Source organism: Gossypium hirsutum, chromosome D09, assembly GCF_007990345.1.
Source record: "Gossypium hirsutum isolate 1008001.06 chromosome D09, Gossypium_hirsutum_v2.1, whole genome shotgun sequence".
Classification (NCBI taxonomy): Eukaryota; Viridiplantae; Streptophyta; class Magnoliopsida; order Malvales; family Malvaceae; genus Gossypium; species Gossypium hirsutum.
Window position 1 is genome coordinate 36298484 of NC_053445.1, and position 60948 is coordinate 36359431.

The following is a 60948-nucleotide window of genomic DNA, read 5'->3' on the forward strand; positions in this document are numbered from 1 at the left end:
ACCAATTTATACAAAATATATTTTAGCAATTAATTATTGTTTAATCGATTTTGACTATATTTCATGATTATATATATTAAAGATTTAGGGAATTTTTTTTATGGACGGTATTTTAAGGAGTACGGGGTATAGATTTAAGGTTTGGGATTTACGGTTTCAACGGTCATGTTAGCTAGGGTTTAATTTAGATTAATATTAGTTTTTGATTAATTTTTATGGTTAATATATATGTTCTTATATATTTGTAAAATAGATCCAGAATAAATTTAATATATAGAATATTATAATAGGTAGATCATGATCACTTTATGCATGTCGATTGATTGGTTAATTTATAATTTGAGACTTGTTAAATGATACAATTAATTATCTTGTATATTTAAAAACATTTAACCTTATCGTCGGTGATTTTTTTTATATATATGGCTATAGCAATACCAGATGCAAAAATATCGATACTTAAGTTCAAAAATGATAAAAACTTATATTTAGATCCATACAAAATTTTTTGTCATAAAGATAATATTGCTAGCATATTTCAACTTTGTACAACATTTTTAACTATATATAACTTGTTGTTTAATAGATTTTCACTATATTTTGTGATTATTAAAGAATATTAATTTAGGGAATTTTTTGGGTTTGGTCGAGGGGTTTAGACGGTCATGATAGGGTTTCTTAAGAGGTTAATATTAGATTGATTAATTTTTACGGTAAATATATATATGTTCTTATATATTTGTAAAATAAATCCAGATCAATAAATTTAATATATTGAAGTTTAGTATAGTTTATATTATAATTAATAGATATATATATATAATAGGTGTGTGGTACTTAGATGATCATTTTATGGATGCATGTTAATTTATAATTTGAAGATTGTTAAATGATACAATTAACTAATAATAGTTGTATATTTAAAAATATTTAACCCAAATTAACGACCATTTGATATTTTTGATATATATGGATATATATATTGTTATTAATTATTTAATTTGTATATATAGGACCAAAATAATCTTGGTATAAATAAATAAACAAATAAATAAGTAGGTAATTATGTATTTGTTAAATAAATAGGTAATTAATTAATTATTTAAATGTAAGACACAAAAAAAAAAGAGAAATTTAGCGGCGTTTCTATATAAAAACGCCGCAAAAGGTAGCCTTTACTGGCGTTTTAGTAAAAAACGCCACAAATATTGCAATATATGACGTCGTTACGTGTTAGGGAATCAGTTTCTATTGTGGCGTTTTATAGGGAAGCGCCGCTAATATTCTTGAAACTCTGTCAGAACGGCGTCGTTTCAGTTGAATGGTGTACTCTATTAGGGTTTGGGATATAAGGTTTAGGGGTTAGGGATTAGAGATTTAGGGGTTAGGGGTTAAGTGTTAGGGATTTAAGGGTTAGAGGTTAGAAATTTAGGGGCTAGGAGATTTAAGGTTAGGGGTTAGGGATTTAGGGTTTAGGGTGTCAAGGGTACTCAAGTTAGGGATCATGGTTGCTTAGATTAATTAGTTTTATTAATTTATATATTAAATATGTTCTTATATGTTTGTAAAATATATAATAATAAATTTAATATTAAGTAGTGACCGTCCGGTTTTGTTTCTCCAAATTTTTGTCACTACTCTACAAAATCTGGTTCAGCCTTCTAATTTATAGTAGAAAGGATCGTTCTAAAAATATTTATTGATGAACGACGGGATTTCGAGGGTTGGAAGCTAGCAGATGCCCCCTTTCGGTATTTTGGCAATGTTCCTAGGGCACCGATAGCACATGTCAAGAATCCTACAATTGGTGGAGGTTCAGTGATCATTTATGATATATTTCAAAGATGTATATATAGTTTATATATTATTAAATTAATTAGAGAGAGAGATATATATAGAGAGAGAGAGAGATCACTTTACATATGCATGTATACGGCCGAATGGTTAAATTAGGGTTTTGGTTTATTTTAGACTTGTTAAATGATACATTTAATTACTAAAATTTATATTTAAAATATTTAACATTAACAATTCGATATTTTTTATATGGATATATATATAAGTAATTACTTATTTAATTTGGATAGGATCAAAATATATGAAAAAATAAAAAAATATAAAAATGAAATAAATAAAAAAACTAAAATTTATAATTTTATGAAATACCTTTAAACATTACATAAAATTTTAATAATTAATTAATTAAAATTCTAATGAAACATAGAAGAAAGAAAGAAAAAAATAAAAAGATGTGAGATTTAGCGGCGTTTTGAGCAAAAACGCCGCAAAAAGTTATTAATAATTTGGTAAAAACGATGTAGTTTTTGGTTGGGAATTTAACGGTGTTCACGGCGCAAGGGCAAAAACGCCACTAAAGTTGGGAATTAGCGGCGCTAGGAAGAAAACGCTGCAAAGTTGCTCTGTAGTTTAATCAAAACGTTGTCATTTTCTATGGCATATTAACGGCATTAGCGGCGTTTTATTCGTAAACGCCGCAATTTGTAATTATATATTGTGTTTTTTAAATATGAATTAAAAAAAACAATGTTTAAAAATTTCTAAAAAACGGTGCCGTTTCAGTAGAAGAATTTATTTTTTTAGTGGCGTTTTTGTAAAAAACGCCAGAAAAATGAGCATTAGCGGCGTTTTATTCATAAACGCCGTAAAAAATTATGAATAGTTTGGGCAAAACGATGTAGTTTTTGTTCGGGAATTTACTGGCTTTTGCGGCGCAATTGTAAAAGCGCCAGTAAAGGTATGTTTTAGCGGCGCTATGCGGAAACGCCGCAAATTTGCTTTCCAGTTTTAAAAAAATGCTGTCGTTTATCTACCACATTAACAGCATTAGTGGTGCTATATTACAAACGCCGCAATTGTTCATTCTGTATTTCATCCCAACACTTAGCCGAAAAACGTATTTTCTCCCCAAAAAAGGCCCCCCAACTTTTCCCCAAAAATCATGAAAAAATACAAAGAAAAAAAAAGGGAGAGGAGAACTCAGAAATCATCACAAACGAAGCAAAGGTTTAGTCAATCTTTACAGGATACTATCAAAGCTGCGGAATTTGTTGTTAAAAGGTAAGCGTTTTTTTCTTTCGAAACACTGTATCTTGATTTAGGATTTTGGTTCAGTGTAATTTTGGAATTTGGGGTTTAGATACCAAGTACAATCACCAAGCTTGAACCAGTTTGTTTGGGAATTTGGGGAATTTGGGGATTTCTGCATGTCTAGGGTTTGGGAAGAAGTATCGATCTTCTGTGTTTGTTTTCTACTTATTAGAGAAGTCCAACGAGTCTTAGCTTCTTTCTTCATCGTATTTTCTCTCATCGTCGCTACCTCTTCCGTTATTAGATCTTCGAAGCGTGTTTCTCCCTTCATTTTGTTTATTCGCTTTTCTTTTTCTTTAAATTTTTAGTTATGTTCTTATGAGCAAATGATTGATGGGCTTTATGTTTTATTGGTATTTTATTTATTTTATGATTTATTAAGCCCAGCTTTTTTAGGGTTTGATTATAAATGTGAGTTATTTGGTTAGAATTTTGTTAGAAAGGAAAAAATAAACACCGGTTTTAATCTATGCTTCTTGGATTCCAGTGTAAGGATCGAATGCTTAAGTATTTTTATATTTTTAAAGTTTTATGTATTTGAAAAATGTTTAAAAATTCATATTTTCATACTCATACTCCCTTATTGATCAGCTCGTATTTAGGTAAGTTTGGTTCCTCCAAGAGTTCAAAGTGTATAACTTGATGAATTGTAGTACATTTGTTAAAGCCTTTTAATATTTATTTTACTTGGATTTTGGGTGATCCACGATTGTGGAGATAATGGAATGTGTATGCCTTTTTTTAAAAAATCATATATTTGAAGAATATTATCTTGTATTAATTCTTGGGATTTGTTTTCTAGTCTGTTTTGCGAGATTTTCTAAATGAATATGCAAATAGCTGTTCTGTTTTCTACCTTGTTTTGCGATAGCAACATATATTATTTAATAATAGATTTTTTTCATATTTAGTTAAATGTGACTAATTATATCTTGTTGGTTATGAGACTCAATGCTGCAATTTGCCGAAATTCTGACTGGAGATAGGCTGTAGACAGCAGCTTAGCTCCTGTCAACTGTTCATAATTTGTAAAAGAATGGTTGGTTAGATCCTAAATTGAGGCTACTGTCAAATGTTCTTTGATGTGAATTTGATATTAGATATTTCATCTGAATCAAAGTTGTTAAATATTTGATATTGCAGTATGGTATTAATAATGAAGTGAATTTGATATGGAAATATTTCATATGGTAATTCTGAAGAAATATTGAGCCCTGTTCTGCATTGGTCTTTATGTATTGTTCTGATTGTTGTGATAATTAAAATTCAAATTTAGATTTGAATCTTAATTTAGTTAAATATTCTTTTGTTTCCTTCTGTTATTTTTTTCTGTTTTGTTGGTACTAATTTACTTGTTGTGTGTGTGTGTGTTTTTTTTTGCAGAAGTTTGCTTCGAAGTTGAGGAAATTTGAGGTATTTATTTCTATGTTTCCCTAGATAGTTTTCTTAAAAAAACCACCTCCAAATGTTTAAATTTCGGATTTGGTTATATTTTAGCTTTATCGTTTAATTATTTTTTTTAGTTTTAAAACGGAGTTTTAATTAAGATTTTTGGTTTTAAAGCTGTGGGTATCGGTTTTAATTATCATCTTTGCTTTATATGTTGCTAGCTCAATTTGCGTGTAACTTTGCAGCTTATTACATAATTGCGAGGTTTAAATTATGCTTGTTATTTTTGTACGTATCATTTACCCAAGAAAAAAAATTTACGCAAATTATTAAAATTCAGATTATGATTCTTAAATCACTTTTTATATTTGAGTAATTGAATAAATTATGGGCGATTTGTTTATTCAGTTTAATGTGAATAAATTATCGATTTTCGATTTTATGTCAATGAATAAATTATCGACGTTAGATGTGATTAATTGATTGAATGTTAATATTTAATAATCTATGATTATTTGGCAATTTGATCGATTAATTGATTGACTGTCAGTGAATTGTCAATGAATGTCAATGAATTATTAATATATATATTTTTAAAATTTATAACTTACATTACTTAAATATATTAATTACTAAAATTTACTTAATTATATTAATTACTAAAATTTACTTAATTATATTACTTAAATACATTACTTACTATAATTTACTTAAATATATTACTTAAATACATGACTTACTAAAATTAAAGTATATATTACATTACTTACATTACTTACTAAAATATATTACATTACTTAAATATATTACTTACAAAAATTTATAACTTACATTACTTAAATATATTACATTACTTAAAATTTATATATATATATTTAAAATTTATATATATGGTATGGATATATAACCTATATTTCAATTTTATTGTCAATAAATTTTATAATTTTAAAAATAATTGTAAATGTTATTTTTAAATATTAAAACCTATATTTTTAATATATCACCCCATATATGGTATGGATATATAACCTATATTTCAATTTTATTGTCAATAAATTTTATAATTTTAAAAATAATTCTAAATGTTATTTTTAAATATTAAAACCTATATTTTTAATATATCACCCCATATATGGTATGGATATATATCCTACATTTCAATTTTATTAGTAATGAATTTTATAATTTTAAAAATAATTATAAATAAGATACATAAAAGTGAAATACTTACATAATATAAACTTATATATAAACTTGCATAACTTACATAATAACATAATAACTTACATAATACATAGCCTACATAACTTACATAATACACAACTTACATAACTTAAATAACTTACATAATACATAACTTTGATAACTAACATTATACACAACTTACATAATACGTTACTTACTTAACATACATAGCCTACATAACTTACATAATACACAACTTACATAACTTAAATAACTTACATAATACATAACTTTGATGAAGCTGATTATACACAACTTACATAATACATTACTTACATAACTTACATAATAATAACTTACATAATACATAACTTTGATAACTAACATTATACACAACTTACATAATACATTACTTACTTAACATACATAGCCTACATAACTTACATAATACACAACTTACATAGCTTACATAATACATAACTTACCCGTGCAATTTATTGTCCACGTCAGACTTCAAGAATTAAGATATGGACCGATCTTGGATGAATTTGTCAAGGGTAAGCAACGGTTATCGAAACGGAGTTGAGACTTTTCTAAATTTTGCATTTCAATATGCAAGCCAAGAGAACATGATTCTTTGCCCGTGTAAGAAGTGTGTCAACATAAACTGGCATTATCGTGAGGTTGTATACGAGCATCTAATTGTTGATGGGTTTGTTCGGGGTTATAAGCAATGGTTTTTTCATGGAGAATGCCTGCCTAGTACTTCCTCTTCAAGGATGGATGTATCTTATCCTAGTACTGCTAATTACCATCAGTTTGAAAGAGGGGATGACATGGAAGGTATGTTGCGGGATTCATTTAATATGCACAATTATGGTGTGCAGTCGTTCCCAGCAGATTTTGTGGCATCTGATAATTGTAATATTGGTGGAACTTCATTTACCGAACTGGGCAGTAGTGTACCTCATGAAGAGCCGAATGGAGAAGCGGCGAAGTTCTACGCGCTACTTGATGACATGAACGAAGAACTGCATGAGGGATCAAAATTTTCAAAAATGCCATTCTATGTTCGTCTTTTTTAGTTAAAATGTTTGGGAGGGTGGACTGGAAACTCGTTGACAATGCTGTTCGAGTTTTTGAGAGAAATGTTTCCGTTTGCAAAAATCCCTCAGTCATGCAAAGATATGAAGAAAATGATAAAATATTTAGGTCTTGGGTACAACAAAATCCATAGTTGCCCAAATGACTGCATGTTGTATTGGGGCGACCGAAAAAACCAACAGTGCTGTCATGTATGCGGCCAATCCCGTTGGATTAGTAGAAACACAGAAGATGGGAATGACGATGAAAATGATGCACAGTGGAGAAAGAAGCCAGTCAAGATTTTACTGTATTTTCCCCTGATACTAAGGCTTCAAAGGCTTTTCATATCGTCGAAGACAGCGGAGTCAATGACGTGGCACCATGATGGATGAACCGATGATGGCTTACTAAGGCATCCGGTAGATTCTTTAGCTTGGAAATCATTTGACAATAAATTTCCAGGCTTTGCAAGCGATCCTAGAAATGTGAGGCTTGGGCTAGCATCTGATGGATTTAATCCTTTCAAGATCATGAGCACTGCGTACAGTACTTGGCCAGTAGTGCTTGTTCCTTACAATCTGCCTCCGTGGATTTGCATAAAGCAGTCTTCCCTTATCTTATCTATAATTATCCCTGGAGAGAAAGGGCACGGGATGATATCGACATTTATTTACAGCCACTTATTGAAGAGTTAAAATAATTATGGGCTGGTGTCGAGACATACGATGTGCTGAGAAAGGAGAACTTTAATTTACGTGCAGCTTTGATGTGGACCATTAATGACATTCCCGCTTATGCCAATTTATCCGGTTGGAGTACCAAGGGTCGTTATGCGTGTCCTTGTTGTGCTGCACAAACATGTTCGCAATGGTTGTACAATGGGAAGAAGTTCTCTTACATGGGGCATCGTCGATGGTTACCGAAAAATCATAGATTTAGATTTCAGAGTTCTGTATTTGACGGTACTGAAGAGTTCAGAGAAGCTCCTTCGCTGACCAGTGGCTCTGAAATCTTGTTCATGTTGGAAGATATGAATTTCATTTATGGGAAGATGAACCAACCGCCAAGCACGCAAAGAAATAGAAGATCAAATGATGAAGCTGATGATGACTCTGATGAAGAGGATGATCCTAATGAGGCAGACTTGTGGAAAAAAAGAAGTATTTTTTTTGAGTTGCCTTATTGGGAGCATCACCTTTTACGACACAATCTTGATGTTATGCACATTGAGAAAAATGTCTGCGGGAACATTGTGGGTACAATTTTGAATGTCGACGGAAAATCAAAAGACAATCTTCAGAGTCGACTTGATTTAGTCCAAATGGGAATTCAGCCTGATCTTCATCCCAATCCACTTTCGAATGGGAAATATTGGTTGCCGCCTTCTATTTTCTCAATGTCCAAGACGGAGAAAGAACTGTTTTGCATGGTGTTGAAGGATATAAAGGTTCCAAATGCATATGCATCAAATATATCTCGATGTGTTAGTGTTAAAGATCGAAGATTATATTCACTAAAATCACATGACTATCACATCTTGATGCAAGATTTACTGCCAGTTGCTCTACGATCTTGTATGTCCAAGAAGGTGACGTCTTGTATAATTGAACTATCCAATATAATGAAAGTCATTTGTGGTAAAGTTTTGGATGTTCAAGAACTTCAGAAGGTACAGGATCGAGCCGCTTTGACTTTATGCAACATAGAGAAAATCTTCCCACCTTCCTTCTTCACCATTATGGTTCACTTGATAATCCATCTCCCGCACGAAGCAATTCTTGGCGGACCCGTTTTCTATCGATGGATGTATCCCATAGAAAGGTGTTAATTAAAATTTTTAAAATTTTCCTTCATTCACTTCTATGCCTTTAGTTACATCTTTTGATAATGTTGTATATTGTGTTTAGGTTCATATCCAAATTAAAGTCTTACTGTCGCAACAAGCGATATCCAGAAGGATCGATTGCTGAAGGCTACTTGGCAGAGGAATGTATGACCTTCTGCTCAAGATATTTGGAAGATGTTGAAACAAGGTTGAACAGACCAAATAGGAATGCTGGACTCGCGGACCATAACTTAGCCGATACTTATTTGTTCCAAAGTTTTGGAGAACCAATCGGCAAAGTTGAAATTGCAGAATTAGATCATTTATCGTGGGTACAAGCACATCGATATGTTCTGTTTCACCACGAATCATTGGAACCTTTACGGAAGTAAATTCTACAAATTTCATAAATATTTATCAAACTAATAATTGTTTATCTTCTAACAAAGTGAACATTTTTTAACACAGTGAGTACAAACAAATATTGAGATCTCGTTCGCGCTCCCGAAGAACACAACATCGAGATATCAATAAGTTGTTTACAGAATCTTTTTATGAATGGTTAAGCCAAACGGTATGCAATTGGAGCTTCTGCTTACAAATAATAATGTTTTCGCATAACATTTTTAATTACTCAGTTTACTTTCCATTCAATAGGTTTGGAGTGGGAAGAACGTAGACGACGAAGTTAAATGGCTCTCCCAAGGTCCAAATCGAGTGGTTAAAAGATATAGTGTGTTCCTCATCAACAGATTCAGATTTCATACAAAATATCGCGAGAGGTTGAGAAGAACGCAAAATTGTGGAATAGTTGTTAATCCTGCAGTTACAAGTTATGTTAGTGCTAGGGACAATAATCCTGTCGAGGGAAATGTGGAATATTTTGGACATCTTACTGACATAATTGAGTTGGATTACTACGGCAAATGGAAAGTTGTCTTATTTCGAGGTGATTGGGCCGATGTTAATACAGCTCGTGGAATCAAGCAAGATCAATTTGGTTTTACAATGGTGAACTTTGACCGATTGATTCACACAGGACAACAACTGATAGATGAGCCGTATGTATTCTCATCTCAAGTCAAACAAGTTTTTTACTCAAAAGATCCAACTGATGAGGGTTGGTACGTTGTACTCCGTAACATCCCTAGAGACTTGTTTGACATGGGCAGTGGAAGTAGAGATAACATCGACGACAGATCAGAAACTTTGCCATTTCCAAGACAAAACTTAAACGATAATATCCCTAGTACTAGTGCACAATTTCAATTGGTTCGTCAGGATACGGATGAAGATATTTACGAATAATGATGTAGTAAGATTTTACGATTGTTTAATTATATGTAACTTACATTAGTATTAAATCTTGGTCTTATTATATATTTCAACTATTTTATATGTGTTGTTATTGTTGTAATTAGTTATTAAGTTTAATTACATTTTATGTGTATTGTAGATAAAATGCCTAGAAGAAAAATTATAAGGGAAATCATTGTTCAAAATGATCTAAACTCGACAGAAACAAATAGTACTGAACAACGGACAGCAATTGGATCTTCGAATATTCCGATTACACCTGAGGATCCTACGAAAGTTCAACGTAATTTTAAATTTAATTTACATGCGTGTTGACTTATAATTGATTTATTTTTCAAATTTTTATATTATAATATACCATTTGTAGCTGAAAATGGTGGGACGCGCAGAGGTCGATGACGTACGCTACTTAGAGAGTTATACGAGTTAGATCCAGTCGAGCGTGTCAAGGTATGCAGAAACAATTTTGGTCAGCCTGTTGGATCAGAAGCTCGACTGTTAGCAGGATACATGGGCATTTTAGCACGAAATGCGAATATGTTGCCTATCAACTACGAGTCATGGCGTCAAATGCCCGATAGCAACAAAAACCAAGCCCTCGATAATATTAAGGTAACAGATTTTATTAATGTCATCTGTAATGCTTGGGAAATAGTTTCATTTATATTTACTTTATTAACTTGTGTTTTTTGTAGGCGAGGTTTGCTTTAGAGGTCTCGGATGCTTATGTAAAGAAGGCATTGAGAAAAAGATGGAGAGACAATAAAAGTACTTTGAAGAAAAATTATTATAAGACAAAAACAACCCTCGATGAGAAATTACAAAATGTCCCGCCGGGTATGTTGAGGTACCAATGGGAAGATGCGGTTAGATTTTGGCATTCTCAGAAAGGCGAGGTACGACATACTTTGAAACTATTGTAATTATTTTGGTTTATAGTATTTACTATTTACGTACTAAAAATTTTATAACGTAGGATCGTGAACGAGTTGGAAAAAGCAGCCGGCAGCAACAAAAATTCACTCACACAGCTGGGTCGAGAAGTTTTGCATGTGTAGCTGAGGCGGAGGTATTTTTAATTTTTTAATATTCTCAAATATGTATAACTTTCTATTAAATAATATTTTTACTACTATATTGTAGGAACGGTCGTCCAGTCAAAAAGTTGGACGCCTTCAACTTTTTGAAATTACACATAAGAAGAAAGATGTATCTGCTATGACTCCTGAAGCTGGTGAAATTATGGTACATTTACTTAATACGATTTAACTTGTTTTAGTTATTTATAGTGCTTATTTTTTAATGGTTTAATTCATTGCTTGTAATGCGAATATTGTTATATTGCATTTGTTTTTTTTAATATATATTGCGTTCCTAACTATGTGATTTATTTATTAGGAAAAACTAAAGGAAAAAAAGACGGAGTACGAAGCGATTGCTTCTAGTGATAGTTCTGTTCATCTTGAAGACATTGATAACCAGATTATTACTGAAGTTTTGGGTCCTGAAAAGTATGGTCGGGTTCGATTTCAAGGATCTTTTATCAACCCAACCCAATATTTTGGATCCAGCTCGCACCAATACATGGCTTCGGGGAGTCAATCTCAAGCTGAAGTTCAGAGGTTAAAAGACCAGATGGTTCAGATGCAAGCGACCACATTTGAGGTTCAAAGGAAATATGAAGAACTTCAGCAACAACTTAAAGCAGATGCGGCAGCGAGGGAAGCAAATGCTACAGCGAGAGAAGCAGAGGCCGCAGCGAGAGAAGCAGCGATAGAAACAGAGGTTCAAAAGAAATATGAAGAACTACAGCTACGACTTTAAAAAGATGCGGCATCGAGAGAAGCAGAGTAGAGCAAAAAGTACGACGAACTTCAACAGCAGCTTCAGATTATGATGAAGATGTTTCAGTAGTCGCAACTTCCGCCGTCATAGTGTATATTGCATAAATATTTTTATCATTTTAACTTTTAACGTTTTTGAAAAGAAAAGTATGAATTCACTTTTATTTATATCAATTAATATTATTTTAGTCATTTAATTTGAAATATTATATAAATTTATTGTTTTTGGTTAGTTTAGATCTGGTTGCTTTTGATTTGTTGTTGCAGGAGGGCTGAAAAAAACAGAAAATTTTATTTTTTAAAAATCCCAAAATTAGTGGCGTTTTTTAAAAAAGCGCCGCTAAAAGTCATATCAAATAGTGGCGTTTGTGAAATAAGCGCTGCTAAAGAACACTACTGTTAGCGGCGTTTTTGACAAAGCGCCGCTATAGAACATTACTTTTAGCGGCGTTTTCTTCCAAGCGCCGCTAAAGAACATGATCTTTAGCGGCGTTTTTTCCTAAGCGCCACTAAAGAACATGATCTTTAGCGGCGTTTATTTCCTTAACGCCGCTAAAGAACATGATCTTTAGCGGCATTTTTTTCTGTAAACGCCGCAAAAGTTAGCGATGTTGTCGTTAGCGGCATTTTTTGTGGCGCTTCTTCAAGCGCCGCAAATGCCTTTAGTGGCGTTAAAAAACGCCGCTAAAGGCCTAAAAAAGCCACTAAAAACCTGTTCTGGTGTAGTGTTAACAAGTTTAACAATTATTCTTTGGGCCAATATTGAAAATTCAAAATTCAAAAAAATACATGAGCTAAAAATAATCAAATTAGAGTACCTAAGCTAAATTTGCAGCTTACACATAATACAATGACTAATAGCATAATTTATTTTTTACATTAAAAGATAGCGTAAATTACATCATTCATCATCTCTCTTTTATTGTGTTTCTATTTTGGTTACCCTAATTAAAAAATTCTATTTTAATCACTAACGTTATCAAAATTTAATATTTTGATCATTGTATTGTTAAAAGTTGGACCCAAAAGTGACATGGAAAAATTTTTCCAAATTGATTTCCCACTTAAGACTACTAATATTAATTAAAATCCACCTCATTTCTTAATTAGATGTTCTTTTGATCACTTGTTTGCCATTTTGGGTGTCCTCGATTTACTAAACTTTTTAAAGGTTTTCAAAAAAAAAATTTTGATGATTTTTATATGATGCATTTTTTTATTCATACTCTTTAAACCCTTAAATCGAAAAAAACATTTAAATACATTTAAAATGACGTTTTTATTATTATTGTAATAGTAACTATGTCAATCAAATTAATACCTAATTCGCTAATGTTTGACGCCAATCAAGTTAATTTAACTTGTTAATTTTTCATTAAAAAATTATTATTGGTCTGTAAAATATTAAAAATGTTGATATGATAATCTGATGTGAAAACGTTTTAAATGATGTGTGATATGAGAATAAAATAAAAATAAAAAACATTTAGGATATGTTTGGTAAGTTTTTTTTTATAATTAGATCATAATTCTTTATGTTATCTTAATAGTATAAATTGTAATTATACAGTTACATAATTTATATTTAATATAAATATAAATTTAGCTCTTAATGTTTACTCATTTTTGTCATTTTGGCTCTTATTCTTTTTTTTAGATCATTTTAGCCCTCAACCTTTAAATTTTAGTTAAATTACTTATTTTTTATTGGAAAAATTGACTGAACTGTTTAAATTTTAATGACATTGATATGATAGCTCATATGGCATTTTATATATACTTCATTACTAGCATAGATAATTTTTTTAAATGTTTTTGTGCACTTTTTTTTTGTAATTTGTTGTTTTTTAAAATTACTTTTCTTAATTTTTTAATTTTTTATGAATTATACGTGAATTGCCACGCTAATGGCCACATCAATGCCATCAAAATTTTAACAGTTCAGTTAGTTTTTCCATCCAAAAGCAATCAATTTGACTAAAGTTTAAAGGTTGAAGGTTAAAATGACAAAAAAAAGGACCAAAATGACAAAATGATTAAATGTTAGGGGTTAAATTTATTTTTATGTTTTTATATTTTTTAAAAAAGTATTAATTACTATAAAAATTTATTAGTGTCTTTTTAAGCAAGTAACAAAAATTAAAATTAAATTATCATATGTGTCATGTTAGTCTAAAAAAGTAGTTGGTAAAACGATTACTAATAAAATAGTAAGAAAAATAAACATCATATGCAATTGTATCTAATTGGTCTAGTGCATATTTGTTGGGTTATTCCCTCTTTAATATTTAACATATGCTCCTTATCATCATCTGAATTTGAATTTGCATCATTAAAATTATCAAGATCTCCTTCTTCCATATACTCTTTGAAGCATGAATTATCTCAATTCCACCTATAATTGAAGTTATGAAATATGCAATATGTTAGTACAATCCAACCTTGTCCTTTTTATGCCATACTAAGGCAATGTTGTTAATATGGGAAATATCTTTTTAGAACAACAAGTGTCTTCTCAATCATATTTCGAAGCCTTTAATATCTCACATTAAAGAGTTTGTGGGCTATATATGGTACTTATGTATGACATCATACCCCATAATATAGTACAAGAAAATATTTTTTATTTGCATAATTAGCAACAAATTTATAATATTTAAGTTCACAGTCCAAATAGCCTGTAGTTTTAATTTTAAAAACTTATATAAACTTAATTTGAAAAAAAAAACTATGCTAGGTTATATCCCTTTTTATAATATGAAAATTAAGTAAAAATAATATAAAGTTTATAATATATAACCTTTATAAAAAATGTTTTATAAATTGTCCAAAACTTTAATAACATTTCTTATAAATAATATAATTTGTAATAACATTTCTTATCAATTATAACATTTTTTTATAAATAAGTATATTATTTTTATAATATATATCATGAACGTATAAGTCATGTCCGTACTTTTTTGCTATAATTTTTATAAATAAATATATCATAACATTTTTATAATATGTAAATATTTTTTGGTCATAATTTTAGAAATTTTTTAGGATATAAATAATATAAGTTTTTGTTATAACATTATAAAATACACAAATTATTTTTATAATATAATCTTTTATGATTTATAATATAAGAAATTTTTTTTGTCATAATCATCCCAAATAAATTTAAGTCATCATGCTTAAAATATATTTTTTAACTTGGATAAAAATAATTTTTAAAATTTGATTTGGGTTTAATTACGTATATAATTCTCAACCCCCTTAAAAAATGAAAAAGTGTAATTAAGGTGCTCCAATTACACCGACCCACCAATTATAAAACATGTCACCCTTCAGGGGCGAAATTAGAAAATTTTGAAGGGGGTTGAAATTAAATTGTATATTTTTACGATAGTAAAAATATAATTTTTATGATTTTAATAACTTATATCTTTATCATTTTTAAATGGTTAGATCAAATTTTTATTATTTTGGGGGAGACAAGTTGCAATTTTACTATTAAAATTTTAAAAATTTAAGGAGCCTAAATGAAAACTTACCATTTTAATTTTAGGGGGTCAGGACCCTTGCCGGCCCATGGTTTTGCTACTGACACCCTTGTATAACTACACTCAAATTCAATTAAAATGATGATTGGTGTGTAAAATATTAAAGATGTCGACATGATGAGAAAAGCATTTTAAATGATGTAGGATATGAAAATAAGAAAAATAAACAATAAAAAAAAAGTTAAGAGAGAAAAACAAGGCAAGTAAAATAATGGATTCCCTTTACAACTAAAACCTAAAGAAAACGTTTTAGAAAGACGTAAAGTGAAGTGTGAAACATGGGTGTGGGTGTTTGTTGCAATGCAAAGCCAAGTCGGTTTCATCCCATTGTGGAAATGGTGTTTATCGCAAAGCCATATAGATAACGTGGGCCTCTCTTCCTGCTGCTGTACTTGTTGGATTGAAACCCTGAGACGATTAGACAGCAGTTCGGCGTTTCCTTTGTACCATTCTTCTCTACCTGGCTTCATCATCATCAATCAATCCCTCTATCTGCTTCATCAATGGGAGCAATTTACAATCATATATAATTTAATCTCTCAATTCTGGCTAATTCAACTGCCACTCTGCTAATTCTATCTTCTGCACGAGTTGGTATTTGATGTCCAACTACTGTCCTTCATGTTTGCAATTTAATCTATTACCATTATGGAATTTGGTTAATTGGAATTCTCCATTGATGAGTTTTCATTGTTTGCTGCAAAGAATCTCACTCCTTATGAGTATTCTTTGGGCTAATCTACTGTTTAATATCCCAAAAATGGGCTACTCCTACACCTAACTTAATTCATCCAATCTATATCGCAATTTTAAATTTTATTTCCAATAGAAATTCTTTAAAGAATAAGTTTTTATATAGTTTTATTTTTCTAAAAGTGAGTATAATCACAAATAATAAATTTTTATTTTTATTTTTTTACTCAAAAAGAAATGTAGTTAGGAAGGAAGGTAATTGTTATACACAAATATCTATCCTATCACATCATCCTTACCCTACACATGATTAGGGATCATTACAGAAGTCCTCTTTTTGTAACTCTTTTAACTGAGCTTCACGATACTTCTTCATAGCTTCTCAACCCTCAAATCAGCCTGTTGATTTGAATTAGCTGTTAATATGAAAAAGAAATAATAGAGTATGAGCAAAAAGTGATAGTGAAAGTGTATTATAAAGATAAGCCCACCATTTGTCAACTCAATCTTTAGTGAAGAATATTTGCTTTTGTATTTCGAAGACACCGCTAAATTCTCCCTCTGAAAACCTAGTTTACAAAACTAACCACAAAAGGTTTTACTATCTCAAAATACACTTTTACAAGTAACATTTTACAATAAATTGATAAATGCTCTCAATATCCGGTACATAAACCTATACAAGCTTTTGAAATATATAGAAATTTTTTCAAGACTTGCTAACATATTAAAAACCAATCACAATCTCTTCTAAAGAACAAGTGAAATAGCTAAATACAATGTTATAATAATGACCAAAGCAAAGGGATTGTTAGACGATAAGTCTTCAAGTTTTGTCCCAATCCAATATACCTGATCTAAAGGATTTTGTACAATCTATCCGATCCTCAAGATATTTTTATTCAAGAGAATTGATATTCATTGATGAGTTTGAATAATCTCATGATATCAATATAGCCCAAAGATTCGTTTCAATAAATTGACAACCTTCCGAATAAGGCAAGTTGATCTCTATTGCAGTGATGATGAAAGTGAGCACTTCCATTAGTACATTGTCGTTACTTCAAAACTTGCTCAACACAATCATTTGCGACTCTCAAGCTATCGAATGAACAACCTTTGATTTTCTCATCACATTTTTATGCCAACAATAATGTAACATTAATTGATTCTTTTGTGACTCTCAAGCCATCTTATAAATTGCCTCTAACTTCCTCGTCACATTTTTCATTAACAATAATGTACAAACCAACTAAATTTTTTTAAAAAAAAATCCATGTAACACCCCTAACACATATCCATCTCCAGAATAGGGTTAAAGGGCATTACCGGAGTTTACAAATTAATTTACAAACATTTCATTATTTCATCAAGCGTTCATATTTATAACCAATCAAAATCAAAACATTAATGATCTAACGTTGGCCAATTTAACTTATTCATGCCATTATAACCAGAATCAAATCATCCAAAATTACTGATAGAACCAATGGATAGTGTGATAAACATTCATACATCCATTCAATGCATTATTCCCCTTTTTATCAAATATATCAATGTTTCATCAATTTTCATACAATGAACATTCAAATCATATTCACATCAATAACATACATTTCAAGCATTTAAGAATATAATTCAAGTTACACGAACTTACCAGACTAAATTGCAGAAATACCAAAAATTCAGGGACATTTTGGTAATTTTCTATTTTCCTCGAATTTCCACCCAATCATCATCTAAATTAATATTTCATTCAATTTATTAATTTAAATAATAAAAAAATTCATTTCATGCAATTTGGTCACTTTTTGACATTTTTACCAATTTACCCTTGAAATATTACTTTTATTCAATTTAGTCCTTGAACCTAAAACATGCAAATTGGTCATTTTTAATGAAAACTCATGTTAGTTGAATAATCATTTATTTTCCTTCTCCTCCTCTCCATTCCACATCCTTAATGTATAATATGCTTATATATAACATTATCTATAATTCCACCATTTATTTATATATTAATTCAAAGCTGTCCACTTGAGTCATAGTCACTAAATTATTTATATCTTGAGCTACGGAACTCCAAATTAAGATCCGCTAAATTCCTATGAAACTAGGCTCAATATCCTTTTATTATAAAATTTTCATAATTTTTTTTTTAGCCAATAAGTACAGTTTATTCTTTAAAGTTTCCCCTGTTTCACTGTTTGACAGTTCCGACCCCTCTTCATAAAAAAATAATTATCTCTTTATACAGAATTTGGATGATGTTTCCGTTCATTTCTATTGAAAATAGACTCATTCAGGATTTTAAACATATAAATTTAAGCCTCTAAATATTTTTATTCAATTTTTGATGATTTTCCAAAGTCAAAACAGGAGAACCCGAATTCATTCTGATCTTGTCTCACAAAATTTATTATATCTCATGATTTACAATTCCATTACTTACACCGTTTCTTCTATGAGAAACTAAACTTAATAAGCTTTAATTCTATATTTTTTTCATCCTCTAATTTGATTTCCACAATTTATGGTGATTTTTCAAAGTTAACCTACTGCTGCTGTCCAAAACTGTTTTAGTGCAAAGATGTTAATTACTAAATTTATAACTCCCTTATTCCCTTTCTCTATAATATTTCCCATTATTTTCACTTATTTCCCTTCACTAATATATCAAGAACATAATACTTTATTTAAGAAAACTCTACTGTAACATCATTTCCATACTTTTTCAACAATAACAAACTTAAAAGTATATTGAAATCTTGATGTTCTTACCTTATGCTATTGATTTCAATTTTTAACTTGATTTTCTCTCGCCTTCAGCTTCTATTTCTTGAATCTAACTTGACATTCTAGCTCCCCATCGTCTCCTTATTATTTTTCTCTCTTGGAAGCTATGAAAATTCTTTTGATTTCTAGGTGAAAATAGTAAATTTTTGGAGAAAGGACCAACGCAAAACTTTCTTCTCTTCTCTTCTGACGTTGGTTGCATGGAAAGATAATGATTTTTCATCATCTTTCCTCCCTTTTATATTAATCATTTAATAATAAAATAATACTAAAAATCTTAATAAAATATTAATTTAATAACATTTATCTAATTAATTAATTAAAAATATCACAAACATCATCATTACCTTCTAGAATTCTCTCTCTATTTGACCATTTTGCCATTCATAATCTTTTGAAATTCCATCCTTGAGTCATCACTTAATTTAGTAAAATTACAATTTAGTCCCTCAAAATTCTTCACCTTTTCAATTTGGTCCAAATTCATCCATTTTCCTAAGTTTCTAGATTATTCCACCCTTATATATTTACACTATTGGTCCTTCAATTTTTTCATATTTACATTTTAACCTATCAAATTTTGAGTATTTACTCTTGGGCAACAAAACTTTTCTCACTTTTGCAATTTAATCCTTTCTTGAATTAATATGTCATAATATACTTCCCAATGTTGACATAACTCAATATTACCCTTTTTATCACTTTATTTCCTTATTTTACTATATCAAGGATATTATCTTACTTTCTTACTGTAGTAATTTTCGAGGTATTACAATCCAACCTATATTAAAATTGAGAATGAAAACTTTTGAAGATTTGGTTAATCTTTGTAATTTATGCTAAAAAAATTTATCAAGATATAAGGTTAGTTGGATTGGAGTTGGATTTTTGTTGTATTGTGATGTATATTAAGCAAAGAATTATTCTTGATTTGAACCCAAACAAAAAGATTTATTCTTCATAAAATATATTAACAATCATCTATAAATATATATTCCAATAAGGGTGTTCCTGATACAAATTAAAAGAATTTCTTGCATTGAAAAATAATCTTTTATTATTTATTTATTTATTTATTTATTTTAGATGCATTTAATAATCATATTAATTGTTTACTTAATAGATAATTTTTTTTATAAAAAAAAGTGTTGAATAAAATTGAAATAGCTACAATCACTTAATGGGACTAAGTTGATTTTATTTCAAAGAATTTGCTTTTTAAAATAATTTATCTCTTCGTTTTTTTTTTGGTTGAAAATGAAATATTCTTGTATTTAACTTTTATAAAAAAACTATGAAAAATAAAAAAAAATATGAAATAAAATATTAAAAAGAGTAAACTATATAAATAGTCACGCAACTATTAAAAATTTTCATTTTAGGCACTCAAAATAAAAAAGTTTACATTTTAAGCACCCACGTTACATAGTTCGGTTATTTTGGTCACTCCCGTTAGTATAATAATAAATTTAGCTCTCAACTTCTACATATTATTCAATTTAGACATAATTTTAAAAAAATTACACTCAAATTTAAAAAATATAGGTTGCCCTATTAAAAAAACTAAATATATATTTATCGAACAACATATATAATTATATTCATTATTTAATTTTATTAATATATCAAGCAAACTTCTATATAAATTCAAAAGTTGTAAAACTTAAGTAACACTTGATTTATCTTTATATTTATATATATATATATATATATAAGACCTTCATTCATAAATAATAATACCCAAAATTATGAAGGAATACATTATTGCCAAAAAGGCAAGTAAGAGCCTTTTTAAAGTGATGTTTGCAATCTAATCAGCGATTTGCTTATTAATTCTAACAATATCTTCAATAATTATAGACACATCTCAAGTCTTCCCAAACTTACCATACACCATGCTCTAACTCTAGGATCACATTTTACCTAACTTAATCGCCAAGGTTTGTGCATTGATTCCGCCAAAAACATCAACATTGCTATACCTTGCAACATAATATTTTCAATTTGGATTATAACATTAATTTTGATTAATTAAGATTATCTTAACTTGAATGAAGTGATAGTTAAACTTTTTTAAGACACCCATTTGGTATGGGTTTCAAACATATTACTCTTACCCTTATTGCTTTGGGGTAGATTGTAAAGGGTGAAGCAAGAATAAGGCTTTTAAATTTTAATTTTAATTTTAAAGAAAATTACCCTGTATTTAAAAAAATCAATATATTCATATAAATTACCATGTAATCACTTAAATCTAGTTAGAGGAAAAAATGTCATTTAATTTTTGGGTTTTATCATTTTATTTTAACCATCAAATTTTGGATCTAAATAAGTAAATATTCTGATTTCAACAATAAAATTCTATATATCTAAATGGAATTGATCAAATCAACTTTGGAAAATTCCTATTAAAAAAGAAAGAAAAGAATAAAAAGGGTATGACTAATTATGCGAGGAACCAAACATCACCATCTCTAATCTTCAAATGTTTGAGTTTTTAATGTGAGAAAGGTCGGTGGAGAGAATCTAGAGAGACTTCATGTCTAAAAATAATAAAAAGGGAGAAATTATATTACAGGGTTTTTTACTCTAATACTATAAAAATAATAATTAATTACGAAAAAAAGTATAAAAAACATATTAATTACAAAATAGGCATTTGTTATAGTATTCTGACGATGCCGGCTGATATATTGATGCATTAGACTGAAATGTGATGACCTAAAATATTTAGAACCTCATATATAATTTTGCAATTTCAAATGGCAACTGCAAAAAAGCTTTGAGGTGCCGTGCTGAAAGTGTGGCGGCACCAAATATTAAAAAGGGTAAATTGCTTCATAAATCCCTCTTGTTTATTATTATTTTTTATTTTCCTTTTAACATAAAAATAAAGGGTCCTCTTATCAATTAGTCCAAAAAGTATTTTTGAAAAAAAGTTTATTCCAACTGGAAATAAATTTTATTTATTTTTTAAAAAAATATTTCTTTGTTCAAATAATATCTTTCATAATAGTTAAAGGTATTCATAATAGTTTTCTTTCACTCACATTATATTATATTTGGAAACTAATGTAATGGCTCAATTTCGTCCGGCCCAAACAGAAACAAAATAAAAACCAAAAATAAAAAGCCCAAGTCCATTTACAAAAAATGGCCCAAATACAAAAAAAAACCTTAAGGCCCACAACCTAAATTTTTTCAGAAAACTAAAAAAAAACCCTAGGCCTTTTGCGCAGCGCCCCACCAGGTCGGTGTGCTCACCGCCCGAGGCCTGACGCACCCTCTGCCACCATTGCAATAAAATGGTAAGGCACAACTCCCATTGTCGTCGTTGACCTCTATGAGTACCTGCAAAGAGAAAACGAAAGAGGACAGAGAGCAAAAACAATGAAAATGGAAGAAACAGCAAGAACAAAATACAAAAAAATAAATAGTGTGTACTATATGGCTATAAAAGTCATAACAACAGATTGTATTAAAACACACGAAGCAATCGAAACAGAAAGAACAATTTTAAAAGGTGGTTCTTTTATTTTTGTTACCCTATATTATTTATTTGTTTTAAAAAACATAAAATAAAAAAAAGAAATTGAAAACTTACCAAGCCGTTTAGTGTTCCACAACCGCGAGTGGACGAGGACACCGTATCTGATGATGGACTGCCCCTTTCGGTGAGACCTCCGAATCGCTTTTGGTTCGTCTGAGAACCATGTTGGAGAAACCAAAGGACTTCTCAAATTTTCTTGTTTTTTATCAAGTTTTGGGAAATATCGACCACATATTTGGACTTCGGGAGCCGAAACGGTCAAAAAGGGTGTCGCTTTGTGGATTCCGGCCACCGGGAACGGCAGACCTCATCGCCGATGATCGGTGGCCGTTGTGGGGGGTTCACCAGACCTTAGGGCCTGCCTAAGGGTTGTTCGAGAGAAAAGGAGATAAAGACAATTTTTTTAAATGCAGAAGAGAATGATTTAAAAAAATTGACTTTTATAGGCTTTTAAAACGGTGTCGTTTTGGGGTTGACCTCAGACGTCCAAAACGGCGTCGTTTTGACATGACCCGAGACCTGACCCAAATACTAGCAGAATCCGCGTGTTTTCGCGTCAAGGGTCTAATTATGGCCCTAGTCATTCCGCTTTTTAAATGCATTTCAATATAGTCCTATTTCTGGTATTTTTTCTTTTTTAAATTTATATCGTTTAATTTTGAATTTTTTTATTTTGGTCCCTCTGGGAAACGGTGCGCATAATGAGATTGGGAATATTTTCCCATTCAACCCCTATTCTTTTTCGCGTGTTATATTTTAGTCATTTATTTTGCTTTATTTATTCATTTATTTATTTTATATAATTCATTATTTAAATTTCAATTTAATCATCCATTTATTTAACTTCACGTCTTTAATTACCTTTTTTTTATTTTGTTAGCACTTAAAATTTATGTCGTTTATATCTTTTTATTTTTTATTTATGCATTTTTAGATAGTTATTACATTTCTTATTTATTTATTTTGGTATTATGATAGTGATATGACTATTGTCATTAGTATTATGAATTAATATTCTTATTATTATATATAATTACATTATTATAGTATTTGTTTATTATTTATCATTCTAATATAGATGTTCTACCCACGTGGCTATTTTATATTTTTTGCTATCACTATATCAAGCATTATGTTTAAATATATTTGTCCGTTCTCATATTATGCTTAAATAAGTTAAAAGCACATTGCTTTGAATGTTACATTCCTTTTTACTCGATGCATAAAAATGGGAAAATTTTAAAACCAAGGCAATGTTCTGTATTTGGAGATTTGAGAAGTTATGCCCTAACTTACAGGGTTCGACTTTCTCTTTAAACCTAGATAACCAACATCCTTTTTTAAAACTAAAAACACATGAGATTTAAATAGTAATTAAATAATGAGCAATCTTATTTTCGAGGATTCGAGATGTCGTGTCCTAACTTATGGGATATGACCTTTTCGTTTTGTTTACCTCAAAATAAGAAGGTCTTTTACCTATATTTTAATTTATTTAAGTGATTTTAATTAAAATTAACATTATGCAAAGAGGAATTGTGTTTTAAATTCTCTTCAAATTTTCAATTCTCGACACTAAGACATCAATTAATCAACTAGGTACCAATTTTGGGCGTTATGAGGGTGCTAATCCTTCATTGTGCGTAATCGACTCCCGAACACATTTCCTTGATTTTGTAGACCAAAAATCATCATTTTAGTATATATAAACTTTTATTAAAATTAATCAAATTATGAGATGACCCGATCATACCTAATAAAAAGGATTGGTGGCGACCCCATCTTCGTTTAAAAAAAGAAAGTCGAATCGCCAAAAAGGTTTCGACAACTATAATTTAACTAATAATTATAATTTATAAATAATAATATTTTTCTAAAGCTTTTATAATTATAATTTTATATTCTATCCGTAAATCAAATTGATAATAAAATTATAATTATTTTTCGAAAAATAAATAAAATTTATGTTGAAATCGATTTTTTATAAAAATACTTTTTGGTAGAATTCTTTTTTGATTAATTGGTACGATACCTCTCTATTTTTTATGTTAAAAAGGAATAAAAGAAAATAATAAATAAAGGGGATTTATGAGGGAATCCGCCCTTTTGAAAGCTTCGTGCCGCCACACTGTGAGGCACTTTTTTCCAACTACCAATTCAAATGGTAAATTTACATATCAGGTCCCTAAATATTTTAGATCATTACATTTTAGTTCGGTGCTGCCAATATGTCAAGCGGCACCGTCAAAATACTATAACAAATGCCTATTTTCATAATTAATCTATTTTTCATATTTTTTCCATTATTTAAGTAAAAAACCCTATATTATAAGTCCTTCCTACCCCATTAAGTTTTTGTCCAACTATAAGTGTGTGACATGCTTAGGCAGATAGATGATATACTCCTAATGATTTCTTACTTTTTGTTACATTCCATCTTCATCACCAAAAGAATAAAAAATCATATTATTAATAAGATTTATATATATATTTCAAATATATAAATATTTTGCGTATTTAATATTTAGGGACCTCATATATAATTTTACCGTTTCAAATGTCAACTGCAAAAAAGCTTTGAGGTGCCGCACTGACAGTGTGGCGGCACCAAATATTAAAAGGGTAAATTTCTTCATAAATCTCTATTGTTTATTATTTTCTTTTATTTTCCTTTTAACATAAAAATAAAGAGGCCTCTTATCAATTAGTCCAAAAAGTGTTTTTGTAAAAAAAATTATTCCAACTGTAAATAAACTTTATTTATTTTTTAAAAAATATTTTTTTGTTCAAATAATATCTGACATAATAACTAAAGGTATTCATAGTAGTTTTCTTTCACTCACATTATATTTGGAAACTATTGTAAGGGCCCAATTTCGTTCGACCCAAACAAAAACAAAATAAAAAGTCCAAGTCCATTCACAAAAAATGGCCCAAATACAAAAAAAAACCCTAAGGCCCACAACCTAAATTTTTTCAGAAAACTAAAAAAAAAAACCTTAGGTCTTTCGCGTAGCGCCCCACCACGTCAGTGTGCTCACCGGTCGAGGCCTGGCACACCCTCTGCCACCATTGCAATAAAATGGTAAGGCACGACTCCTATCGTCGTCGTTGACCGCCATGAGTACCTGCAAAGAGAAAACAAAAGAGGACAGAGAGCAAAAACAGTGAAAATGATAGAAACAACAAGAAAAAATACAAAAAAATAAATAGTATGTACTATATGGCTATAAAAGCCATAACAACATATTGTATTAAAACACACAAATCAATCGAAACAGAAAGAACAATTTTAAAAGGTGGTTCTTTTATTTTTGTTACTCTGTTTTATTTATTTGTTTTAAAAAAACATAAAATAAAAAAAGAAATTGAAAACTTACTCAGTCGTTTCGTGTTCCACCGCTGCGAGTGGACAAGGACACCGTCTCCGATGATGGACTGCTCCTTTCGGTGAGACCTCCGAATCGCTTTTGGTTCGTCTAAGGACCATGTTGGAGAAACCGAAGGACTTCTCAAATTTTCTTGTTTTTTGTCGAGCTTTGGGAAATATCGACCCCAGATTTGGACTTCGAGAGCTGGAACAGTAAAAAAGGGTGTCGCTTTGTGGATTCCAGCCACCGAGAATGGTAGACCTCGTCGCCGACGATCGGTGGCCGCCGTGGAGGGTTCACCGGACCTTAGGGCCAGCCTAAAGGTTGTTTGAGAGAAAAGGAGATAAAGACAATTTTTTTTAAACGCAAAAGAGAACGATTTTTTTTCAATTTTTTTTGACTTTTATAGGCTTTTAAAACAATGCCATTTTGGGATTGAACTCAGACGCCCAAAACGGCGTCATTTTGACATGACCTGACTCGAATACTAGCAGGATCTGCGTGTTTTCGGTACAAAGGTCTAATTACGGCCCTAGTCCTTCCGCTTTTTAAATGCATTTCAATATAGCCCTATTTTGGTCTTTTTTTCTTTTTTAGATTTATACCGTTTAATTTTGAATTTTTTTTATTTTGGTCCCTCTAGGAAACAGTGCGCATAATGAGATTGGGAGTATTTTCCCATTTAGCCCCTGTTCTTTTTCGGGTGTTTATTTTAGTCATTTATTTTGCTTTATTTATTCATTTATTTTATATAATTCATTATTTCAATTTCAATTTAATCATCCATTTATTTAACTTCACATCTTTAATTACCTTTTTTTTTGAGTTAAAATTTATGTTGTTTATATCTTTTTTATTTTTTATTTATGCATTTTTAGATGGTTATTACATTTCTTATTTATTTATTTATTTTGGTATTATGATAGTGATATGACTATTGTCATTAGTATTATGAATTAATATTCTTCTTATTATAATTACATTATTATAGTATTTATTTATTTATTATTTATCATTCTAATATAGATGTTCTACCCACGTGGCTATTTTATATTTTTTGCTATCACTATATCATGCATTATGTTTAAATATATGTGTCCGTTCTCATATTATGCTTAAATAAGTTAAAAGCACATTGCTTTGAATGTTACATTCCTTTTTACTCGATGCATAAAAATGGGAAAATTTTAAAACCAAGGCAATGTTCTGTGTTTGGAGATTCGAGAAGTTATGCCCTAACTTACGGGGTTCGACTTTCTTTTTGAACCTAGATAACCGACATCCTTTTTTAAAACTAAAAACACACGAGATTTAAATAGTAATTAAATAATGAGCAATCCTATTTTCGAGGATTCGAGATGTCGTGTCCTAACTTACGAGATATGACCTTTTCGTTTTGGTTACCTCAAAATAATAAAGCATTTTACCTATGTTTTAATTTATTTAAGTGATTTTAATTAAAAATAACATTATGCAAAGAGAGATCGTGTTTTAAATTCTCTTCAAAATTTCAATTCTCGACACTAAGACATCAACTAATCAACTAGGTACTAATTTTAGGCGTTACAAGGGTGCTAATCATTTCTTGTGCGTAACCGACTCCCGAACTCATTTTCTGGATTTTGTAGACTAAAAATCATCATTTTAGTAAATCTAAATTTTTATTAAAATGATCAAATTACGAGGTAATCCGATCACACCTAATAAAAAGGATTTGTGGTGACTCCATCTTCGTTTTTTAAAAAAAGAAAGTCGAATCGCCAAAAAGGTTTTGACAACTATAATTTAATATAATTTATAAATAATAATATTTTTCTAAAGGTTTTATAATTATAATTTTATATTCTCCCCGTAAATCAAATTGATAATAAAAATATAATTATTTTTAAAAAAATAAATAAAATCTATGTTGAAATTGACTTTTTTATAAAAATACCTTTTGGTAGAATTTTTTTTTTTGACTAATTGGTAAGATACCTCTTTATTTTTTTATGTTAAAAGGGGAATAAAAGAAAATAATAAATAAAAGAGATTTACGAGGGAATCCACCCTTTTGAAAGTTTGGTGCCGCCACACTGTCAGACATTTTTTTCCAGCTACCAATTCAAACAATAAATTTACATATCAGGTACCTAAATATTTTAGATCATCACATTTTAGTTTAGTGCTACCAATATATCAAGCGGCACCGTTAGAATACTGTAACAAACGCCTATTTTCGTAATTAATCTATTTTTCATATTTTTTTTACATTATTTAAGTAAAAAACCCTATATTATAAGTCCTTCCTACCCCATTAAATTTTTGTCCAACTATAAGTGTGTGACATATATAGGCAGATAGATGACATGCTCCCAATGATTTCTTACTTTTTGTTACATTCCATCTTCATCACCAAAAGAATAAATAATCATATTATTAATAAGATTTATATATATATATTTCAAATATATAAATATTCTGCGTATTTAATATTTAAATATGATTCGAATGAGTTTGGTTTTTTGCATTATAAAAAAAGTTTGATTTTTGAGTTAGATTTTTTTTGGGTGAAAAGAAACAATGAATACATCAATTGCATAAAAAAATCTAAATCTTTATCTTCTTGTAATAAATCTATTATTTTCTTAGGAATCTCTTCAAACACTTGTAAGTTTGATTTCCAGTTCAAGCTAAGTTTAGCAAGACGATTCACAACCAAGTTCCGATTTCTTGATATGTGATTGATCTTCCATTATCCTTCCGCCCTTATGATGTGCTGAGTCTTTCTAAGCACAATAATCTCTGAATCATCCAAACCCAAATCAGTCAGGGTTTGGGTGACTTCAAAGTTATCAGTCTAATTTTTTTAGTCGAACTAAATATTTAAATTATATTTCTATAACTATTATGACAGGTAGCACATTTATTTATTACTATTTTTCCCTTTCACGTTCTATTTCAATTTCTTCTTCTTTTCTCGACCCCTGCTGTAAGCATGTATCCATATACTTTTTTTTAAAATCGGAATAACTTTTTTTAAACGTAAAAAAGTGACAATTCTTTTTGGATACTTTTTTTTATCAAACAAATCAATTTAATGTTTTTTTTAAAAAGTATGAACGATTTAACTGTAAAAAAATTAAAAGAATAAAATCACACTATATAAAATTAAATATTCCTTTTCGATTTGCAAAAAGGAATAACTAATACTATACTAAAAATTTCATAAATATCATTATAATTCCAAAAATTAAATTAAAAAAATCTTGACCTTAGTCCTATTTCTCAATACTAAGCATCCTAAATTGCATCATCCGCTTTTTCATAAGATCAAACTCATCAATAATAGAATTTGTATAGGTATGGACTGTCGAAACCCTTTTTTTTTTAAATCGATTTAAAAAAACGAAAATGGAGTCACCACCAATCATTTTTAATTAGGTGTGATTGGATCACCTCAAAACTTTAATAAAATGTTAGATTTACTAAAATTATTTTCGGTCTTACAAACTCTGAGAAATAGGTTCTGGAATCGGTTACGTATAAGGAATGATTAGCATCATCATTACGCCCAAAATTGATACCTAATTGATTACTTGATATCTTAGTGTCGAGAATTGAAAATCTGAAGAGAATTTAAAGCATGATCCCTCTTTGTATAATGTTATTTGACTAAAATATTACTTAACTAAATTAAGTTTAATGGAAAAAACCTTATTTTGAGTTAATCAAGGAGAAGGACCATGCCCTGCGAGTTAGGACACGATGCCTCTAATTCTCGAAAACCAGAATAATCGCCATTTGATCATTACCTAAATCTTGCTTTTCTTTTTTTATTTTTAAATAGGATATTCAATTATTTCGGTTTTAGAAAGAGGCCATACTCCGTAAGTTAGGAGTACGACTCTCCAAATTCTAAAAATAATGAACATTGCCTTAGTTTAATTATTTCCTATGCGTTATGTAAAACGAACGTAACTTTTAAAATGATATGCATTTAGTAAAAACGGAGAAATATGTTGTAATATGACACATAGAATGGTTATAGCAAAATAAAATAACCATGTAGGTAAAAATGAAAGGATGATATTATGGTAATAAGTAAAAAAATAAAATAAATAAAAAAACAATGTTGATAAATAATGATAATAATGCAACTATAATAGTAATACGAATATCGACTTATAATAATAATAGCAATACTCATATCATAATTATTATCATAATAATAATATGAATAAATAAAATAACGAGGGATTAAATTGAAATTTAAGTGAAAATTAAATTATAAATTGCAAAATAATAAAGAAAGGAGAAATAAAGGACTAAATTGAAAGTCTATAAAAATATAGTGTCTAAATTTAAAAAAAAAAGATATAAAGGACTAAATTAAAATGCGATATAAAAGTTCAGGGACTCCGAGGACAATTAGTCCAAAGCAGTACGCGCGTCATTCCCCAAGGGGTCAACGGTCTGAAGACCAAACTGAAAACAAATCCAAATTGAATGGCATAATTTCTAAAAAGAAAGAATACTGAAATTAGGACCAGATTAAAATAACTCAAAAGGCGAAAGGACCAGGGCCATAAATAGACCCTTTTCACGAAAACACGTGGACTCCAGGGGATCCGGATCGAGTTGGCAGGTCAGGCCTAAAAGAACGCCGTTTTGGGACCTCTGAAACCTAGCCAAAATGACGTTGTTTGGTAACGCCTATATAAGTAAAAAAAATTTAAAAATTTTCATTTCAAATTCGGTTTTAAAAAAAAATTTGAGCCCTTTTTTTTCTCTCTCTCAGCCCTCCCCCAGTCCGGCCATAGAGCCACTGCAAGCCCGTCGTGGCCACCGGTCATTGGTGACGGCAACCATTGCCTCCGGTGGTCGAAGTTAAAAAAAAAAACAAGCTTTTTCAGCCCCTATTCGGCCCAAATATGAAGGTTTACCTTTTGTTCTAAGGAAAAAAAAAAGAGAAACTTTCGGCTCTTTCACCTAGCTGACGTGCGCCTTTCACGTCCCATTTCATCGAAGCCTAGGCCAAACCCTAATGAGTTATAGGGTTTTCGGTGTCGGAGAATACCTCTGACGACATAGGGAGGCGAATCGACTCAGGTAAAAAATAGATTGTATCATTTATTTATTATACTTTTTCGAAATTAAAAAAAAATCACCTTCATTTTTTCTTTTCACGTTTTTTGTTCTTCGTATTCAATTTTTTCTTGTCTGAATCTTACAATCGTTTGGCTTTTTATAACCATTACAATATTTCATTTTTTTTCTTTTTCTTTTTTGTTTCTGCTCTGCTAGGCTATTTCTGCTATTTTAGTTTTTTTTTTCTGTCTATTTGTCATATAAGGACCTCAAATTTTGAATTTCATAGCTATTTGGTACCTTTAGCTACTAGAATTCAACTTTTGTATCTTATGCAATTTGGTCCTTTTTATCAAATTAAATATGTAATCGGTAAAAATTTCTTAACAAAATTTTCATACGATATTTCTATCATACTGTAGACTATAAAATAATATTAAAATGAAATTTATTCCAACCTCGAATTTGTAACCCCGAAACTACTATTTTGATTTCACTGAAAATGGGTTGTTACAGTCAACAGTGGGGAGAGAGCTGTGCCTTTTACTATTTTGGTGCAACGGTGGCAACGGAGGCGTCAGGTCTCGGGCAATTTAGGTTTTTGATTTTTTGAAAAAAGTTTAGGTTGTGGGGTATTGGGCTTTGGGTTGTTGGTATTAGGTTTAGTAGATAGATTGGGCTATTGAGCTCTTTTTATTTGGGCCAATATACTTTGTAATTGGACTTAGGACTTTTTATTTTTACTTTTATTATGTCGGTTTGTTTGGGCTGGACAGAATTGGGCCATTACATGGGCCAGATCTATTAATTTTAGAATTTGACTTTAAAATTTATATTGAGCCTTTAAATTTAGTTTTTTAAAACTCATCATACTTTAATATTTGGTTATTATTAAAATTATATAATTAAAAATCAAAAAATAATTTATTAATATAAAGTATAATAAAAAATATATAATTAACATATTTTCAATAAAAATATTAGAGATTAGAATAAAATTTTAAATATAATTTTAAAATATAAGGAAGTAATGATTAAGATTTCGTATTCAGGTCCTAATAAATAAGATTGAAAAATGTAAAATAGGGTGGCGGAGTACCGTAGCAGATCGGTTACAGACAAAATTCACCGTCTTGAAACAGTAAAAAGATGAGCGAGTACCGTAAAATTTGATGATCTCATTGCTCCATATGGAAAACATCTTAAACTTGGAGTCATTGAGCTGTGTGATCATCAATGATTGGTTAACTTTTCCTTATTGAGGTTGATTGACATTACCACTCTCATACCATAATTAAATATGTTAGGTGCATGCATTATTAACTTCATTAATAATATATTTTCTTTTAATATTATCTAGAAAACTCCAAACAATAATTTAATTATTGATATTATTAACGCACCTTATATTCAAGTCGATTTGATGATTAGTGTTGAAAATTAGAGAATAAAAATGTTTGAATTTTAGTTTTACAGATTTGTGACGTTTAAAGCTTTTTCATAAAAAAAATAGAATCATAGAAGAGTAGGGGAGCTTTTGATTGATGCAAACAGTGTGAATAAAGAAAGTCATGCAACAATGATTTTAACTATCCAGTGATCTAAATGAAAAGTTTTGAATCGTTCAATAATCATTTTGTAACTTTTTGAAGTTAAATTACTAAAACATAAACTTACTAATAGCTTGTGGCAATAGGTATAATTTATCCAAAAAAAGGATAAATATCGAAACTATATATGAATTTTGTTTCAATGTGTAATTTTATACACAAATTTTGATTTTGTACATCAAATTTTAATTTGATTAAATTCTCACTATTTTTAACATAAATATTAATATAACATCAATTTATATTTATATAATGCATATACATATAATTATATTTATTAAATATAGAAATAAATTGATATATTTATTTCTTTAAATGTCTATGATTAATAAAAATTAAAAATTTATGTAAACACTTAAATCATAATTAAAATTTGGGTTTTTTACAAAAATAATATAAAAAATAAAAAATTCCAAAATGTTATAACTTTTTTTATTTACCAAAATATATATTTTTTTTTTTATTTACCAAAATATATCAAAAAAACAAAAAAAACAAAAAAATAAAAAACAGAAAAAAAACCTGAACTGATTTGACAACTCCTTGGGTGGAGGGAAGCAGGTTAGCGGCACCAAACAAGGGAAGCAGGTTGGCGGCACCAGTTGAGGCAACCCTGTTGGCGGCACCACCCTTGAATTTAAGGGTGGTCGGTTGGTGGGGGTAGAAGGAGAGGGGAAGAAGAAGAAAGAAAGAAAGAAAGAAAAAGAAGGAAAAGGAAAGGAGAGGAAAGAAAGAAAAAGAAGGAAAGAAAAGGAAATGGGAGGAAAGAAAGAAAAATAAGGAAAGAAAACGAAAGGAGAAGAGAAAAAAAAAGAAAGAAGAAGAAGAGGGAAGGAAGGAAAAAAAAAGAAAATAAGGTAATTATTATTATTAATTTAAGGTTTTTGTAATATTTGTGTGTTAAAAAATAATGTTAAGTACATTTTACGTATTTTATTATTTTATTTATAATATATAATTTTTGAGATATATTTAGCATGAAAAAATTCATGGCATGTACATTATATGTTGATTAGGAATTTTTTTTATGAAATTGACTTAGGATGTTGAAATTAGTTTTGTTAGGAAAATAACATTAAAAGTAAAATGATAAAAAAATATATTTAAGAAAACATAAAATAAGAAAAGAAAAAACGAAAATGATATATTCACCGAAAGTAAGAAAATGCGAAAAAAATTATATCTTTAATAAATTTTAAACATAATGCACTGAAAAAGTATAAAATTATAAAATTTAAAATGACTATATTTTTTAAAATAATAAAATACGGAGAGAAAAATACGAACAAATGGCCAAAATAATAGTGTATTACTAACTTTTTAAAAAATTGAGAAATAGTTAATACAAATATTTTTAAAAAATGTAATGAAATAATATAAAGTAATAAAATAAAAATATAAAAATATTTTTATTGAAAGTAATAAAAATTGGAAAAAAAATACGAGCAAATGACAGGGATAAGAATTTTTTTCTTACACCAAATAAAAAACCCGTTTTTAGTATTTTTTTATTTTGGTAAATAATATATATATATAATATTTTGGTATTTTTTTAATATTTTATTATTTTTGTAATGTTTTATTATGGGTTTTATACAAAAATAATATAAAAAAATAAAAAATTACCAAAATATTATAACTTTTTTTTATTTACCAAAATATATATAAATTTTTTTATTTACCAAAATATATCAAAAAATAAAAAAAACAAAAACAGAAAAAAACACACTAAATTAATAAATTAATTTGACACTAAATACACTAAATAATACGAGTAAATGGCAGGGATAATGGTTTTTTTACACTAAATTAATTTTAAAAACACACTAAATTAATAAATTTAAAACATTATGTAAAATTATAAAATTAGAAATGAAGATTTTTTTAAAGTAATAAAATGCGGAGAAAAAAATACGAACAAATGGCCGAAGTAAGAGTTTTTTACTAACTTTTTCTTCAACTTGCAGTCATTGCAATGGCTTCATTGATTAGCACCAAAAGCCACATATCTGATGCGGTTAATAACGCGGTATGATTTATTATTTATTAATCACGGGTTCTATTTATTTAAAAAGGATAGACGTACAAAGAAATAATGTTATCGTAAAATTTTTTCTGTAATTTAACACTATCAGGACTCGTACCGAGTTTTAAGGGGTCGTGTGAGTGTTTTGAAGAATACCCCGGATGCACGGTTGATGCCGTACTTAGAGCTAGCCGGATTTGGGTCCGTAGCACAGATCCGGTACACCGTCTTGCGCTTTGATTTATTATCTGCGCTAGTGGAGCGGTGGCGCCCGGAGACCCACACTTTTCATTTTTCATGCAGGGTGTGCACGGTGACCTTGGAGGATGTAGCGTTGCAGCTTGGGCTCCCAATTGACGGGAGTCCCGTAACGGGATTATCTGCATTTACCGATCCGGATGCACTTTGCTATCAGCTTCTAGGAGACTCACCAGGGGACGGTGAGTCATATTTTTCGGGCTTACAATTTACATGGCTGAAAGCCAAGTATGGACAATTATCAGCGACAGCCACTGAAGGCGAGTTGATGTGCGCTGCTCGAGCGTACATCATGCATATCATAGGGGGAGAAATCATGCCTGATGCAAACAACGACAATGTGCATTTGATGTACTTGCCCCTGTTAGCTGACTTGTCCAGTGTTACCTCCTATAGCTGGGGCTCAGCCGTGCTAGCAGTCTTGTATCGAGAGCTTTGTAGGGTGACAGATCCGAAAGTTCGCGACATGGGCGGATGCCTCTCACTGCTGCAGTCCTGGGCGCTGTATCGGATGCCATTTTTGGCATCGATTAGAGACCAACCGTATGTTTATCCACTGCTGAACATGTGATAAAATATAACTTCTCATTATTTTTAGTTATAATATATTGACTAATGTTACCAACTCTAAACGCTATATTTGTTTTTTGTAGGTGGAGTGCTCATCCGGGTATCAGGATGTCGTTAAATGTCCTACTATACTGCCTCATGATTGAACAGTATGCTCGGGATGGGGTAAGATGCTATTCTAATATTCATGACATCTTATTTTCTATATCTTACGCACACGTTATGACTAATTATAACCATGTTATTAATCATGCAGTTTATATGGACGCCATACTGAACGCCAGAAATTACAGCCGTGGTACCCTCATTTGCGTACGTGCATTCGTACATATGGTGCACTAACGCACCAATTATAAATTTCAACATGGTCGAGTGGTATCACGGCGATCGGGTGCTACGGCAGTTTGGCTTCATCCAACCTATCCCGGATCCGTCGTGTGAGGTGGGAGAAGTTCACGGCAAGAATAAGAGAGGAAAATCGATGATAGATTGAGGAATTAAGCACCAGAAATTTGTGACGCTGTGGAACGATCGATTTCGTCGAAGACCTTAGATGGTTATGGCTACCGACTCGCAACCATCATTAGAGTATATGCAATGGTACTATAGTTGCGGGAAGCCATATTTATTTGGAGGCCAGTCGATTGTAATCCCCCCGCACATGCAGCCACATGGGGAATTGGTCATAGCGGCCCAGGATGATTTGGATCCAATGGCATATTATTCTCCGGAACCACCAGAGCCCGAGCAGGAGCCCCAGCCAGATCCGGAACAATCGTGATTTGTCGGTTCAGATAGCTATCATCCGGATTTGTCAGGCACTGACAATTTGCCGAGCTTCTCAGGGCCAGAATATGTATACGACTTTGAACTATTCCGATCCTACTCGCCTGGCCCATATCCGCAGCATTATGAGACTCCCTCAGGTGCATCAAGTTCGTCGCTGCCGAACGAGGGACCTGCTCAAAATGATTTCCTCCCTATTTTTACTACACCACCACCTGCGCCAAATGACAATGTAGGTCGTCGCGGGCACCCAGAACGTAACCGTCGACCTCCGAATAGGTATACACCTAGGACTACACCATCGAACCATCAATTTTAGGGGTGTATGGCACATGTTTGTACATTAACACGTTTGTACTTTTTTGTATCAATTTAATTATTCTAGTTTTAGTTATTGTGCTTATTGTTCAATTTCTTTTTACCAATTTAATTATTTTAAAGTTGCATTATATTAAAGCTTAATTTAAGGTTATATGCCTCCATTTTCGATTAATATTAATAATTCCAAACGTCATATACTATTTTATAACTTAATTTGGATACAATGTAATCATAATCATTTGTATACTTTTTTATCATTACACATAAAAATTTTACAATATTAGGTCAATTACGACCCGATCGGGACGACTGTCCAACATGAAAGTTTCGGTTAGGGCATTTATTCCGACTATGACCACTTAACCTGCATATTCCACAACGCTTTCCGTCTGACTTCTCCCTGATGTCCATTTCATTACGGATTCTGCTTGACTGCGGACGACCTATCGGATTCCTCCGCAGCCCTCTGTCTGAGAGAAGCTCGAAAGTTGTCAGAGGCACCTCCCACGTTGATAGGTCAGGCAAGACGGGGAACTCATTTTCCCTGACACGCAATGTGCGCTCCAGCGTGTACACATCATGGACATATTGTTCAACATTGACGTTAAATTTAGCACACGCTGCCACGACATGCGCACAGGGATAATGAAGTGTTTCGAACCTTCTGCACTCGCACCGTCGGTTCCGGATATCAACTCCGTAGGACCTAGTCGGTATACCAGGTCGACGGCTGATGCTCTTAGTAACTCGAAATGTTTGCAGTCGTCGTGAATATATTTCTACATTCATTGACCTCGCCAACCGACGGTTTACGACCATTTTATCCCTAACATGTTTGACAAACACGTGTCTCGCCTCAATCTGGTCAACTTGCTATTGACCCATTCTTGGCATCAAAATAGCCAGCCTGTAGAAAGTTGCAGAAAATGCAGATGCAATCGGAAGATGACGTGTTTTTAACAAAACAACGTTGATCCCCTCGACTAAGTTTGTGGTCATTTGGCCATAACGAAAGCCCTCGTCAAAACTTTGATCCCATTGCCACGGCTCCATTGTGCCCAACCATTGTCGGAAAGATGTGTTTGTCTGCCCCTCCATGTCACTCTCAAGTCGGATCATTTTTTGTCGGAACATATATGGCTCTAACTCGTACGCTGCATACGTATTAAGAAAAATAAGTTCTAGTAACTCGATAACATGAAACATTACAACTTATATTGAAAATATAAGGTTATCATTTACCCATTGCCAGGACTTGTCTCTTCCAGTCTGCATTCTTGTAATCTTTGTGGAAGCTAGCCGCAATGTAACAGATGTAGTAAACGGATCTCAACGGCACACTGAAACGCCTGATTACTGCAATTAAACCCTTCCCTCTATCGGAGATGATGCAAATGTTATCGTTGCTAATAACATACTTCTGCAGGTTTGTGAGGAAAAATTCCCAAGACTCCATGTTCTCTTTATCTACGATAGCAAATGCTATCGGGAGCACATTTCTGTTGCCGTCTTGAGCAACCGCAATAAGTAGGATCTGTGTATATTTTCCATATAGCCAGTGTAACACCCCTTACCCGAGACCGTTTCTGGAGTCGAGCACGAGGCATTACTTGGCTTATCTTACCAGTTCGGAGCATAAAAACTAGGTTTGAAAATTTATTTCATTATTCGCAGCAAATCTGTCTAGTCGCGCAGCAGTTACTAAATTAATTATAACTTGAGCTAAAGAACTCGAAATTTAATCCCGTAAATTTTCCCTGAAACTAGACTCATATATCTACTCACCATAAAATTTTTAGAATTTTTTGTTCAGAAAATTAGTACAGTTTATTAGTTAAAGTCTCCCCTGTGTCACCACCAGACTGCCCTGACCTCTAGTCACTAAAAATAAGTTTTCTCACTGTAGGATTTTCATATGAAGTTCTTACTTGTTTCTACAGAAAATAGACTCATTAAGGAATCTACGCATGTAAATTTCAACTCATAACCATTTTTGTACAATTTGTAATTATTTTCTAAACTCAGAACAGGGGACTCCAAAAATAGTTCTGACCCTATCTTACTAAAATTCACATATCTTAAAATATAAATTTCCTTTTTCTACACCGTTATTTTTCCATGAAAATAGACTCAACAAGATTTAATTCCATATATCATTCACCCTCTAATTCATTTTATACTATCTTGGGTGATTTTTCAAATTCACGTCACTGTGCTGCCTGAATTCTGTTTCTTTGCAAAATTTTATCCTTTTATGATTTCCATGCATAATTTATCACCTAATCTTTCATAACAACAAACACCTTCATCCTTAATCATTTTAATAACCATACATCATCAACTACTTACACATCACTCATTATTCATATTATACCAAAAGTAGCTAAGTTTCTATACATGCCATACACAAAACAAAACGTCTAATTATACCGAGTTATTTCTTTGATAGTGTGATCGGCCTCCGACGTTTCCTTCGATCCCTGAGTGGCTAGATAAGTACTATAAGAAGAAGAAAATAAAGAGATTAAGCACTAGGCTTAGTAAGCTTACAAGCAAATAAATCACAACATTCAACATAATGGATAATTATGCATAATATCATCTAACATCATAAATTTCTTTACTTCTTAATTTCTATCTTCTTCTTTATTCCCTTACCTTCTTTCTTACCTGACCTTTCCGTTTTCATAAATATAATCTACTTTTCCTTTGCTGTTAATTCACTGTAATTTAACTCGTATTCTGACCCGTTGAACCACTCGGAATACTAAGGATACTAGGGTCGTTCCTGTCTATCAATATCCTGCCAATGCCATGTCTTTAACATGGACTTACATGAATTATTCCTGTCTCCAATGCCATATATAATATGGACTTACATGGCTCAATCCTGTCTCCAAAGCCATATTTCTAATATGGACTTACATGGCTCATTTCTGTTCTGTCCTGTCAACCCTAATATCCTAACATTCCTAGGGTTCAACCGGAGTTTTCTAACACTTTTCCTCTGTCACTCCACCTTAAATTCGACTTTACATATTTTCATAACATAAATATATAAATGCTGGAAATTGACAATAATAATGTAAAATAAAAGAATATTGCATTTATTTACTGTAAACTTACCTTGATACAAAATGTGACTAAACTTTACAATTTAGTCCTTTACTTTTTCTTTTCCCCGATCTACTCCCAAATTTCGTTCTTCTTGATCTATAATAGCAAATTTAACTTATTTAATATTCAAATTTATTAAAACAGTCCTTGACCCAAACTTTTGCAAAATTATATTTTTACCCCTAAACTTTCACATATTTGCACTTTTGCCCCAAGGCTCGTAAATTAAACTTCATCCTATTTTCTTATGTTTTATGACATGCTGATCATTTTTCCCTTCTATGGCAATATCAAAATCACACTCTAACATATACTTATGAATATTGGTATTTTTTTCCAATTTAAGCCCTATCAATTCAAAACTTATATTTTATTTTACAAATCAATCTTTTACTAACTTCTAACTTAAAATTCAATCATTTTAACCTCTAGTTCATCAATTAATTCAACATAACTCATGTCTAACAATCTACTAACTTTCAAAATATCAACATAAATCAAGTAGTATTATCTCTAGGATTCCAAAAACTCAAAAATTATAAGAAAAAGACTTAATTTGACTTACCAATTGAGCTTGGAACCTTAAAACCTTAAATTTCCCTTTTTCTTTCTTTCTTTCTTTCTTTCTTTCTTTCCTTCCTTCTCTGCCCGTTTTGCTCTCTGTTTCTTTCTCTGTTTCGTATCTTCTATTCTGTTTCTTTTCTTTCTTTTTTTCTATTCTTTCTTTTGTTTTATGTATATATATAATATAATATAATATATTAATGATAATATAATATAAAAAACATAATCATTACTATAATATAATATTTTTTTTAACACATAAAAATCTCAGATTTTTATACTTATGCCGCCTCAACTTTGGAAAAAGGCATAATTGCCTATTTGGTCCTTTTAACTTTTCTTTAATCTATAATTAAACTTTTATCCCTATTGCAATTTAATCCTTTTTCATAATTAACTATCGAAACATTAAAATTTCTTAACGAAACTTTAATATTATCCTATTGACACTCCGTAAATATTTATAAAAATATTTACGGCTCAGTTTATAATATCGAGGTCTCGATACCTCGTTTTCGACCCAATTTACCTAATAATTTCTTTTAAATCACAAAATTCACTAATTCAAAAATATTTCGAACTTCTTCATCGAATTTAGTGATCTCAAATCACTGTTCTGACACTACTGAAAATTGGGCTGTTACAACTCTCCCCCCCTAAAAAAAAATTTCGTCCTCGAAATTTCTCACCTGATACAAGCTATTAAGTCAAATCTTTCTTCACCCCTTTCAATCGAAGTCCATAAAAATTAATCATAACTCATATCACTTCTGAACTCATACCAAAACTCATTTTAGAAATTGATACTATGCCTGAACTTAACTGAGCAGCTCTGATGTTTTCTTGCCATCACTTTTTCACTAGTAGTATGACTACCAAGAAATGTCCAGTAATTGTCTGTCGAAACATAACTGAGAAACCCGAATTATCTTAATTAATACCTTTGAACGAAGATCTTGGAAACCCATCCAGCGATAAGAAAACAGATAATTTAAACCCATTGTGGAGACCCAAGATGTACTGATTCCATCACTGATTATAACTCAATTAACTTTTCAATGAATAACCCACTCTGATTAAAACAACTGAGTCGATTTTATCTATCAGATAATAACATTTCAGAATAATCCAATCTTCTTGTTGTCAAAACAATCCAGATATACCATATATCATAATCCTCTCGGAACACCAATCGAAAATTTCCACAAATAGCATTTAACTCAAACGAATTTTGACATTCCATTATTGACTTTTGACATAATTTCAGAATTACCTGAGAAGTGAAAACCAAAATACAAGTTTGAGCTCAATCTTCCTCCATCTACACTTTTGCCGATGTCAACCCCTTTCACGAAAACTAGAAAGGAATTATATATAATAAAAATATTTCAATCATTAACATCGAAGCTTTAAACTATACCGAAGCCACAACCATCAGATAGATTAAAAACCATAATGCCATAATAGAACTGACGTTCCAACCATATAGATAGAACAATACTTCAACATCAATAATGCACTCCATGTAGTCTAACTATCTCTGAAATGTATAACTCGGCCAACTTGTCAAGTGAATAATCCATACGGATTGGGATAAAATGAGCCGACTTAGTTAGCTTATCAATCACAACCCATACTGCATCTTTCTTTTTCAGTGTTAACGGCAATCCTGTCACAAAATCCATAGTAACTCTGTCCCATTTCCATTCCGGAACTAGCACAGGTTGCAATAATCCTGAGGGTACCTGATGTTCGGCCTTTACCTATTGACAAATCAAGCATCTAGAAACAAACTCTGAAATATCTCTTTTCATTCCTACCCACCAATACAATTTCTTCAAATCATTATACATTTTTGTACTGCCTGGATGAATAGATAAAGAACTGTTATGTGCTTCCTGTAAAATCTTTCGAATAAGCTCATCATTCTTTGGTACACAAATTCTGTCTCTAAACATCAAACAACCATCAGAACCAATCCAGAAATCTGATTCTATGCCTGACTCACATTGAACTCTTTTAGCTTGTAACTCATTATCATCTTTCTGAGCTTCACAAATCTCTTCAAGAAATACCGGTTTAGCTCTAAATTCAGCTAAAATAGAACTATCATCTAACATGGCTAAATTGGTATTCAAAGCTTGCAATGTAAATAAAAGTTTCCTGCTTAAAGCGTCAGCAACTACATTTGCCTTACCTGGGTGATAATCAACCACTAACTCATAATCTTTAAGCAATTCTAACCATCTTCTTTGCCTCAAATTCAAGTCTTTTTGAGTCATCAAGTATTTCAAGCTTTTATGATCGGTAAATATCCGGCACCTTTCACCATACCAAGAATCACATCAAACTCATCAAATGACAATAGCATGAGATCGGCCGGAAAACAGTAGCCTCTAATCATTAAAGGACAATTTCTACATACTTTATCTACTAATACATGCTTGCCTAATGGATTCGATACTTTAATCACAAATTTTGTAGATTCTATAGGCATACTTATACTAGGCATCAATTTCATACAAACATAAGAATGAGTCGAACCCGGATCAATCAGAGCAATGACATTAATATCATGTAGAGAAAATGTACCCGTAATCACATCGGGGGAGGATGCCTCTTCGCGTGCACGAATAGCATAAGTCCTTGCAGGGGCTCTAACATCTGGTCTCACAATTGAATCTCCAGAGGTACCTCTGTTACTTGCTCCTACTCCTAGTTGCCTCGGTGATCTGCCTCTAGTAGGAGCATTTCCGAATCTAGCACTCTGTGTTACCTCTCGGTTAGCCATTTCTGGACATTCTCGTACAAAATGATCTGGAGCACCACATTTATAGCAAACATTTTCGCCTGCCCGACAAGGACCATAATGAAGTCTACCACACCGTGGACACCCTGATCTACCCTGTCTGACATTACCTACACTCGTAGTCGATGTGGTCTGAGCCTTCGGATCCTTAAATTTGCTACCTCTATTCTGACTAGATTGCCCTGCCGAAAAGCTAAATCTGGTAGAAAACTCTTTGGGCCTCTTGGATGTAGCCTGAAATGATCTGCTCACCTGTCTCTTCTTTGTATCTTGTGTCTCTGTCTCAACTTTGCCTTTTCTTTTTAATAGCTCCTCTGCCTTACAGGCTCTCTCAACTAAAATAACGAACTCTTTTATTTCTAGGACACCCACTGACAGTCGGATATCATCATTTAACCCATCCTCAAACCTTTTACACATGATAGCCTCTGTGGACACACATTCTTGAGCATATTTACTGAGCCTGACAAATTCACGCTCATAATCGGTCACCGTCATATTGCCTTGTTTCAATTCCAGGAATTCCTTTCTTTTCTGGTCAATAAACCTCTGACTGATGTACTTTTTACGAAATTCTTCCTGAAAGAAATCCCAAGTGACCCTCTCTTTCGGTACAACTGATACAAGTGTCTTCCACCAGTAGTAGGCTGAGTCTCTAAGAAGTGATACTACACATTTCATACACTCCTCGGGTGTACAAGATAATTCGTCAAAGACTCTGATAGTATTCTCTAACCAAAATTCTGCTCTTTCTGCATCATCATCTTTTGTTGCTCGGAACTCTTCTGCCCCTTGTTTCCTGATTCTATCAACTGGTGGCTTTTCTCTTACCATTGTACCTGTGACTGGGGAAGCTTGAGCTGCATGGGTAGCCTGAGAATCATGAGGGGCTGGAGGTCTAACTGCCGGATTCGTACGAACGAACTCGGCAAACAAATCATTCAAAGCTCGGAAGAGAGCTTCTCGAGTCACTCCTCCCTGATCAACTATTACTGGCCTATTCTCAGATGGCGTTGCCCCTTCTGTGGAAGCAGGCGCATTACTTTCTACATCATCATCACCAGCTCGCCCGGGATCCATTACTATAAAATAAAATGTTTATTAAAAAAAATTGTCAGGAGTCGTCACACTATCAAAATACAAGTATGGCATGTATAGCTAGACTTTTTCTCACACTAACTGTTCCGAGAACCGACTAAACCTGCTCTGATACCAATAAAATGTAACACCCCTTACCCGAGACCGTTTCTGGAGTCGAGCACGAGGCATTACTTGGCTTATCTTACCAGTTCGGAGCATAAAAACTAGGTTTGAAAATTTATTTCATTATTCGCAGCAAATCTGTCTAGTCGCGCAGCAGTTACTAAATTAATTATAACTTGAGCTAAAGAACTCGAAATTTAATCCCGTAAATTTTCCCTGAAACTAGACTCATATATCTACTCACCATAAAATTTTTAGAATTTTTTTGTTCAGAAAATTAGTACAGTTTATTAGTTAAAGTCTCCCCTGTGTCACCACCAGACTGCCCTGACCTCTAGTCACTAAAAATAAGTTTTCTCACTGTAGGATTTTCATATGAAGTTCTTACTTGTTTCTACAGAAAATAGACTCATTAAGGAATCTACGCATGTAAATTTCAACTCATAACCATTTTTGTACAATTTGTAATTATTTTCTAAACTCAGAACAGGGGACTCCAAAAATAGTTCTGACCCTATCTTACTAAAATTCACATATCTTAAAATATAAATTTCCTTTTTCTACACCGTTATTTTTCCATGAAAATAGACTCAACAAGATTTAATTCCATATATCATTCACCCTCTAATTCATTTTATACTATCTTGGGTGATTTTTCAAATTCACGTCACTGTGCTGCCTGAATTCTGTTTCTTTGCAAAATTTTATCCTTTTATGATTTCCATGCATAATTTATCACCTAATCTTTCATAACAACAAACACCTTCATCCTTAATCATTTAATAACCATACATCATCAACTACTTACACATCACTCATTATTCATATTATACCAAAAGTAGCTAAGTTTCTATACATGCCATACACAAAACAAAACGTCTAATTATACCGAGTTATTTCTTTGATAGTGTGATCGGCCTCCGACGTTTCCTTCGATCCCTGAGTGGCTAGATAAGTACTATAAGAAGAAGAAAATAAAGAGATTAAGCACTAGGCTTAGTAAGCTTACAAGCAAATAAATCACAACATTCAACATAATGGATAATTATGCATAATATCATCTAACATCATAAATTTCTTTACTTCTTAATTTCTATCTTCTTCTTTATTCCCTTACCTTCTTTCTTACCTGACCTTTCCGTTTTCATAAATATAATCTACTTTTCCTTTGCTGTTAATTCACTGTAATTTAACTCGTATTCTGACCCGTTGAACCACTCGGAATACTAAGGATACTAGGGTCGTTCCTGTCTATCAATATCCTGCCAATGCCATGTCTTTAACATGGACTTACATGAATTATTCCTGTCTCCAATGCCATATATAATATGGACTTACATGGCTCAATCCTGTCTCCAAAGCCATATTTCTAATATGGACTTACATGGCTCATTTCTGTTCTGTCCTGTCAACCCTAATATCCTAACATTCCTAGGGTTCAACCGGAGTTTTCTAACACTTTTCCTCTGTCACTCCACCTTAAATTCGACTTTACATATTTTCATAACATAAATATATAAATGCTGGAAATTGACAATAATAATGTAAAATAAAAGAATATTGCATTTATTTACTGTAAACTTACCTTGATACAAAATGTGACTAAACTTTACAATTTAGTCCTTTACTTTTTCTTTTCCCCGATCTACTCCCAAATTTCGTTCTTCTTGATCTATAATAGCAAATTTAACTTATTTAATATTCAAATTTATTAAAACAGTCCTTGACCCAAACTTTTGCAAAATTATATTTTTACCCCTAAACTTTCACATATTTGCACTTTTGCCCCAAGGCTCGTAAATTAAACTTCATCCTATTTTCTTATGTTTTATGACATGCTGATCATTTTTCCCTTCTATGGCAATATCAAAATCACACTCTAACATATACTTATGAATATTGGTATTTTTTTCCAATTTAAGCCCTATCAATTCAAAACTTATATTTTATTTTACAAATCAATCTTTTACTAACTTCTAACTTAAAATTCAATCATTTTAACCTCTAGTTCATCAATTAATTCAACATAACTCATGTCTAACAATCTACTAACTTTCAAAATATCAACATAAATCAAGTAGTATTATCTCTAGGATTCCAAAAACTCAAAAATTATAAGAAAAAGACTTAATTTGACTTACCAATTGAGCTTGGAACCTTAAAACCTTAAATTTCCCTTTTTCTTTTTCTTTCTTTCTTTCTTTCTTTCCTTCCTTCTCTGCCCGTTTTGCTCTCTGTTTCTTTCTCTGTTTCGTCTCTTCTATTCTGTTTCTTTTCTTTCTTTTTTTTCTATTCTTTCTTTTGTTTTATGTATATATATAATATAATATAATATATTAATGATAATATAATATAAAAAACATAATCATTACTATAATATAATATTTTTTTTAACACATAAAAATCTCAGATTTTTATACTTATGCCGCCTCAACTTTGGAAAAAGGCATAATTGCCTATTTGGTCCTTTTAACTTTTCTTTAATCTATAATTAAACTTTTATCCCTATTGCAATTTAATCCTTTTTCATAATTAACTATCGAAACATTAAAATTTCTTAACGAAACTTTAATATTATCCTATTGACACTCCGTAAATATTTATAAAAATATTTACGGCTCAGTTTATAATATCGAGGTCTCGATACCTCGTTTTCGACCCAATTTACCTAATAATTTCTTTTAAATCACAAAATTCACTAATTCAAAAATATTTCGAACTTCTTCATCGAATTTAGTGATCTCAAATCACTGTTCTGACACTACTGAAAATTGGGCTGTTACAGCCAGGTCCCATGTACCTACACAAGTGGCTTGTAGTGAGGAAATGTCCGCACACATGGATTGAACATCGGGTGTAATATTCAGGTCGATACCCATCCCACCCATAGTCGATTCACTATCAACGTATGATATTGGAGCCACCATCCACGGTTCTTGAGCTCCGTGCTCTTCATCAGATGCGTTGACATCTTCATTTTGCTCCATACCGGCTAACTCAACAAATAAGTGAATCGGTGCATTCTTGTCACTCCCATTCTTACAGTAGAGATCGACCATTGTCTCAACATCTTTGTCGTCTACAAGTTCCATTTCGACGAATTTGACTGGATTTGTCGAAACTGGAAACTTATAGAAAATTTTTACCATCCTTCTCCCACAACGTCTTAAAATTTTTGCATTAATCCTTGCATTCATTTCATCAAACGAGACATTTCTATTAAATCTCATTGCTATTTGTTGCTGACATTCAAATACACATCCAACACTTGTTGTTAAGATGACTCCGTCGAAATAAACGCATACAAAAAACTTAGCATCCATCTTCAATATTTAATCTGTCAAAAAATAAATAAAATCTCGTAAAACATCTCGCACGGATAATAAATAACTTAAATAAAAAAATTAATGTTTCAATATTCAATTTTGTACATGAAAGCCATTTAACCACTAATCCTAATAACTAACACAATAATAATATTAATAATTTTATATACAAAATAATACTAACTAAAATTATTAATAACTAACTATAAAAATAATACTAGTTTTTTACTAACAATAATACTAAGTAACATCTTAATAATAATAATAATAATAATAATAATAATAATAATACTATAAAATTTTTATTTTTTGTAATATTTTGGTAAAAAAACCCTAACTAAAACTATCAATTTGAGTTTTATTAATTTTAATCTTAATAACTAAAGTAAAACAAAAAAAATACAAATTATACAAAACAATAACAATAACATAATCAATTATTTTTCTCTTCTCTTTCTCTCTTTTTCTCTTTTTTTCCGCAGTACCTCTTCTTTCTTTTTTTTTCTTCTGATTTTTCTTGTTTCAGCTGGACAGAGGTCGTGTTAATAACACGAGTAATGCCGCCAATCTGGTTGGCAGGACTGGTGCCGCCAACCTGGTTCTCTCGACTGGTGCCACCAACCTGCTTCCCTTGTTTGGTGCCGCCAACCTGCTTCCCTCCACCCAGGGAGTTGTCAAATCAGTTCAGATTTTTTTTTTCTATTTTTTAATTTTTTATATATTTTGATAAATAAAAAAAATTAAATATTTTAGTAATTTTTTATTTTTTTATATTATTTTGTAAAAAACCCTTAAAATTTTATGTATGAAATTGAATAAAAATTTATGTATAATTTAAATATTAGTCAAAAAGAACTCCAATAACTATATATATTGATGAGCTTTTCTCCATAACATCACATCATATGTCATCCATTTGACTGATATATGAACGTCCCATCGTTTAGGCCACTGTTTCTTTGTCCTTCCACTTTTCTTCTTCCAAACCAGTGGCATTTTCTCTTTTACCAATCCAGCTGAGTGTTGAATGGCGTTGAATTAAATAAATATAATCAAATTAATTTTTTTTAAAAATAAATAGCTAAATTTATGATTAAATTCCAAGAGAAAAATAAGATAATAAAAAAATATAATCTATTCTTGTTTTTTAAAATTCTAAATTTTTAATTTTTTTTAAGAAGTGATTTATTCACTTTCAAATTTGACGGAAGCTTAAATTATTATTTGATATATTCGAATTATAAAAATTTAATTTGATCCAAACTTAATAATTCAACTATCTATTCGAATTGATTTAGGATGAGTTTAGATGGCGGTGCATTTATTTAAGGTTAGTGTAAAAATAATAGTGATAATAAGATTAAATACTAAAACGATATTATAGCATGAAACAAAAAATAAACTAAATATACCGTATTACACCATTCATCCAAATCCACTGTTAATACTTTACTAAAAAAAATTTATGATATTAACATAGAATTTAATAAAACTTTGTTATATATAGCTTTTGTAAAAGAAAATAAAAGTAAAAGGCAGGATTAGGTTGGATTGCTTTTTCCGAAGGCGGAAAATGTTTCATGCTGGTCAGAAGATTGCTTGAATCATCGTCTTTTTTAATAGAAAAATTAAAGTAAAAAGTAATATGTATTCTATTATAAAGTAAAGCAAATGGTAGAAAAAAAAAACGACCTTTAGGCAACAGGAGAGTATTACTTACTTACTATTCGCTACTGACTTTATCCTTTGCTTGGCTTACGCTCCCACGGTCCGCCTAACTTCCATGTTTCATAAATCGTACGTTAATTAATGGTTTAATTTCATTTTCTTTTCTTTTTTAAGATTCTTGTATGTTTTTAATTATCATATTTATTGAAATCGAATAATCTTAAAAGATGGAGTTTTATAAAAACAATATAAACAAATAGTTACGAAAATAGTATTGGATTTAGATTATTTATAAAAATTTATGTTTTTTACATTGAACTTATATGTCACTAATATGTCAAGCAGTACCGCCCTAAATTATTTTCCATCATCAGTCAATCATACAGTAAAAAAATAACATTTTTTTCGAGTGGTGTCACCTTGTACATTGATGACACCAATTTTTTTTTTGAATACAATTTTTGTGGTGCCACCTAGATGTTAATAACATCTACGATTTAAAAAAAAAAAGGCTTGACAGGAAAGAAAAAGAGTTGAAATAAGAAAAAAAAAATGAAGTCGACATGGTTTGAATTTTTTTTTAATTGACCTTAATAAATACTGTCTGGCAGTGTGGCGGCGACAACACCTTATAAATACCCTTCCCTTAGCCAAAACAACAAATTTTGAATGTTTGTACTTTGAAACAAAACGGAAGAGAAAAAAAACTAGTTGTCAGAAATGAAAATTGAAGATCAACAATATTTATTTTTCATTTTTGAATTCAAGTTTTTTTTTTCATTTTGACTTTACAAATTAAGTTTGAGTTGATAAGGTTAGTTTGTAATTATTTTTATGTAATTTTAATTTATTTTACTATTATGTATAATTATGTGACTATATATTGATTATTAATAGTATGATATGCAAGTTATATTGTTTGAGAAAAAGTTTTTTTGTTGCTTTAAAATGATATGAATTGTTTTAATAGAAATTATTATTATTTATTTATAATTTATTTTATAGATTTAGTATCAAATATGAATAACCAATTATTTGTATACGTCCATTTTGATGGGGGTAATTTTTCAAACAAAAGTTGGTTATATATTTAAATTACACCATCAAATAGAAATGAGATTTAACAAAAATGTAAAACTTGACGAGGTTTAACAAAAAATGACATCCTCTATAGTACCCAAGACTGTAGCAATAGCAAACACCCACATATATCTTATGTATTGTACTTTGCCACTCGACAAAATATCAAATTGGTAAACTTAGCAGCACCATCACCTAACGATTGTTCAATCAACTGATACCAAAACGATGCAGGTTCGACCACTTTACTTGAACTCGTGGCCGTAACACCGTCAATTGGGAGCTCAAATTACAATGCAACATCTTCTAAGGTGATGGTGCACTCCCCACACAACAGATAAAATCAGTGGACCTCCAGGTGCCACCTCTCAATTAAGGCGGATGTCAAGCCGACTCTAAGCTCAAACATCTTAATCAATGCAGTCGTTCCAAATCCCACGACATCCAATTAGGGGAAATATGTTCATCCAGTAGGTAGCTCAGACTATGGACACACACTCTCAAGACGTAATACTCACCCTGTCCATAACAAATTACCCTATCAGTTAAACATGCTAATTAAAAAAATAATGACATGCAAATTTATAAAATATCCATGAATAGCAGGTAACAATTTTTTTACTGGCATATTAATCAACATGGTTGTGTGATCAATTGCTCTGATTAATGAACCCATTTTGATACATACACAAACAAAATTGAATAAATATATTATTTTAAAACAATAATACTTCCACCTAATAATATTTAATAAAACCCATTTACGTAAATAATTTTAATATTTTTTATTTAAATAAAAATTTCACATAATAATATTAATCACCAACTAAAAAAAACATAAACCAAAGTAGGCTAATAAAACAAATATATATAAACATATAAAGTATCAACAATAAAAAAAATATAAGCGTAAACATTAAATCTATATAAATATTTAAAATAAAATATAAACATACAATATAAAAATTATTATTACAAACAAAATAAAAAATCATACCTTAAAACTCTTAAATTTTTTTCCTAAAACTCTAACACAAGCAATTTTTTTTTCTTCTCTCAAAAATTATAACATAAATAACTTTTTTTTTCTGAAACTTCACTTTTGTTTATTCAATTGGGACCAAATAAAAGGATGAAAAAAAGAGAGTTATGGGTGAGTCCTGACTTGTTCCACCTTTTATAGATTTTTGGTTAAAATAATATAAAATTAAAAATATAAATATTTTTTAAAAATATATTGGTGTTGTTATTGTGTCAAATGACATCACTTAAAAAAATATTTTTTGTTCGTCGTGATTATTGACATATAATTGAGACTAATTTAAGGTGAACTCAAATTTTTGATAAAAAAAATCAATTTTCGTAAACAATCGAAAATTAATATATTTTTGTAATTAAAATTTTTAGTGCTTTAATAAAAAACCCGAAATATGGAATTATTATTATTATTATTCATATCAAATTTTAATTATTTTATTTTCTTAACCTGCTGATATAAAAAAATGAGTAAACTATTAAAATAGACATTTTTATTTGTCTCATATTACATTTTAGTTACTTATGTTTGAAATATTATGTTTTAGTCACTTACGTTATCATATTGTAACATTTTAGTCACAAAGCGTTAATTACTGTTAATGATATAATGGTAAGCTAACGTGACACGTTAAATCATTATTTCAAACGAAAATTTTAAGTTAAATTATACAATTGGTCCCTATATTTTTTTTTTGTTTTGAGCAATTTATATTTTTCTTTTACGTTAAAAGAGATGAGAAGGGAGGAAAATAGCGGGAGAAGCAAAAGAGAATGAAAAAAAAAGAAAGTTAAAAAACATAAAAGAAAAAAATTAAATTGCTCAAAACGAAAAAATACGGAGTTTAATTGTATAATTTAACCTAAATTTTTTATTTTAAATGATGATTTAACATGTCACGTCAGCTTACTATTACACTATTAAAGACAATTAACGGCTCAGTGACTAAAATGTCACAACGTGTTAACGTAAGTGACTAAAATGTAATATTTCAAACATAAGTGACTAAAATGTAACTTGAGGAAAATAAAAGTGACTATTTAATAGTTTATCCAAAAAATTGTAAAAAAAAAGGCTTAATTTTTTATTATGATTGTTTTTTAAGTGTGAACGCGAGGATGTCTGATTTTTTTTTTTTTGATATTCGAGGATGTCTGATTTTGTCGTAAAAAGAAAGGAACATTTTGCTCGTTTCTTCGTAGGATCGCTCACAAAGCTTCTTGGAGAAGTATTGACTTGAAATAATCCAGTGTGCTCACGCTCATTTTAACCGGCTGTTCGATTATACGAGATTCCTTCTCAGGTCGAAACGTGGCATACATGGGTGCGGATTTTGTGGTGATTTGAGAATTCCCACATTCAAAGCACCTTCCTTGTTAAGAATCGTTTGACATTCCTCACTCTTTGAGAATCTGTTTTTTGCTTTTAGTTTCCACTTTTAACCCCTTTTCTCTTTTAGATAATCGCCGGAATTAAATAACATTAAAACCGTACTCTATTTAATTTTAATAAATAAATAAATAATCTACTGTGATGGAGCCCACCATAGCATACTACCAATTGCTCAGAGATCATCGCGTCAGCGCCGCCTCTTACTGGTTGCAGTGTAAAGATATACACTTTTCTTTGTCGTTTCATTTCCCCCCAACAGAATCGAGTGACACGCGTTAGATTTCTATTGGATGAATTAAAAAACAAAACGAGGAAGAGGAAGGCATGGGGCTTACAAGGGTGCAGTAAGTGATGTAGTGAAGCAAATTAAAATAATATATTAACTCGTGTTTGATTTAAATAATAAATTAAAAATTGTATTTATCTTTTTAAGAGAAAAAAAATCGAGATAATTGCAATAAAAATTAAATTAACAAATGAATATAATCTTTTTTGAAATTAAATTTATTTAAATATGATTAGATTAATTCAACGGATTGAGTAAATATAAAATAAAAAAAGATATTAAATTAATTGACTCTAATTGAATTATTATAAAAATTATATTAATAATTATCGATTTAAATTCGTAATATATAAACATTAAAAGGCAATTAGTAACGATATTCAATGATCATATATTCTCATTGAAAATCAAATTATATCCCTATGGGTTGGAATCAATATATAATTGATAACAATATTAAAAAAATAAAAAAATAGCAAAAAAAACTGACTTCCGGACGCGACCCTCCAAATTCGTCACCCAGTAAGGTACGACTAAGGGACGATTTTCGTCAATGTTGACGTTGTGCAAAAGAATTGGACTCATCCATAGTTTCCTCAATAATGTGGGCAAATTCGTCATCAAGAGATTTCACTCAATTAGATATCCAGGATCGCGCTACCGCCAACTCGGCGGGTCAAGTTCAGTTATGTTTGTATTCTTCAACCTGCTTATTTATTCTTCACCAACCATTTAGTTGTTAATTAGTTTTTAAATAATATATAATTTTTTTGAATAAATAATATATAAATTTAAAATTATATAAAAAGATAAAAAAATAATATTAATTTTAAAAAATAAAAAGTATCCTAAATTATATACATAAAAATACCAATAATAATATACAAACAATGTTATAAAATAATATATAATAATATAAGCAGTATTTTGCATAAATATATACAAAAAATATATCATAATAAATAAATAAAATTATCATGCTTAGATATATATATTATTTTGTAAATCGATAATTATGAATAAATCATATTTATATTATATACAAAGGCGAATTTAGGATGCTTGCATAAGACCAGCCCCCTAAAATGAAAATTTGCTATTTAGATCATTTAAATTTTTTTAATTTTAAATTAATAAAGGTAAAATTACATATTAACTGGTCTAAAATTAAAAAAAAATTAATTTAATCTTTTAAAAATTATAAAGATATAGATTATAAAAAATTAAATTTTCATTCAGCCCCTTTAAAGAATTGTTCTAGCTTCACCACTGGTTGTATATATTAATCATATCAACCATACATCCATAAAAAGCAATATACATCATATACATACGTCAAAATTACTATTTTTTATTATAATACATATTTCAAATAATAAATAATAAAATTAAAATTATTATGATTATCACAAATTTGTTTTAATTATAACTATTATCATATTTTTTGATTTGTTAAAATTAATAATTATTTTTAAATATAAATTTAGTAATATAATGAAAAATAAAATATATTTTGGTAAGTTCCAAATTCGTGCTTATATATTACAGTTAAATAATATTTTATTTAATTTTGAATTAAATATTTATTTACAAATTAAAACAAACAGAATAAAGAATAGAAAAAAGAGAGGATAAAAATGAAAACAAATCGGGTATTTTCTAAACGAAAAAGGGGTCAGTTCGGGTTTATTTTTTACACCCGAACCCGGCATGATTCACTAAAAAAGCGTGTCCATTTTTACACGTCCCCGAACATTGCGTCATCATCTGCTTCTATTATAAAATGGGCTCATTCATTCCAAGCCTCTCTGTACTCAAGAGTCAAGAGTGTCGTTAGTTTCATTTTTTGTCCCTTCTGTTTTGGAGTTTTTGAAATTTTCATCTGTTTGCTTATTTTTCCAAATTTCCGGCAATGTCTGGTCGAGGCGGTGGTGAACGTGGCAGTGGTCGGGGTGGTGGTCGACGTGGCCGGGGGCAGGACCGTGGTCGCGGTCAACCTTCGCAGTCTTCCTCTCGCGGCGGCGGCGGTAGAGCAAGAGGCCGTGGATCAGCTGGTTCTACTGCAACTTATAACCCCCCTCCTCCTCAGATGGCTCCGGCTCAGCCACCTCCTCAAATGGCTGTAGCTCCGCCAGTTCCTCCATCGGGGGCCCCTTTTTCTCATCCTTCTTCAAGTTCTGGTGTAGGATCACTTTCCAGAGAGGTATCGGAGAAGCTTACAATGGAGCCGGTGGCTGTGACTACGGCGCCTCCTCTTCCTCCGTCGTCGTCAAAGGCGATTAGGTTCCCTCCAAGACCGGGGTTCGGCACGGTCGGTACAAAGTGTGTGGTTAGGGCCAACCATTTTCTCGTAGATGTTGCTAATGCCGATCTTCATCACTACGATGTAACTTTCTTTCTCGCGTGTCTCCCTATTTGATTTGAAGCCTGTATTTTTTCTCGACATTTTTGGCTTGTTGTTCTAATCGGTTTTTTTTCTATATTTGTTATTTTTCTCTTTCTTTTTTGCTTGTATATGTCTGCTTCCTTCCTTTCGACCTATCTATGGATTTAAGTTTTCAGTAATTACTTTGAAAAACCGAGGGAAACCTTAACTGTTAATGGCTTGCTTAAACGAATTCCACTTGTTTAGATCATATTTTTTGAATTCTAATGTTTTCATGTTTCTGTTCGCTTATTCATTTACCTTGTTCATCCCTGATACTTGCATTTTCTTCTCCAATATTTTAATCGCTAGTTTTCCTTGTCATTTTTCTGCCTTGTTTTAATCGTTTTATATTTTGGTACTTCTTAGAGCTCTGTTTTTTATCCGACTTTACTATACACTGAAGGTTTTAGTAGTTACTTTTCCTTAAAAAAACCCAAGGGAAAGTTTGACTGTTAATGATTTGCTTGACTGAGTTGGGCTTTTTGTTATTTATTGTCTCGTTAAATTTTATCTTCATTGGATTTTAATGTATATTTTCCTCATCTGTTTTCTTATTTATTTACTTGTCTCTTTGTCCATCTCTGTTACTTGCATCTTCTTCTCGTCTCTTTTGATGGCCTTTGGTGCTTCATTGCTTATAGGTTACTATAACGCCTGAGGTAACCGCAAAAAAAGTTAACAGAGCAATAATGAAGCAACTTATTGATGTATACAAAGAGTCGCATCTTGGACGTCGGTGTCCAGCTTATGATGGCAGGAAGAGTTTGTACACTGCTGGTCCTCTTCCCTTCGAGTCAAAGGAGCTTGTTATCAAGCTACCTGAGGAAGATCGCAGTGCTGGTTCGTCTAGGCCTGCGCGGTAATATTATTGTATCCTATGATGGTCTCTTGACATTTTACATTTTATCCGATGTCATTATTGCTTACCTGTGATCTTTCTGGTTGCCTGTCACTGCAGGAAGGAGCGACAATTTAAGGTTGCAATCAAACTGGCCTCCAAGCCAGACCTTCATTATCTCAGGGAGTTTCTGAGCAGAAAGCATTTTGAATGCCCTCAAGAAGCTATTCAAGTTCTGGATGTTGTTCTTAGAGCTAAACCATCTCAGACGTAACTGCCTGTTGATTACTGTTAAACATTGCTTGCTGTTAAATTGCTGAAACCATTTTATATGACATCAAATTAATACATTTGAAACATCATTTGGCAGATATACTGAGGTGGGAAGGTCTTTTTTCCATACATCATTAGGTCCTAGAGGAGAACTTGGTAATGGAATAGAATACTGGTCTGGATATTATCAGAGTCTTCGACCCACTCAGATGGGTTTATCTCTTAATATTGGTAGGTACTTTGATTGCTCAGTTTGTGTAGCCACTTTGTTCCTAATGTTTCAGTATGAAGATTTACTGGTTTTGCTTTGCAGATGTGTCTGCTCGATCATTCTATGAGCCAATTTTAGTTTCAGAGTTTGTTGTGAAACATTTCCGACGATCAAACCTGTCAAAGCCGCTGTCTGATCAAGATCGTGTTAAAGTATTATTACACTGTTTTCTTGCCCTTCGTATATATTGAATTCAGTGTTTATTAATCAAAACTTGCAGAATATTTTTGGAATGCTTCTTTTGCTGTATTCTTTAGGTGAAAAAGGCCTTGAAGGGAGTAAGAGTTAAGCTCATCTACATGGATTATGCCAAAACTTGCAAGATTACTGGAGTATCTAGAGACCCTATAAGCCAGTTGACGTGAGTTTGTTGTTATAATACTATACGTGCTCATAAATATTTTTAGTAAGCTACTTTTATGTGGCCTGTGTGGTAGAATTGTTTTCGGGTTATTTGTAGTCTTCTATTCACTACTTATCTAAGTTCCATCTTCAAATTGAGTTGGTTTTATTTTTTTTTTTTGTGGTTGACAGTTTTTAGTATTTGGCTTGGTTATGTATTGTTCTAAAATATTGTTTATGCTTGTACATTTGTAAAATCTTGTGCTTATGGTATATTTGTCCCATTCTGTCTCATTATGTTTCTGTTCAATTTTTGGCTTTTTTAGATTTACTCTTGATGATAAGAGAACAAATGTCTCTGTGGTCAAGTATTTCCGTGAGAAATACAATGTTGTGCTTAAATATCCATCCTTGCCTGCACTTCAAAGTGGAAGCGAAGCTAGACCTGTCTACCTGCCAATGGAGGTTTTTACTTTATATCAAGATGATCTTGTTTTTGTTTTCTTTTTGTTTGTTACTGATTCTCTTGTATGATTTTGTTTTACAGCTTTGTAGTATCGTTGAGGGTCAAAGATACACAAAAAAACTAAATGAACAACAAGTTAGATCTCTGCTGAGAGCAACTTGTCAACGTCCGAACATTAGGGAGGGGAATATTACAAAGGTACTACAGTTTTGGATGCTTATTATTTTTTAAATTTGTTGATAAGATGAGAATTGTGATTCATTTGGCATTTTATGTTTCTGCAGATGGTCCAGGTCAATAATTTTGAGGTGGAGGAGCTTGTTACTAAAGAATTTGGAATGCATGTTCGCAAAGAACTTGCATTGATTAATGCACGAGTTCTGAATCCTCCAGTGGTACTTATATGCCAATATGTTATATTTTCAAGGATATTGTCCGTCTTATAATAAGATTAATGTCGGTTTTGGTTGCTGCAGCTAAAGTATCACGATAGTGGACGTGACAAAATTGTTAATCCTAGCTGTGGGCAATGGAACATGATCAACAAGGTGATTTTTTTTTCTTCCCCTCTTATTCTTTGAAGTGGCATTATTTGTAAAATTTAAGGAATCAGACCTGTCTCTTCAGTCTCCTTGTACCAGCGTTCTTGTTCATTTTTTTTCAATTCATTTTTAAGGTTTGCAGCGTCTCTTCTTTGCAGTTTAGTGTAGCTGCAAGTCTTTTGGGAAAATTTTGCTAGGTTTTAAGGTTCAACATTTTTTTTTGCAGAAAATGGTCAATGGGGGTAAAGTTGATTTCTGGTCTTGTGTGAACTTCTCCTCTGAATATTGGAATATGTCAGAAGACTTCTGTGCGGGGCTGGTGAATATGTGTAACAGCAAAGGAATGGTATGCTGTGTGGTTTTTTTAGTGTAGGTGGATGGTACATCTGTTATTTATTCATCACTAGCTTGATTTCCGATTTTGTTACTCTAGGTGTTTCGCCAAACTCCTTCAATTGCAATGCGATCAGCTCGTGCTGATCGAATTGATCAGACTCTCATGGATGTATACAAAGAGTCTGCAGGCTTGAATAAGCCACTTCAGTTGTTGATAATTATCTTACCTGATCAGACTGGCTCTTATGGTAAGAAATTCTGATGTTTTGTAAATAGGTAATTCCTGGGTTTTCTTTGCGCGACTCAAATCTTTTTGTTTGCAGGAAAAATAAAGCGAATTTGTGAGACGGAGCTAGGTATTGTTTCACAATGTTGTAAGCCTGTGCAAGCTTCAAAGTTCAGCAACCAATATTTTGAAAATGTTGCTCTCAAGATCAATGCTAAGGTATCTGTTTTGCCTCACTGGTGGTGATTTGATATAGTGGTTTCTTGTCTTGCTATCTTCTTTTAAATCATTTGAGAATTGTAAATTCTGTAGGTTGGGGGGAGAAATACTGTGCTGAACGATGCTGTTTTAAGGAGAATTCCGCTTGTGACTGATGTCCCTACAATCATTTTTGGGGCAGATGTCACTCATCCGCCGCCTGGCGAAGACTCTAGTTCTTCTATAGCTGCAGTAAGCATATTCATTATTCTCTATCATCCCCATTTTGTTACTTGATCATATTTAAGAGGTTATTGGCTGGCTGCAGGTCGTTGCTTCAATGGATTGGCCTGAGGTAACCAAGTATCGTGGAATTGTCTCTGCACAGACTCACCGGGTGGAAATAATCGAGGATCTTTATAAACAAACTAGGGATCCACAGAAGGGTTTAGTTGAGGGTGGAATGGTTAGGTAGGGAGATAGATTTATTCCAGGCTTAAATTTTTAGTTTCTTCTGGAAGTGCTCTACTTTCTTAACATTTCAAGTTCTCTGCAGGGAATTGCTTCTTGCTTTCTACAGGTCAACGAAACAAAAGCCTTCTAGAATTATCTTCTATAGGTAATGTTTGCTTTTGACCATCCGAATCTATGTATATATTTCTAGCAGCAGTGCTGATATCTGATTTTTGATGTGTGGCAGAGATGGTGTTAGTGAAGGACAATTCAGCCAAGTTTTGCTTTATGAAATGGATGCGATTCGGAAGGTATTGAAATCACTGTATAATGTCTATTATAGTTGGTTCACTGTATAATGGATGCAATGTTTTTTGGTGTTTGGGCCTTCTGACCCCTGCAGTTTTCTTACTTCCAGGCTTGTTCCTCGCTACAGGAAGGATATATGCCTCGGGTTACATTTGTTGTGGTTCAAAAGAGGCATCATACTCGCTTTTTCCCTACTGATCGCAACAAAACTGATAGGAGTGGCAACATATTACCAGGTGATTCTAATCTTATAATAGGGATTTGATCGTATTCTCTTGATCTTCATTTTGTTAGCATATTTTAATGTAGCCAATAACTTTTAGGTACTGTTGTGGATACTAGCATCTGTCATCCAACTGAGTTTGATTTTTATCTCAATAGTCATGCTGGAATCCAGGTAAAATGAGGCCTTCCCTTGAAGTGTGATGGTTTTTATGTTAATTTTGTCCGATCTGATATTGATATTGATGTTGTTGTGTAGGGGACAAGCAAGCCCACACATTACCACGTTTTGTTGGATGAAAATGGCTTCACTGCTGACATCTTGCAAGTGCTCACAAACAATTTATGTTACACGTATGTGTTTGCTCCTTTCTCTATAATGTTGAAATGGGGTGAATAAATAATGCTTTAGATCAGCACTAGCAATTATATAGTAATAATTTTACTTTGTGGATAGGTATGCGAGGTGTACCAAGTCCGTTTCCATAGGTTTGTGATGATGTTTTTTTGTCTTGTTAAATTTGTTGACTAAGGTTGGTTTTGACAGTGAATATTTGGATTATATGTTTGCAGTTCCTCCGGCATACTATGCTCACCTCGCTGCTTATAGGGCACGCTGTTATATTGAGGATGAGATGTCGGATAGTGGGTCTACTGGTGGAGGCCGAAAGCCGAAAGACCAGGTTGTAGAGGTTAGGCCGCTGCCCAGCATAAAGGATAATGTGAAGGAAGTGATGTTCTACGTCTGATTAATTATGTTTGGTTGATTGTGGGAAGTTGCGCAAGTATAGTTGCACGGTTTGTGGATGATGGTGGAGTCTTATTTATTCCATTGGTGGACTTAGTAATCATCTAATTTTGGAGTTTTTGTTTTGGTGGTTGAGCGACTTGTTGTGTGAAGTTTGAATTATTATAAATCACACACTGTTTGTGGATTACGAAAATTTCATAAATGTCCTTTATTTTTAAGACACATTCTTAGAAAGGAGTTTTGGTATCATTCTTAAGCTTCTTTTATATCACCAATTAATACAAGAGATGATGAAATTTTAGAGAATAATGTCTTTTTATAAAGAGTTTTTAAATGTTCAGAACACAAATTGTAAGATATGCTCGGATATCCTCACTGCATCTCCTTGCAACTCCAATGAATAAAAAAGCAATCCTAATCAATTTTCTTTTTAATTTACCATTTTAATAAACATAG

General features: G+C 31.2%; 3 protein-coding genes across 4 annotated transcripts; 2 read left to right on the plus strand and 1 right to left on the minus strand.

The window, feature by feature from the left end:
• Nucleotides 1-34370: 34370 nt before the first annotated feature.
• Nucleotides 34371-36030, plus strand: LOC107892579 (protein MAIN-LIKE 2-like). The gene is made up of 4 exons (XM_041100213.1): nucleotides 34371-34424; nucleotides 34531-35222; nucleotides 35333-35414; nucleotides 35917-36030. Exons 1-4 carry the CDS (start codon nucleotides 34371-34373, stop codon nucleotides 36028-36030), a joined length of 942 nt encoding a protein of 313 aa, XP_040956147.1.
• A 611-nt stretch (nucleotides 36031-36641) lies between these two features.
• LOC107892580 (uncharacterized) lies at nucleotides 36642-37175 on the minus strand. Its single transcript, XM_016817646.1, has one exon. It carries the CDS (start codon nucleotides 37173-37175, stop codon nucleotides 36642-36644), a length of 534 nt encoding a protein of 177 aa, XP_016673135.1.
• Nucleotides 37176-54587: 17412 nt separating this feature from the next.
• On the plus strand, nucleotides 54588-60714 carry LOC107943891 (protein argonaute 5). Of its 2 annotated transcripts, XM_016877701.2 has the most exons (22): nucleotides 54588-55223; nucleotides 55907-56124; nucleotides 56224-56373; nucleotides 56474-56607; nucleotides 56690-56799; nucleotides 56905-57008; nucleotides 57316-57454; nucleotides 57537-57653; nucleotides 57740-57850; nucleotides 57932-58003; nucleotides 58224-58343; nucleotides 58431-58581; nucleotides 58657-58778; nucleotides 58872-59009; nucleotides 59086-59228; nucleotides 59314-59376; nucleotides 59458-59521; nucleotides 59629-59755; nucleotides 59843-59916; nucleotides 60001-60095; nucleotides 60199-60230; nucleotides 60315-60714. In XM_016877701.2, exons 1-22 carry the CDS (start codon nucleotides 54750-54752, stop codon nucleotides 60488-60490), a joined length of 2934 nt encoding a protein of 977 aa, XP_016733190.2. In that variant the 5' UTR covers nucleotides 54588-54749; the 3' UTR covers nucleotides 60491-60714. The 2 variants fall into 2 exon arrangements, with proteins under 2 accessions (XP_016733190.2, XP_016733191.2); XM_016877702.2 differs by lacking the exon at nucleotides 60199-60230 and having other exon boundaries at nucleotides 54610-55223.
• The last annotated feature ends 234 nt before the right edge of the window (nucleotides 60715-60948 follow it).

Excerpts from the sequence above, each read along its gene's own strand:
- LOC107892580 (XM_016817646.1), bottom strand. The coding sequence starts at position 37,175 with ATGGTCGTAAACCGTCGGTTGGCGAGGTCAATGAATGTAGAAATATAT.
- LOC107892579 (XM_041100213.1), top strand. The coding sequence starts at position 34,371 with ATGGCTTCATTGATTAGCACCAAAAGCCACATATCTGATGCGGTTAAT. Across the intron at positions 34,425-34,530 it reads CTGATGCGGTTAATAACGCG|GACTCGTACCGAGTTTTAAG; the intron begins GTATGATTTATT and ends TAACACTATCAG. Across the intron at positions 35,415-35,916 it reads AACAGTATGCTCGGGATGGG|CCACATGGGGAATTGGTCAT; the intron begins GTAAGATGCTAT and ends CCGCACATGCAG.
- LOC107943891 (XM_016877701.2), top strand. The coding sequence starts at position 54,750 with ATGTCTGGTCGAGGCGGTGGTGAACGTGGCAGTGGTCGGGGTGGTGGT. Across the intron at positions 60,096-60,198 it reads ACAAACAATTTATGTTACAC|GTATGCGAGGTGTACCAAGT; the intron begins GTATGTGTTTGC and ends CTTTGTGGATAG. Across the intron at positions 60,231-60,314 it reads TACCAAGTCCGTTTCCATAG|TTCCTCCGGCATACTATGCT; the intron begins GTTTGTGATGAT and ends ATATGTTTGCAG.